General features: G+C 38.6%; 3 protein-coding genes across 3 annotated transcripts; 2 read left to right on the forward strand and 1 right to left on the reverse strand.

The window, feature by feature from the left end:
• Positions 1-23479: 23479 nt before the first annotated feature.
• On the forward strand, positions 23480-26822 carry LOC104086244 (F-box protein SKP2A-like). Its single transcript, XM_070199968.1, has 4 exons — positions 23480-24001; positions 24967-25315; positions 25411-25552; positions 26282-26822. The coding sequence occupies exons 1-4, from the start codon at positions 23757-23759 to the stop codon at positions 26647-26649; spliced, it is 1104 nt and encodes a 367-aa protein (XP_070056069.1). The 5' UTR covers positions 23480-23756; the 3' UTR covers positions 26650-26822.
• Positions 26823-27855: 1033 nt separating this feature from the next.
• Positions 27856-31447, reverse strand: LOC104086245 (chaperone protein dnaJ 10). Its single transcript, XM_009590463.4, has 10 exons — positions 31188-31447; positions 30507-30566; positions 30333-30415; positions 29954-30107; positions 29593-29722; positions 29323-29481; positions 29070-29248; positions 28851-28931; positions 28531-28674; positions 27856-28263 (listed from the first exon to the last, which is right to left on the reverse strand). Exons 1-10 carry the CDS (start codon positions 31272-31274, stop codon positions 28183-28185), a joined length of 1158 nt encoding a protein of 385 aa, XP_009588758.1. The 5' UTR covers positions 31275-31447; the 3' UTR covers positions 27856-28182.
• Positions 31448-65620: 34173 nt separating this feature from the next.
• On the forward strand, positions 65621-66163 carry LOC138910073 (uncharacterized). Its single transcript, XM_070201295.1, has one exon. It carries the CDS (start codon positions 65621-65623, stop codon positions 66161-66163), a length of 543 nt encoding a protein of 180 aa, XP_070057396.1.
• The last annotated feature ends 5926 nt before the right edge of the window (positions 66164-72089 follow it).

The following is a 72089-nucleotide window of genomic DNA, read 5'->3' on the forward strand; positions in this document are numbered from 1 at the left end:
GATTCTTACGTTTGGAACAAGGTAACATGAGTGTTCGGGAGTATAGCATGAAATTTAACTCCTTGTCCAAGTATGCCCCTTTGGTTGTGGCTGAGATGAGTGACAAAGTATATCAATTTGTGGGTGGTTTATGACCACATTTGATTAATGAATGTACCACTGCTTCGTTGAGTCTGATTATAGATATTACTCATATTTAAGGCTATGCGCGGAACTTGGAGGATTGCAAGAGGCAACAGCGAGCCGCTGGAGAGCATGATCGAGGCCAACATAAGAGAGCCCGGTCTACAGATGATATAGGAGAGTCCCGATGTGAGTTCATACCTCCGTTTCCTCGGCACCCATCTTATCCGGTAGCTACTGCAACGTCACCATCTCAAGGTCAGTGTCATGATCAGATCACTTATTCCGGTCAAGGTCAGAATTCTCGGGGACAAAGCTCACAATATAATAGAGACCTTAGTAAAGTGAGCCCCTCGGTGCCGCATTGTGGCCGATATGGTAGGAATCATTTTGGGCATTGCCGCCAGGGTTTAGGTTTATGTTATTCTTATGGGAAGCCCAGTCACATTATGTATTTTTTCCCAATGAGAAATATGTGTAACAGGATGCCGCCAACAGAATCGCATCTATGCACTGTCAGGACGACAAAACCTAGAGTTATCACCGGATGTGGTCATCGGTATACTATCTCTATTCTCCATTAATGTGTATGCTTTGATATATCCAGGTTCTATGTTGTAGTACATTTCTCCATTTGTTGCTAGTAAATGTAGTAAGGAACCTGAATTATTACATCACCCATTTGAGGTGTCCATGCCCGTAGATGAGTCCATGATAATTAGGCGAGTATATCGAGGTTGTGATGTAATGATTCATGATCATACCTTAGCTGATTCGAATGAATTAGAGATGGTGGAATTTGATGTCATTATGGGGATGGACTGGTTGGCTTCGTGCTATGCTAATGTGGATTGTTGGGGGAAAGTCGTGCGCTTTAATTTTCCAAAAGAACCCGTTATTAAATGGAAGGTGATGTTGCAGCACCTAAAGGTAAATTTATTTATTATCTTAAGGCTCGGAAGATGATCACAAAAGGATGTATCTATCATCTGGTACGAGTGCAGGATGCGGAGGCAAAGCCTCCGACCCTTCGATTAGTTCCAGTTGTTAATAAATTTCCCGATGTTTTTCCTGATGAGCTCCACCCGATACGCAACCGATATCTATCCCTCCATGTAGGATAGCTCCTGCCAAACTGAAGGAATTGAAAGTTCAATTAAAGGATTTTTTTAGATAAGGGTTTTATCCAACCCGGTACTTCCCTGTGGGGATCCCCAGTGCTATTTGTTCGTAAGAAGGACAGTTCGTTGATGATGTGTATTAATTACCGATAGCTGAATAAGATAACCATTAAGAACAAATATCCACTCCCGAGGATCGATGATTTGTTTGATCAATTGCAGGGTGCTAAGTATTGGTGAAAGGTAGACTCAGGTCTGGGTATCACTAGTTGAGAGTCAAGGAAGAAGATATTTCAAAGACAGTCTTCGGACCAGATATGGCCATTATGAGTTCTTTGTTATGTCTTTCGGCCTAACCCACACACCAGCGGCTTTAATGGATCTAATGAATCTGGTATTTAAGCCATTTTCGGATATCTTTATAATCATGTTCATAGATGACATTTTGGTGTATTCTCGATTAGAAGTAGAACACGCAGAGCATTTGCGAATGGTATTATGTACGCTTCAGGAGCGTAAGTTACACACAAAGTTTTCCAAATGTGAATCTTAGTGGCTTTTCTGGGGCATATAGTATCAGATGAGGGTATCAAAGTCGATGGTCAAAAGATCAAAGCAATTAAGAATTGGCCAAGGCTCACAACTCCCATGGAGGTACGCAGCTTCTTGGGCCTAGCCGGTTACTATTGAAGGTTTGTGGAGAATTTCTCATCCATAGCCGCCCCATTAACAAAGTTTACACATAAATCAACTAAATTCTGGTAGACTGACATTTGTGAAAGGAGCTTCCAAGAGTTAAAGGATAAGCTAACCTCTGCACCAGTTTTAACTCTTCCAGAAGGACCCGAAAGCTATGTTATATATTGTGATACCTCTAGAATGGGATTGGGTAGTATTTTGATGCAACACGGTAGGGATGCAACACGGTAAGGTTATTGCATATGCTTCAAGGCAGTTGAGAAAATATGAGCAAAATTATCTGACCTATGATCTGGAATTAGCAGTTGTTATTTTCGCTCTGAAAATATGGCATCATTATTTGTATGGTGTTTATGTTAACATATTCACGGATCAAAAGAGCTCGCAATACATATTCAAGTAAAGAGAGTTGAATTTAAGACAGTGGAGGTGGCTTGAATTATTAAAGGATTACGATGTTAATATCTTATACCACCCTAGGAAGGAAAATGTTGCGGTTGACGCATTAAGTCAGAAGTTCATGGGCATTCTATGACATGTGGAAGATTATAAGTTGGAAATGACTAACGACTTGTATCGATTGGCTAATTTAAGTGTACGATTGCTTGACATCGGTAGCGAAGGAGCTATAGTTTGAAACGTTGCCAAATCATCGCTAGTAGCTGAAGTAAATGCACGACAATTTGACGATCTAGTTCTGGTGAAAATAATAGGAAGCATTCCCTTTCAAAATAAGCAAGTGTTCAAGCTATCCGAGAATGGAGTCCTTAAATACAAGGAGCGGTTGTGTGTGCCCGATGTCGAGGGACCCCGAGGGCAGATCAAGGCAGTGATTCACCAATCCTGGCATTCTATTCATCCGGGTTCAACCAAGATATATCATGATCTCCAACAACTATATTTATAGGATAACATAAAGAGGAACGTTTCTGAATACGTCACTCAATGTTCAAATTGCTAACAAGTTAAGTTTGAACACTAGAAACCAGAAGGATTACTTCAAGATATGGAAATTCCTACCTGGAAATGGGAGATGATCAACATGGATTTTGTTACCGGATTACCGCGATCACGCCGAAGGTTTAATTCTATATGGGATATTGTGGATCGACTCACCAAGTCAACTCATTTCCTACCTGTTAAGACTACCTTCTCGGCTGAAAATTATGCTAAGTTATATACCAAGTAAATAGTTCGACTTCTTGGGGTTCCGATTTCTATCATATCGGATAGAGGTGCCCAATTTACAGCTAAGTTCTCGAGATTCTTCTAAAAATGATTGGGTACGAGGATCAACCTTAGTATAAATTTTCATCCACAAACAGATGGTCAGGCCGAAAAATGCACTATCCAGACGCTCGAGGACATATTACGAGTCTGTGTTATGTACTTCAAAGGGAATTGGGAGAATCATCTACCGCTCATCGAATTTGCTTACAGTAACAGCTACCATGTTATCATTCAGATGGCACCGTATGAGGCCCTATACAGACAAAAGTACAGGTCTCATATCGGCTGGTTCGAAGTTGGTAAAACAAAGTTATTAGGTCGTGAGTTAGTGCAATAGGCTGTAGAAAAGGTAAAAATGATTCGAAGTCAATTATTGACCTCTCAAAGCAGGCAAAAATCTTACTTGGATAATCGACGACGAGATTTAGAGTTCATTGTGGGAGAGTGGGTATTCTTGAAGGTGTCGCCTATGAAAGGCGTGATGAGATTTGGAAAAAGAGGCAAACTCATGCCCCGATATATCGGACCATATCGAATTATTCAGAAAGTCAGTCAAGTGGCTTATAAGCTTGAGTTGCCCCCAAAATTGGAAGTAGCGCATCTGGCATTCCATGTGTCCATGCTTCACAAGTGTTTTAATAATCCATCCTGTATTGCCCTATTAAAGATATTCAAGTCATAGAGGACCTATCTTATGAAAATATTTCGGTGGCTATCTTAGATCGCCAAGTTCGTAAGCTATGAACCAAAGAGGTAGCTTCAGTTAAAGTGCTTTGGAGAAACAAAAATGTTGAAGAAATGACATGGGAGGCTGAAGAAGATATGAAATCCAAGTACCCTTAGTTGTTCTACACTATGGGAGGTAACGATGAGATTACTACGGTGGACACAACCCAAAATGACTAAAGAATTTTACAAGGGTGATCACGATTCAACATTCAAGGACGAATGTTCCAAAGGGGGGAGGTGGATGATGTTACACCCAATTGTTGTGAAAACAAATCCTTGTTGTGAAAGTGCAATCTAGAAAATCCAATTACTCATTTGAAATATATACCCCTAACTCCCATCCTAGCTCCTAGTGGATTCGACCCCGACTCCTAATTGAGTATTTATTATTGCATACGATTGTTTCATATCTCTATTGAGGTGTGCTTTGGACGTGATCAATTTTTGGCGCCATTGTCGGGGAGTTAAAAACGGTGTTAGCTATATATTTGGGTGTGTTTTTGGAATATCTTCTTTTCCTTTTGTGTTTCTAACTTGTTTGAAAAATCGTAGGTACATCCATGGCGAACAATGAGCTCAAAAATTTGCCTTTGGGGGATGTGGATGTCGAGGATGAGCATGTTGATGAGGTTCCTCTTGGACCTCAAGCCAATAGAAGAGGCCGAGTGCTTCATGACAGTGTCCCCGCTCCACCCCACCTCTACCACGAGCGGCTCCACACCGGATGTTACCCAATGAAGGATATGCTAGTGCAATAGTCCCTACCCGTATTAGGGCGGGAGACTTTCAAATCACCAATGTGATGCTCAAAGACACTTTGCTATAGCAATGAGGTTTCTTCACCGGTGCTCCAAGACAAAATGCATACAAACATTTGAAGGGGTTTGTGCACACTTGTTGGGGAAGAAAACAAACAAATGTCTCTGAGGATGCATTGAGGCTAAGGCTTTTTCCCTTCTCTCTACGAGGGAAAGCTTTAGATTGGTGGGAACGTTTGCTGAACCATTCCATTCACACTTGGGATGAGTTGGCGGAAAAGTTTATCTCTAAGTTCTTCTCTCCGGGGCACATGGCTACACCACTACTCCAATTTCCTTGGTTGTTAGAATTCCAATTGCCTTGATTGTTTTGAGGTCACCATTGTTGTTGGGTTGGGTCTTGGAAGTAGTTTTGTTTCCCTTGAAAGTTATTCACATATTGAACCTCCTCTTCTTGTTCATAGTAATAATCATCTTAATCAAAACCACTATCCTCTTTCACATAATTCTCTACTCGATGTTGCACTTGTGGACCCTTGGTCCTTCTCTTGTTCATTATCATGTTCACTCCCTCTATGGCATTGACTTGCTTAGGATTTTGCACTTATTGAAGTTTAGCCTTTGCTAATTAATTCATGGTGGTAGTCAATTTGGCAATGGTTTGCCCATAGTCATGTAACTCTTTGTGAAGGTGGATCACGTCCGGATCACCTTGTGGAACATTAGCCCGGGATTGCCACGCCGATGATGTTTTCGCCATTTCATCTAAAATCTCACACGCCTCCGCATAAGGCGTTGTCATGAAGTTTCCACCATCAAGTTGATTCACTACATATTGGTTGGTTTTGCTAATCCCATGATAAAAAGTTTGTTGAATCATATTCTCCGTCATATCGTTGTTGGGACATTCCTTCACCATTGTTCTATAACGTTCCCATATCTCGTGTACATTTGGCTCTTGCTTGAATGCCAAAATCTCATCCTAAAGCACAGATAATTTGATTAATTTATCATGGAATTAAATAAAGCATAAGTTAATGGATCATCTAGTTCAGCAAAGCACAGAGAAGCATATAATTTCCCCTCCCGAGCATGGAAACCTTGGCACATGCCTATACACTCGTCACCTCGTATATGTATCACCCCTGCATGTAGCAAACAATATTATTTAGTAGGAAATATTTTTTCAAAAAATCTAGGAATAATACTTACCTCAAACAAGCCAAATCGATACACTAGAAGCGTCATCCTGCACGAATCGACCACCAAAAGACTCGAAACTAGCTAAAAGTAAGTCAAAATCATCAAACAATACCATAGGAATCAAACCCAAACGATATAGCTCAAGTCTTTAGTCAAATACTCAAATTCAACCAAAAAGTCAACCCGGGTTCGCACCCCGAAATCCGTAAAAACTCACAAATTTCGATAACCCATTTGCATACGAGTCCAACCATACTAATTTCACTCAATTCGACTCTGAATCGGTGTTCAAATATCAAATATTCACTTTAGAATAGTTTTGACAAAAAACTCTCAATTTCACTCTTAGATTCATCAAATTAAATGAAAAAAATCGAAGATCGAATCATATAACATAATCAAAATCGAGTAAACAAATACTTACCCCAATGCATGTGCTGGAAATCCTCTCCAAAATTGCCCAAATCTGAGTACAATCAAGGGAATTGGCATAACAATAACAATCAAGGAAATTGGAGTGGCAATAATCAAGGAAATTGGGGGGAGGGGGGGGTAACAATCAAGGCGGATGGAACAATAATCAAGGAAATCAGGGGTCGGGTTTTCAAAGGCTCCGATGTATTGAGAACATGTTCAAGCAAATAATGGAAATGAATGCCGATTAGGATGCCAAACTTTCCCCACACAACACATCGATCCATAATTTAGAAGTTCAAATGGGGCAAATCTCTCAAGCTCTAAATTCTCGTCCTAAGGGGGCACTGCCAAGTGACATGGTAGGAAACAACACGGGGCATTCCATGGACATTACTACAAGAAATGGAAGAGGTGGGAATGCACCCACCTCAAGTCAAAAGCAACTTGTGGATGATGAGCAAGTGGTACAGGAAGAAGAGGCCCCGAACAATGTGGTGCAATCAAATGATGAAGTTCGGATTGATATTGATGATAGTGTGGAAGAGACTCAAGAGGAGGTGAACCCGTCTAGGGATCACATTATTGACATACCGGGGCCGTTAGTGTAAAAGGATAAGGCACCATTGCCTAAGCCTCCACCTCCATACTCTCAAAGACTTGCCAAGAAAAATGGTAAGAATCAATTCAAAAAGTTCATTCAAATAATGAAGAGTCTCTCAATTAATATGCCATTAGTTGAAGCTTTGGAATAAATGCCCGGTTATGCAAAGTTTATGAAAGATCTCATGACAAAGAAGTGGTCAATGAATTTTGAAACTATCAAACTCACTCATCAAGTGAGTGCAATTGTGCATTCAATGGCTCCTAAGTTAGAGGATCCCGATGCTTTCATGATTCATTGTACTATTGGAAGTGCCGAGTTTGCTAAAACTATTTATGATCTTGGGACAAGTATCAATTTGATGCCCTATTTATTTTTCAATACCTTGGGAATTGGGAAACGAAGACCCACCTCTATGAGATTGAAAATTGCCGATCACACTATGAAGAGACCTTTGGGTGTGATTGAAGATGTCTTGGTTCGTGTTGATAAATTCATTCTTCCAGTGGATTTTGTCATTCTAGATTGTGAAGTTGATTATGAGGTGCCGATTATTCTTGGAAGACCTTTCCTTGCTACGGGGAAGGCTCTTTGTGATGTTGAAGTCGGAGAACTCACCTTCTGGGTGAGTGATGAACAAGTGGTTTTCCATGTGTGTAAGTCCATGTGGCAACCAAAGAGCAATGAGATGTGCTCTTTTGTGGACTTGGTGACCGATGCTATTGTTGATGACACAAGTGCTATGATCAATATTGGCGATATGTTGGAGGATGTCTTGCTCAACTTTGATGATGTCAATATGGGTGGCTACATGGAATGTGTGAACTCTTTACAAGGAATGGGGTCGTACAATTATGCACCCCGAAAATTATTTTTGGATCTTGAAAATAGGACAACTCCTCCTACAAAGCTTTCCATTGAAGAGCCTCCTTCCTTGGAGTTGAATCCATTTCCTCCACATCTTCGGTATGAATTTCTTAACCCTTGTTCTACTTTACCGGTTATTATTTCCTCTTATTTGACTAACGTACATTGGCGGTGCTACAAAAGAGGAAGAAGGCTATTGGGTGGACATTGGCGGATATTCGGGGAATAAGCCCTATATTTTGCATGCATAAGATCAACTTGGAAGAAGGCGCCAAACTATTTATTAAACATCAAAGGAGACTCAATGAGGCAATGAAAGAACTTGTCAAAAAGGAGATTATCAAGTGTTTGGATGCCGGGGTTGTCTACCCCATCTCTGACAGTTCGCGGACTTCTCCGGTTTAATGTGTCCCAAAGAAGGGGGCATGACGGTGGTCACCAATGACAAGAATGAGTTAATTCCTACAAGAACAGTGATCGGATGGAGGTTATGTATGGACTATCACAAGCTCAACAAAGTCACAAGAAATGATCATTTTCCACTTCCTTTCTTAGATCAAATGCTTGATAGATTGGTCGGCCGTGCTTTCTATTGCTTTCTTGATGGGTATTCGGGCTAAAACAAAATTCTTATTACTCTGTAGGATCAAGAGAAAATAACATTTACTTGTCCCTATGGCACTTTCACCTTCAAGCGGATGCCATTTGGTTTGTGCAATGCACCAATGACTTTTCAAAGGTGTATAATGGCTATCTTCACGGACATGGTGGAGGACTATCTTGAAGTCTACATGGATGACTTCTCGGTGGTTGGAGATTCTTTTGATGATTGTCTTGAAAATTTGGATGAAGTGCTGGCAAGATGTGAAGAAACAAATTTTGTGCTCAATGGAAAAAGTATCATTTCATGGTCGAGGAAGGCATTGTCCTTGGTCACAAAATCTCAAAGAATGGAATTGACGTTGACAAGGTAAAGATTGAGGTGATTTCTAAACTTTCACCTCCATCTTCGGTGAAGGGTGTGCGGAGTTTCTTAGGCCACGCGAGGTTTTACCGTCGTTTCATCAAAGATTTCTATAAGGTGGTGAACCCGTTGTGCAAGATTCTTGAGAAGGGTGCTAAGTTCAACTTCGATGATGATTGCATGAGAGCTTTTGAATTGTTAAAGTTTAAGTTGACAACTACTTCCATCATCAACGCTCCAAATTAGAGTGTCCCTTTTGAACCCATGTGTGATGCAAGTGACGTAGCGGTTGAGGCTGTTTTGGGGAAACACATCAACAAGATTTTTCACCCGGTCTACTATGCTAGTAAGACCATGAATAGTGCCAAAGTCAACAACACCATTACGGAGAAAGATCTCCTTGCCATTGTGTTTGCAATTGAGAAGTTTCTCCCGTACTTGATGGGTGCAAAGGTCATTGTCCACATGGATCATGCGGCACTTTGTTATCTTATGAGCAAGAAAGATTCCAAAGCTTGGTTGATTAGATGAGCACTTTTGTTGCAAGAGTTTGATATTGATATCCAAGATAGAAAAGGGAGTGAAAACAAAGTGGCGGACCACTTGTCTTGTATGGAGGAGGAAGGGAGGCCGCATGATGGCCTTGAAATTAATGACTCCTTCCCCGATGAGCAACTCTTGGCTATTTCGATGAAAGAGGTGTCATGGTTCGAGGATCTAGCAAATTCCATATTTGTGGAATAATCCTGGTTCTCTTCAAACCAAAGGAAAAATCTCAAACGAGATTGTCAAGAATATTATGGGAATGAACCATACCTTTTCCAGATTTGTATGGATGGAGTGATTAGAAGATGTATACCAGAAGAAGAGCAAGGTAAAATTCTTGAGCTTGTCATTCTTCGCCATATGATGGTCATCATGGTGGAGCAAGAACGGCGGCCAAAGTGCTAAGTTACGGTTTTTATTGGCCCACTCTTTACAAGGATGCTAGTGAGCTAGTGAAAAGATGTGATGAATGTCAACATGCCGATGGAATCTTAAAGAAAAATGAAATGTCTCACTACCATTTTATTTTTGATGTGTGGGGTATTCACTTCATGGGTCTTTTTGTGAGTTCTTGTTGAAACACCTACATCTTGGTCACAGTTGATTATGTTTTCAAATGGGTTGAGGCCATTGATCTACCCAATAATGAGGCGAGAAGTGTGGTGACGTTATTGAAAAAGAATATTTTCACAAGGTTTGGTACTCCGCGGGCTATTATAAGTGATGTGGGGTAACATTTTTGCAACAAGGCTTTCGGCATTTTACTTGGCAAGTATGGTGTTACTCATAAAGTCACAACTCCCTATCATCCACAAGCTAGCGGTCAAGTGGAAGTATCCAACCAGGAGATAAAGAGTATTTTGTCCAAAACGGTGAATGCTAATAGGATGGATTGATCCAAGAAGCTTGATGATGCACTATGGGCTTATCGGACAGCTTACAAAACACCTATCGAAATGTCGCCATACCAGTTGGTGTTCGGAAAAGCTTGTCATCTTCCTGTGGAACTAGAGCACAAGGCCATGTGGGCTCTAAAAAAGTTGAATCTTGATTCGTATGTAGCCGCTAACTTGAGGGTTGCACATTTGAATGAATTGGATAAGTTCTGGTACCATGCTTATGCAAGTTCATCCCTGTACAAAAAAAAGATGAAATATCTTCATGACAAATATATTTGGAACAAATAGTTCAAGGTGGGCGATCTTGTATTTTTGTTCAAATCAAGGTTGAGGATGTTTCCTGGGAAGCTAAAGTCTAAATGGAGCTGTCCTTTTGAAATTGTGGGTGTGACACATTTTGGTGCATTGGACTTGAAGAACAAAAACAATGAAGTATTCCGAGTCAATGGTCATCAGGTGAAACACTATTTGGGAAAAGTTGGAGATAGCCACGTCGTGGCGGTCATTCATTTCAATTGATAGTATTCCACGGACATTAAATCAGGCGCTTCTTGGGAGGCAACCTATATTTTTTTTCTTTTTTTCTTTTGTAGTTAGGTGTTATTTTTATGCTAACTTGATTTGAAGTGTGCTAAAGAGCTGAATGTGACTTACAAGAATTGTGGAAAAAAATCTGGCTAAGTGTCGCAAGAATTGAGGACCAAAGTTGAATTGTGCGGACCGCACATTGATAGTTGCTGCAGCAAAATTGCACTGTGGCCATAGAATTAACTTGCAGACCGCACAAATGAAGGGGTGCAAAATGCAAACTCCCTGAAGTTTAGTCTGTCAGAATAATGGTCGATGTGCGATCGCAAGAGGAAATCTGCAGCAGCACACAAAATTTTGCGGACCGTAGATGAAGAATCTAAACCAAAGACCCGAGTAACAGAGTGCGGGCTGCACTTGAAATTGTGCGGCCGCACTCGCCTTCTCCTCCCTTAGCCGACCAAATGGTATAAATAGAGGAACTAGGGCATTTCTTAAGCTTTTTCACTCTCTGAGCATAAAAAAATAGTCCTCTGTTATATTTCTTGGTGATTTCATCTGTCCACACACCCAACAATTTGGATCACTCATTCACATCATACCATTCACATCTGGTATGCTTAAATTCCTGGTTAGAATTTTTCATGTTTAGTTTAATTTGTAGTTGTTTTAGGCCATTTGTCAGTAGAACTCAGTTGTACATCCATTGTGGGGGTAAATATGTAGTGGATTAACTAATATATGCTCATTAGGGACTGGGTCAACACATTTTCATGCCTCAATGATGTTACCATGTCGAATTGTGCACAAAAATTGCAAAACCTAGAATGACCCAACTGAACTGTTCGAAGTTTTTCAATTCTGCGGCCGCAGAACAACCTTTTTACTGTCATCAGAGAGTCTACACTTTGTGACTCAAATGTGCAGCCGCATGTCTAATTGTGCGGCCCACATAAATCATGTTGCGGCCATACATCATCCAATTCTCTGTCATCAGAGAGTTGGCATATTTTGGGTTTCCGAGTTGCGGCCGCAGATGACAGTAAAACTTTTTACGGTTGTAAAACTAAATTGTGCGGTCCGCAAGGCCTCATCTGTAGCTGCAAGAAAATTGTGTGGACCGCAGATCCTTATCCTACAAACATGTTTAAACTGTGAACCTCACTGTGTTTCTTGGTGTATACTTGCATATCTCCTTGTACGTCTGAGCATTGAATTGCAACTAACAATCGCCTTTGCTTGATACAGATAATGGTTCGATCTAGAGGCAGAGGTAACACTTCTAAAGGGAGGAGTGAACCTTCTAGGGGTCGAGGCAAGAGTGCCTTACCCCTCGGCCAACAAAGGACAATAACAAATAAAGCTATAACCGTCAGAGGGAGAGGTGCAGATCTCTCCAAGACGAGCTCTTATGTCAAGTCTAGGGAAGCATCAGAGGGCAACTCAACTTCTGTTAAAGAGCAGCCGGCTGTATAGTCAATGCCACAAGGGAGATACCAACTCAGGGACGAGTCGACCTCATCTCATAGCACTTCTGAGGGATTGGAAAGTGCTAGTTAGACTTCTGAGCCATCAACTACAGTTGTTCCTGAGGCACAAGATACACCAGTTCAGGATATCCCCGATGATGGCAGAGGGGGAGATGCTACAGCTACAGGCCTTGAAAGGTCAAAGAAGAAAGAAGTCTGGGAGGACCATTTTGTCAGCTTGGCCGTCTTCACCAGCTTTCGTATATGGTGGCCAGTGAGGTGGCTTACTCTTGAGCGATATTTTCAGTTAAAAGTTTTGGAGAGGTAGGATTGCCATTGGGGTTCCTATCCACAGGAGCACGCTGAGCTTTGAGGCGAAGGGGTAGCAAACCTTTGTCTGCAGCAGACTGGACCCGTGCCAAAATGAGACTTACCTTCCGATTCCTCGGGCAGTCTTGGTTGCTTCTATTATGGCCGGGTACCCTATCAATGTGGGGGCCGTGATGTCGGCCAATATCTCAGTGATTTCTCGATAATATAACTCGTCCTATCTGTATCCCAACACTATCACAGAATACCTCACAAATGCAAGGGTAGAGCCGAGGGATTATGACATAAAGGTGAAGCCGAAGAAGCCTTTTACTTGGTATTCACTGATGGATGCGAACAATCCGAAGAAAAAAGTTCAGCCTCCTACCACTGCGGGCCAGTCTGATGAGCCAGCCATGGTAGCTGTTGAGGCAGGTGATGTTCTATCCACTTCGGCCGTGCCTTTCTCCAGTTTCGCAGCTATGCCTCCGCCATCATCCACAGCCCCTACTGCAGCTCCTTCCACAGCTTCAACTTCGGATTTGAAGCCGGTGCCCATGCCTACTGTCCCAATTTCTGCATTGCGAGTCTCCCAGATATTTGCAAGCCTCAACAACTAGATGCAGACAGCAACTGCAAAGCAGTCTGACTTATCCAGTACTATTGTAGCACAGTCTACTGCTCAGGCACCTCAGTTTCCCCTGACAGTTGAGGAGACATTGAAGAAGATCCTAGAGAACCAGAATACCATTATGGCTACCTTGGTACAACATGGGTCAGTGATCGAAGAGCTGGGAAAAGAAGTAAAGAAGATGAGAAAGTCCCAGGCCAGCAAGAAGTCAGTGGACAAGCTCCGGAGACAGGTGACCAAGCTTTATGTAGCTGGAGATCTCCCCTTCGACATGCTGATTGAACCACACCATTCAGGCCCAGATCCTACAGCACCAGCAGCACCGGTGGCACCAACTGGCCAGTCTGAGGAGCCAGACTTTGCTACCGAGGCAGTGCGTCATATGTTCACCAACCTAGCCACACCCGGTGTTGAGGATGATGAGATTTAGTTGGATGAGACTGAGGGCAGTGACATTGCTGGGGATACAGAGATGTCTAAGGAGCCATAGGAAGTTTTCTTCACTCTTTCCCCTCTTTTTCTCTTATTTTGTTAAGCATTGGGGACAATGCTTATCTTTATTCGGGGTGTGGAGTTTATTGATCATATTTGGTACATTCTGAGACATTTAGCCTGTAATAACTTGATATTAGTTTCTTTTTTATTATTGTGTATATATTCTCTCTCTTTCTTTCATTATGTGTATTTAGTAGTTTTTGTTTATTAGCTTCTTTATTTTTGTTTCTTTGTTAGTTCTTAGTTTGATTTAGTTAGCTTCTTTGTTTGATTTAGTAGCTTCTTTTTATGTTTTAGTAGATAATAAGCCTTTAGTTTTCTTAATTTCATGGTTCTTTCCAAAGGTAGTTGTTGTGTGAACCGGGTGGCTCGTCTCAACGATGGATGGCGTGACAACCTTTTTAAGGGAATGAGACTATTTTTGGTGCTTAGGTAATAATAGTAGTAGTACTGAATAAAAAGACCTAATTAATTCATGCTCTAAGAGTCAAACATTCTTCAATTGGTACAAACACACTTAACTACGTGCTTATGGTTAGAAACAAGGTTTCTGAAAGAAATATCTCTAGTTAGTGACTTTATGACTCTTGTGTTGACTTTGGAAATCATCGAGTGGTTTAATTGGACCATAGTGATTTTTAAACTTGAATGTGGTCGTTGTGGACCCTCGACTCTGTCCTCTTTAATAATCCGGTTGCGTGAGGGGTGAGATGAATTATTGCTAGTCTAAGTATCCGTGCGAAGGGTCTAGAACTTGCCCCGAATGTGTTTCAAGGCGAAATCCTAAGTTTTGCTTGGTTTGAAATGTGATTGTAGGCCCTCCTTGGCCCGTTTGAGTTATATTGCCAACCAATGTCATTATCCCTAGTCAACCCCTTTGAGCCTCTAGCCTTTCTCATTTAATAACCATGCTACAAGCCTTTACCCATTTTGTCATGACCCTCTCTTGGCACCCGAGCTTTCCTTTACACTCTTGTAAAACAAATGGCTAAAAACTAAGTTTGGGGGAGAGACGAGAAACTTGAAAAAGGTATCAATGCACAAAAAGAGAAAAGAAAAGATGAGAAGGAACGGCAATAAAAGAAAAGAACAAAAAGAAAAATGCAAAAAAATGAATAAGTGGAAGAGTTGAAGGGATTCAAAGAGAGGTAATGATCCCAAATATGGAGAAATCAAAGAGGGAGAAAAAGAATGTAATGATCAAGAAAGAGTGATGTTAAGTCTCTCTAATCCCCAAAGGAAAAGAAAGTGCCTCAAATAATTGGCAAAGTATGAGCCGAGAAATGAAAAATGGAATGCTTAAAGAACGGTGTAACCACTTACCTATACTGTATCCAACCCTAGTCCAAAAGCCTTCATTACATCCTGAAAGAAGTCCTACTTAATTTCAAGCCTAGTGAGCTTACATTAGTGGCGATCTACATGAGGGGCAAACGTATGGTACTTGAAGTCGTACTTGCGACATTCTCTTGAGAAAGATGAGTGAACCTTTCATAAATTTTTGGATTGAGTGTTAAATTTCTTAAGTGAGGTAGGCAAATGGAAAGTAGAAGAGGAAGAGTTTGGAGTCCACCATGACCTACATGATAGAGCAAGAGTCCTTGATGAGTAAAGTCAATTCTTGAAGCTCAAATGTCACATTAGAACTATATGTGCATGAATGTTTAACTTGTCGCCTTATTGATAATACATAAGTAGTGTGGGTAACTGTTGGTCCCAACTGATGTGTGGATGGCTCACCTTTGACTCGCTGACATGACCTTTAACTTTTGGAGGTGGGAACTAATTTATTTGCTTGAGGATAAGCAAAGACTTAAGTTTGGGGGAGTTGATAAGTGGAGATTTTGACTGCTTATTAGCGCCTTTTAGCTTTTGTTTTAGTCCAAAAGCATTGAATTGTGTTCCCGAAACTAATGAAATTATGCAAAATTGTAGGTATGCTTAAATTTTGGTCTCCCAAGATAAAATCCGACTCAAAAAGGAGTGTTCGCAGAAGCACAAATATGCGATCCGCAGAAGAAATTGCGGACCGCAGAATTTCATCTGCGGCCGCAAACCAAGGAGAAAATTTTAGTAGAACTTTGCGCAAAGTGCGAACCGCATATTAATTGTGCGGCCGCAAAACTAGGCTAAGAGTCGAAGATCAGAGAGTATGCAAAAAAGACCAAGTCCAGGAGCCCTGTGAATTGCGGACCGCACAAGAATTGTGCGGCCGCAGAAGAGTTGCCTTGCGGCCGCAACCCAGAAATGTGCGGCCGCAGAAGATTGCCTCGTGGCCGCAGTTCGAAAATGTGCGGCCGCAGAACTCCACTTCCTGCCAGATGAAGAAATCTGTGGACCGCACATGAAATTGTGCGGCCGCAAAACTTTTCGAGGGGTATTTTTGTCCGAGATTTTTAATCTTGTATAAATAGACGAGTTTCACAAAATTAGGTCAAGTTTGAACATCTGAAGTTGTTGTAGCCATTTTTCTTTACTACTTTAGGAAGTTTCACATTACTTTGGTATATTTAGATTAGATTTAATCATTTTAAGCTACCATTATGAGTTTAATTAGTTTTTCTTCCTTATTTTCTTCAAATCCCATTATGAGTAGCTAGACCTTTACTAGGATTATGACCCAACCCTAGTATGTAAACCTTATGTGTATCTAATTTAGTACTTATTTATGATTGTATATTATTTATTTAGCTTAGTTCATGCTTTAATTGTAGAATTAATGATTGCAAACATTAATTCATGCCTATTTGACTTAGTCTCTACTTGAGAAAGAGGGACCTAGTCTAGGATAACTTAGCTAATAAGGAATTGGGTCAATTGAGAGATTAATTAACTTAATTAAAGGGTTTAACCTAGAGATAGTAATAACCCGACTTGAGCTCTTATCAACTATTTTGGGTGATACCCATTTGGTCTTAAGAAAGCCAAATTGGGCAAAAGCATTCTCTGATCGAGAGGTATAGAGTGGGTAATATAGAGTTGAGAGCTATAATACACTCCAATCAATAAAACAAGCATTAACGTCTTTATCTCATTAGGCTAACACCTAGATTATGGTCACAACCCTAGGTCTTTTACCCATTTGGAAAAACCTTAAAAACAATTATCTCTAATCTACTTTCTTTATCTTGGAATCATTAGATTAACAATAGAAATAGAAAATAAATCCTTGTTGTGAAAGTGCAATCTAGATAATCCAATTACTCATTTGAAATATATACCCCTAACTCTCATCCTACCTCCTAGTGGATTCGACCCTGACTCCTAGTTGGGTATTTATTATTGCATACGACCGTTTCATATCTCTATTGAGGTATGCTTTGGAGGCGATCGTCGGGTACGATACCTATTGTGCAACCACTGATCAGTTGGGTATGATGAAACATGATATGTGATGTGAGGTTACTGAGTCCTCTCGAGGCCGACTACACCGAGTTCTTTTGAGGCCGGGTACAATCGAGATATCCTGAGGTTGGGTACGATCGAGACCTCTATGAGGCCGGGTACAAAGTGATGTGATATAAAATAATTATAGAGCCCTGTGTGGCCGGGTACGACCGAGTCCTTTTGAGACTAGGTACGCCGAGTTATGTTAAGATCGGGTACAACCGAGATCTCTTGAGGCCGGGTACGATATGCTACAATATGATATGATGTGCCCAAAGAGCGATTGAATGGTACTATATTATATATTTAACGCATAGCCCCAATGAGAAGTCTTGCTTTTATAAAACTTGCACATAGTTATGGTTCATGATTTCCACAGTATATGCCATAGTGGCTTGTTCTCAGTATTCAGGTTGAAGTGATGTATTCATACCTCTTATGTTATGTCTTTGAATTACGTAGCTTATCAGTATTACATACTCGATACATTTTTCGTACTGACACCCCTCTCTTTTGGACGTTATATTCATGCCCACAGGTATAGATAGGCTTGGTGACGTCCCTCCCTAGTAGGTTGTTCGCTCTAGCTGTTGGTTGTCGCACTCCACTTCTCCGGAGTAGATGTTCAGAAGTCGATAGTTATTGACGTATATGTTCCAATCATTTTGGGTATGGTGGGGCCTTGTCCCGACCAAGTTATATATTTTTGGCACTCTTAGAGGCTTGCAGAATAGTGTTCAAATGTTAAAGATTTCTCCCATGGTCAGTTATGATCATTTAAGTTCTGATATCGTACTCGGAGGCCTTGTTGCCCCAGATTTCATTGAATCAGATTTCCTTGAATAGTCTAAGTATGAGCGTTGGTTTGCATGGACCTTCGGCCGTCGTGTGTCGGTCGCACCTCCCGAAGTTGGGGTGTGACAATCCACCCCTCCGTTCTTGCTCATATTAACATATAATAATATACATTAGGGTAATCTATCAACTCAAATTAAAGTATATATAATACTTCCTCCGTCTCAATTCATGTAAACCCATTTGAGTGGGCATGAAGTTTAAGAAGAAAAAAAAAGAACTTTTGAACTTGTGGTGTAAAATGAGGCACATACATTTTGTGTGATTATAAATCATTATATAAAGGTAAATTATTTTCAATTATGAAAATGAGTTATTCTTTTTGGTACGGATTAAAAAAGAAATAAGTTCAATAAATTGAAATAGACGAGTACTAATTAAGTACACGAACGGATAACTTATGTCCTCAATCAACCATATAAGCTGCAACAAGCAGAATCTTAGCATGTGGTTGAAGGACATTTATACTGATAATACAAGCTAGAAATTAAATTGTAACAGAATATATTTTCTCCCAATAGTGTTGTATTATTGTAGAACACAATCATAATTCCTTAAATTAATGATCAAGTCCGTGATCTAGAGCTCCATTATAAAAAGAACAATTAATGTCTAACATGGTTAGTACTAGACAATAAGTTATAAAGTTGTTTCAATCAAATCAATCAAAAGAAGCTGCCTAGATTCAAGATTGTACCTAGACAAGAACCAACCTAAGATTCATTTGGAACATCACATACAAAATTGTGTATGGTTTTAGCTTTTTCTGTTTAGAAAAGAAGCTTGCACTTATAATGGAAGACGACACAGAAAGGCAAAAAAGATAAGATAGAAAATGTCTGGTTTAATCGGTTAAAAAGAAGGGAAAAATCCAAGACCCAGCGCTGATGCATTTGGTAGAGGTCATACTATTGAATTCCAAGTCTTGTTCCTAGTATAAAAGTCTTCTATTAAGAAAAGAAAAGAAAACGTTTATTATCTGTTAGTTTAACTGCAAACAGTTCTTAATTTCAAAGATAATTAATTTAACTTTTATGCCTTAATGGTGTAAAAGAATTTCTACATTAGCAGATTATCTTAAAAATAACTACAGGCAATAAGTTGCTCATAATTTGCGGAATTAACAATTCTGATAAGAAGTCTGAATTTTAGAACAAAGAAATTGCTTAAGGGTAAAAGTATGTTGTTCTTTCTTTTCTAACGATTTTCCTCATTTAAATTGGATAGGGGTAAGAAGGAGACGATAGAAGAGAAAAGAAATTTTTGATAGGATTGAAACCAAACACCTAAGTGATATATGTAAAGTTAGATTGCAAATTTCCATTTCCCATCATTTCGAACATTAGGAATCACGATCGTAAAAGTTAGTTACCCAACACAATTACTCAAATGTAAAACTTCTCATTCTAATCCCATACAGAAAAAGTGAAAATTTATGACACATTGACAGCTCTAGCTAGTAAATCATCGTTGTACTACAAAATTTGAAATAACAATCATATTATCAAATGAGATCAAAAACCTCCGTGTGATATTTCAACACTAATAGTGGAAAACAAACATTATCCGGCATATCTGGTTCTATAAAAAGTTAATTCTTTAGTGGCTTAGTCAAATTAAATAAAGCAAGGATTGGCTCCTAATTAAAGTGCTAATTGTTTTCACTCCACATCAAGTAATTGTTTTTTTTTTTTCTATTACAGTTCTTACTTTCAGCAAAATGATTGTAGTGTGAAAAATTAAAAAGAATCTGCAATTTTGAAAAAGAAAAATGATAAATAAGGGATTAGTATTAGAATGTTATACACTCAAGTTTGTTTTAATATTTTTTGACTTTTATAGTGAATATGACTGTTATACGCCTATAACAACATTTAGCGTTTAAATATTTTTTTGGTTGTTATAGAAAAACATTATTCAAAAATCAATTATTTTTCCTTTTTAAATGTTACATATAAAAGATAAAAAGACTAATCAAATTTAAATCTCAAAAGATATACATATTTCACTAGTTAGATATTGAAGAAACCTAATACATTATTAATAAATTCATAACTATATATATATATATATATATATATAAACTCCAAGTCAGACATTTTAAAGCTACCTAGAAAAATAAATCATTTCAAGATTGATGGAAGAACTTTGTAATTGTAACTTGTTTCATAGATTTCATTCTCTTACTAATATAACGCTTGAATTGGCGAAAGTTCGTGTCCAAATTTTCAGCAAAAAGGTATTTTTTCTCTTGAAAACAATCTAAGAGCTTAACAGTTAAATTTTTTATCTGAATATTTTTTGGAATTTGTCTAATAGAAAAGGTATCATGTGCAAATCTTCAAATCTTATATATTATGCAAGATAAAAATTTTGTTTAATGAAATAGATTGTGTGCATATTTTTAGAATTATTAGAAATCTTAAAGATTTTACATGGCTGTTATAGAGAGATAATTTTAAAAAGAGCGTTCTACTATAAATATAGTTATTGTTGTTATAGGTAAAAAACTATTATAGAGAGGTAAATATAACTTAAAAATCGGTTCTGCGAAAAACTTGGATTTTATAATAAATAGATATTATATAAGGATGATGTTATAAAAATATTTGACTGTAGTAATGTTTAATTGTTTATGTCACGGCTAATCATGAAGTCATTCTAAGGACCTTGTAATGCGCTTGGTCACGTAAATGGTTTTAGTGATTAATCTATATCCCTCTCACAATAATTTCCATAATCATGCCTCATAATAATCTATAACTTAGGAGTCGAACAATCATAAATTCGATCCCATTTCAATAATGTCACTTTAATTAAAAAATCTTTCATATCTCTCGAAAAAAAAGGTGATGTGACATTTATGACATTAATATTTATCTTTTCCCCTTGTTTCTATCGAACAGAGTTTCCTCTCTTGAAAAATCAAAACCATTATCTTGTTGATTGAACAAAAGAAACAAGGACAAGCATATATTGTCCGACAAAGCAAAATTACGAGTATAAAGGGAACTTAAGAAAAAGGAAAGAGCAGTAGAGTAACGTTAAGATATTCTCGAAGATAAGAACCATTTAACCCAATACCACAAAATAATAAAAGATGACAATGGATGAAATTTATTTACCCTTATTTAGATGTTTCAAATTTGGCTTTAAAATAAAAAAACTTTTGACAATGAGCGTTTTCTTCGAGTTCCATGCAACATAAATTTGAATTAATTAGATCAATTAACTCCGAATGATTATAAAACAATATATAAAAACGAAATAGTACTAATTAATAATGAAAGGCTATTCTATAATAATAAAGTATGATGCCAAAAGCATAAAAGAGAATCCTATATCTTTTTTCCTTTACTTTTCTAGCTAGTGCGGCTTCGTTTTTGAACATATTTGGAGGTTTCTCGACCATCCTCACTTACTTCTTCTCTATCCACCATTCTTTTCTTCTTGTGATGAGAAAGAATTCTTTTCATAAGGAAATTACACTTTATTGTTCATTCATCACACGCAACCCCACATCACATCAATCATAATCCTGCATATCTAATTGGAAGAGGGCCCCTCATTATTTGATTATATTTATGAAAAATAATTTATTAAGTGGATGATAATTGACTTTAGATGATCAAATCCAGAGTATAATACAGATAATCTTGTCTGCATAAAAAAAGGTGCATTTTTAGTTCACTAAATAAATATGGAAACTAAAACAAATTCCATGTAAAAGTAAATTCATTTTTTAGATTTATGTATTGGTTGTAAACACTTTATAAGTGTGTTGACAATAGGCTCGTGTAATTTCTAGTGCATGATAAAAGCCGTATATGTAATCATGATGACCCACCCAAAGAATGAGCTTTCCCGTGCGGTTCAAAATCGAAGCGAAACCGTTAACCGAATCGAATCAATGACTTATTAGTATCGGATTATTGGGATAATGGATGGTGAACGAATTGAGATTTTATAATTAGCAGCTTAACGATTTGGGGGCGGATTACTCAATTTTCTTATCGAATAAACCGTTAACCTGTTAAGAATTTTTATATTTACATTTTTACTTGTATGTATATAAAGTACTATTAAAACCCTAAATGGCTAAATCCCTAATTTCTATTTTCTAATTCTCAATTGTTTGCGGTCACCAAAAGCAGAGAAGTCGACAGTCTCGTCTCTCTTGAACTGAGAAGTGAGAACTAATAAGTCGAAAAATCAAAATCTTAATGATTAATACGTGTATGTCTGTATGAGTAGTCTTGATGGTATTAAACATTTAATTAATATGTATATAACAGTGGGAGTAGTCTTGAAGACTCTTCAATTAAAAAATATCGTTTGGTTAGATCTTAGATGGTATTAAATATTTGGTATTGATTTGAAACTGTTTGGTATTGATTGAATGATTGTTAAAAAAATTTCCATTTGGTTTAGCCGATAAGCCGCCCGATAACCCCGACAATTATTAATCTGATACCAATCCGCCAGTTATCTTATTGGATGGCTAGCGAATTACTATATTTATAATCCGATAACCGTTAAACCAAATCGTTAAGCGTAATTATCGATCCGATCCGCTCGATAAGTACCCCTACTTTCATCCCTTCCGAAGCAAAGGAGGCAAAACGAGAACGTTAATCAGATACTTAGGGAGTGGGAAAGCAGCATAAAAAGCTGGAAAAATATATAATCATAGAATTATTAAAGGATGTTATTTCAATGAAACAAGTTAAATTAAATTAAAATTGATTGGCTCTAGGATTGAACCAAACTTTTATAACCATTCGATAAAAGATGGTTACATTTGATTACATCAATAATTCGATTTTTCAGTTGTCTAAAGAAAATAATGAAAATTTTAACTTTATTTTCTTTAAGTAGGAGTAGGCTAGGACCGCACTGAAACAAGGAATATGATATGTCACTATGAACGGAAAATAAGGGATATGATATGCTGTGTTCTTATGTATTCCTCAATAGACAACAAAAGGATGTTGAACACTTTTGTTTTATGATTTTCGTTTTTTTTTTTTGTCTCCTTTAACATTCTCTTTATATATTTTATTTTTTTATTTGATGGTAAGGTGGTAATAGGGAAAAGGAGAAGGAAGCATTTGGTGGTGAATATGAAACTTTCTTTTGCACTATGCCTTGTGAAAAATGTGTTGCATATTAAATTTGAAATCTAACCATTATTTTCTTTTTAATTCTTCATCCAAATTGAAAGACATTTTTTACACCAATACTGACTGAAAACTGAAAAGATACAACAACAATTGCAACAAAAGAAAAATAAAATTATTTCTTGATTTTTTCAATGTAATAAAAATAGAAAAAAGTAAATAATTTTACCCTTCATATTGTTATGACACGTGTATTTCTACGCATCTCCCAATTCGTGACCCTTACGTTGTTTCTATTTCTTTATTTTTAATTTTCCCTGCCACATAAAGTCCTCTTTATAAAAATCTACTGTAGGAAACTCCATTTTCATTCGACCCCTCTATCTCCCCTTTCAGCAATTCAACTAATCCTTATGTATATATATAGATTATACAGTAAAAAACAGTGGTTCTTGAAAATTTCTTACTATACAGTATACCCTCTTGGAAAGGTATCAATATCCCTATTTTCATTTTCCAAAAAGCCTTTTGAGTACTTCTAGAAATTTCTTGGACAGAGTTTGCTTGTGTGTACAACTTGTGTGATGACACATGTTATTAACTTGTTGTTTCCCTATGACTCTTTTTTGGCCTAGAAATACACAGGAGTATACGCCAAAGCCTATCTATATCTTTTTTTTCCTTTCTAAATTCTAACTTCAAAAACTCATCTCTCTATTTTTGTGTTTGTAACAGCAAGAAGGGGATACCCTTTTTTTCTTTGGTGTCTTGTATTATAAATAAAGGTGAGAGCTTTGAGTTGCAAATGATGATAGGATTAGGAGTGGAGGAGTTGAGCTTTGAGAAGCTGATGGTGAACAATAATAACAGTGGTGGGGGTTGTAAAATGGGGGGTGGGGGTGTGATCAGAGAGTGGAAGGATATACCTATGGAGTTGTTGTTGAGGATAGTTGCACTTGTGGATGATCGGACGGTGATTGTGGCTTCTGGTGTTTGCAGTGGATGGAGAGATGCTATTTCTTGGGGCCTCACTAACCTTTCCCTTTCTTGGTATATGGCTTCATCTCTTATTATTCCTTTTTTTGAACAAAAGTTTAAGTTTTTACTATTAGATTGTGTGTTTTGCTTCTGGAATTCTGGTACTTTTTACTTGATGTAGTGGATGAAGGGCAATTCTTGTTTTTCATTTATCTGATGAAAAAGATGGTCTTTTGTTGAAATCAGGGGAGTCAAGTCAGCACAGACTGATTACAGAATGAAAATCTACAATTTTTTGTGTACTGAACTATCTTGGTCCTATTTGCCTGATCAATTTATTTGAGAGACTATAGGTTTTCTTTGTTTCTTTAACTTTTCTGGGGAAGAGTTTTGTAAAAGTTGTTGAAAAAAACCTTTGAGTTTTAATCTAAGATTGAATGTTAAAGGGTTGACTGAAAATTTCCCCTATTAGGATATGCAAGTGCAAGACTTGGATGAGAAAGTTGAGTTGATAGTCTTGCACTTTCATCAACGGATTTGGGGTAATTAGAAACAATAGGATGGTGATTAAAAATCCCATAGGTCTATCACATGTGTTTATATTTGACATGCCCCAAATATGATAATATAGTCATTAATAGCATAATGGTTACAACTGTGCTCTGTTGCAAAATTGGCCTCTTTTTATCTCTATCCTGGACTTCTGGAAGACATATTTATGTTTTAGTGCTCAGAAGTTTCGAAAAGGAGAAAACATAATGGCATATGATTGTGCTTTGCCTTTATTTCAGTTTTTTTCTTTCCCTTTTTGGGGGTTTTATTAGAATTTGGATTGGTTTCGCTATCTTGCTTGCTGGTATTAGTATTGTGGGAGGTGATGGAATTACATAGATTTTTATTATTAGAGAGCTGGACTCATGTACGACTATCAATTTAAAGCTGATGTTGACCTCTGATAAGTATGAGGGATTTTTCCTCTGGTTATTTGTGGTGTATTTCCTGAGATTCTAACTTCTACAGCAATTTTTTTTCCTCAGGTGCAAGAGGAACATGAACAACTTAGTGCTGGCACTTGCACCCAAATTCACAAAGCTGCAGGTTCTAACTCTTCGACAAGATTTACCACAACTTCAGGATAATGGCGTAGAGACAATTGCAAATCACTGTCGTGAACTTCAAGACCTTGATCTTAGCAAGAGTTTTAAGCTAACTGACCGTTCCCTCTATGCTTTAGCTCACGGCTGTCCAAACCTCACGAAGCTGAACATCAGTGGGTGCTCTGCTTTCAGTGACACTGCTGTTGCATACCTTGCTGAGCGTTGCAGAAAACTAAGAGCCTTGAATCTTTGTGGCTGTGTTAAAGCTGCAACTGATAAGGCATTGAAGGTATATGCCTCGAACTCTAAAATGTGTTATTGTTAGGAGTACTTCAAAAACCCATTGGTAGTTCTAACTGAAACGGATGTTATTACTTTGTGCAGGCTATTGGTTATTACTGTAACCGACTGCAGACGGTGAATCTAGGTTGGTGTGATAAAGTTGGTGATGAAGGTGTAATGAGCTTGGCTTATGGCTGTCCTGATCTCAGAGCCCTTGATCTGTGTGGCTGTGTTCTTATAACAGGTAAGACCTGTGTCTGGTAAGATTTTATCTGAATCTTTCCTAAAATATCCATGCTCAAGAATTTAAGGTGTGTTTACTACTAAGCTGACTTCTATTAGCTTTATGCCTAACTTGGCAAAACTTAAAGTCGTATTCAAGTATTAAGTTTTATGTATGGCACACAGAGGTGGAGCCATGATTTGAAGCTTGTGGGTTCAGAATTGTATTGTAATCCTTTTAAGTTACTCGGTTCTAAATTAACGATTTGTAGAAATTCAATGGATTTCTTAAGACAAATATAGGATTTGGACCAAAGCTATTGCATTTGGCCGAACTCATAATTCGTATTCTAGCTCCGCCCCTGATGGCACATCTTGTCAAAGAGAAGAATTCATTTATGCCCTATTAGTAACTAACTGGCAGGAAATATACATGCAAGAAATTGTGCCCTAGGAAATTTGTGTAGTCTTCCTGTTGCTTAGTAGAGCTGTATTGTTGTGGAAGATATCTTTCAGATAAAATTCAATCAGATTGTCTCCTATATTTCTTCTTAGGATCGTTTTGTTGTGGAATTTCATGATCATTGCACTTAAACTCGTTGGACCGATATTCACTAGAAAGGTATTCGGGGATGCTGCTGCTGCATCGATCTCCTTTAAAAGTTCTGAGGCAGAGTTGTTGATGCCTCCATTTGGAGTCATCTTTTTGATTTGACCATCCATCTAACATGTCTAATCTTATATGCTGCAGATGAGAGTGTGATTGCTTTGGCGAACAATTGCCCTCACTTGAGATCCCTCGGCTTATACTTCTGCCAGAACATCACAGACAGAGCAATGTACTCTTTGGCCCAGAGTCGGGTCAAGAACAAGCACGAGATGTGGGCGTCTATGAAGAAGAACAGGTACGAGGACGAAGGGCTTATGAATCTAAACATCAGCCAGTGCACTGCTCTCACACCTCCTGCTGTCCAGGCAGTGTGCGAAGCATTTCCTGCTCTTCACACTTGCCCTGGGAGACATTCCCTCATAATTAGCGGCTGCTTGAACTTAACGTCGGTGCACTGTGCATGTTCTGTCCAAGCACACCGTGCACGCGTTCTCCATCCAGCTCACTGAGTGTTGGTTGTATGGAGGAGAGATTTCCAACTCCAAGTTCCTGGGCCTCCAAGTTGAACGCGGCCTTGTACATATTTGTTTGTGTAAAAATTATGCTGGACATTCTTGGCTGTATAAGCCAATCCGTTCTGTTTGTTTAATCTTTTGGACTGATAACTTGTTGGTTTATGTTATTCTGACTCCTATCATGTGTTTAAATGTTTTGTGAAAGACTTCTATTTCATGCTTCACCCCTAAAACATAAGGAGAAAAAAGCTTGATATGTCATGTTTCAAAATGGTGGCAATACCTCTGGACTTCAATTGATAATCTCACACCTTAGTTCGAGTTTAAAACAGAAGCAGAAAGTTCCATCTCGAATCATGCCTAGTTACAACTTGCATATCAAACAAATGGCTTAGTTGTTTTATTAGAAACAAAGTAGAAGATGTTGAATTGAAGTTAATGTTTTTTTTAAGACGTAGACATTGCCTTAACTTGCACGTCATTGATAACATAACATCAGACTTGTCTCTTCCTCTAGATTTTCAATGCTGATGTGAGAATGTTTGTCTTTTATTGAACCGTATAATATACTGTATCATCAGGTTTTAGAAAAGGGTGTCACGATGACATAAGTGAGAAGAGGATGTAAGTTGTAGAAATAAAGTAATTCGGAGTGGTGAAGAGCTGATGTTATGTAACTTAAAGTTTTAAATGTAGGTACTTTTAGTAAATGAATATGATCTTAATTAGTGAATGGTGGCTATTGCTTAATATTGTTGGTTTGAAACATGCTCGTGATTAATTTTTTTTCCACAATTTTGGTAGTTTTGAACGGTTGAGGGAAAGCTCGTAATAACTTCGGCCAAGGGAAAACAATCTTTCTTTCTGGTGTCTTTGTTTTACTAAAAATTAAAGGAATTATTGTTCTGGTGTGTTAATATAATACACAATCCGAAATAAGATACTCAAGAAACTTATAGTGAAGGGGAAGCCAGAAGGCGTCAAATGGCGAAAGAAATAATCTACTTGTTTAAAAGACAAAAGTAATTGATTTGCTGAAATGGCATGAAAAAGAAAACTGAAACATTAGATGTGAATTTATAGAAGTAATATCAACATTGGACGGCGAACATTAAGCCACTTTTTGATAAGAAAATTTTGTATATATAATTAAGTAGTGTGGAGTGGATTGTTATTGAACATAGGCGATTACCAGTTCAGTTCCCTAATTGAAGCTTCAAGTTAAAAAAACATCTTCCCATGTGATTATTAACATATCAAACAGAGGCACAATAGCCAAATTCATTTTGCTAACTTATTTTTTTCGTTTTTGTTCTAGGAACAATTATTTTTATATTACCACTTCAAACAACATTTCATTACAGACTGCAATTACAAACAAAAGCTTTTGTGCTTACGCCTTTCTGAGTTTTTCAATTATGGGTACCACAACGGTATATGATATGATATGTGGGATTGGTTAATATATGTCTTGTTGTTGTATCATGAATATGAAACCACAATTTCTTCTCAATTTCTCAAAGATGATCACTTGCCTTTGTACACAATCTCTTCATCATCCACGTCGAATGCTGGATTACACAGACATCTAAAGAGTCTGCCAATTCCCTACATAAAGGAAAACAACAACAAATTTAAAGGTTATAAGTTAGGGATAAAATCAATATAGTTTGGAAGGAAGGGGAAGAAGGCATGAGTAGGAAGAGAAAAATAGATTAGTAGGAATGCCTATAATAGTGGACATATATGTACAGCAACTAATGTGCATATTCACCAAATGGCAGATCTGGAAATGAGTTGGTGTATTAGCTAAAACATTAAAGGACCATTCTCAAGAATCATTGGTTTCAAATGACAGTAAAGCAAAAGGTTAACCTGTGTGAGTAGAGGAGTTTTATAATTTAGTGTTCTTTGTGAGTCTTCCTCATCATCACTGCTATCAGAACTGGTTTCCTCTGCATTTATATCACCTATCGTCTTCTTTTTTGACGTCCCAACACCTTGTCCGCACTTCTCCCTCTGCAGAATAAGCAGATATGAAACATCATCAAATAATGTAACACCCTCTAAAGCTACAAAACAAAAGTGCACAACCTTGAGTAGGCTGAATTATTAGCTTAATAACTAACAAAATTTCCTGTCTATGAGACCAGACATTTGGACTTTGTGTTTTGAAGAGAAATGACAACACTTACCTCAAATACTTTCCCCAAAATCTTTAAAGCCATCGCTCGTTTCTTGAGTTCTTCCTTCTTCACATTGCCTTCTTGTAGCACCTGAAAGATTAAACAGAAGCAACTCGAGTGACACAAAAAGGTCTTTCCAGAATAAGGCATAGCAACATAAGCAGAGGATGCATGCTACTAATAAGTTAGAATAAAATATACTATGAAGAAAAATAATATGAGGCTTACCAATTGGCAGACATGCAAAAGAGTTACTTCAATGTCTACAACGTTTAGTTTCCACAACGAATTCATTAGTGTTTCTCTGTTTAATCTTAGATGTGATTCAACGTCATTTTCAGGGCCACTACCATCCATTTTAAACTGGCGACGAACATCTTCTTGAAGTTGCAGCAGTTGAAAAGCACCTAAAAACACCAGTATACGCCACCACATTATAATGCACATATGACAAGGAGGGGAGGTAGGATCTTCAGTGTACCTTTTGCTGCTGTGAGCTGTGATTTCCAGAAATGACCTTTGTTGCGAACCCACTCGGCCATAAATGGAACTCCCAAGTAAATTGCTTTCTTTCCAAGCTCTTGGGCTGCCTGTCTTGTGTATATGTATCCAATAGTTTGAAGAATCTCAGCTCCAAATGCTGTTAAGAGAACAGAAAAGCAAACATAAGTTTAACACATAGATCCGCCTCTGGGTATTGCCATTAGGTAAAACTAAGCTTGAAGAAATGCAAGAGAAGTAGTCAGCTGACCTGCTTGTGAAAGCCGTTCAGCTTCAGATTCAGCACGTCGTAGAAATCCTACTCTGTCACCACGAACGTATTGTTGAAGAAAATCTTTGAGTAACCAGGCAAGTTTTTCTTCCCTTTCCTTTTGGACACCCTTCATAACACAGTACTATTATTATATAGTGAATCAACTGAAAAAAGGTAATAATGTAAACTAAAGAGAACCAGTATATATGTTCCCTTTTCTATAGAACATTTTGTCCTAAAAAGATATCTTCAAGAGCAAGGACTTCAATAATACGTTTTCTTGACAGATTTCTTACAAAGAAACTACCAACAAGTGGAAACATAACTTGTATGTTATCGAACTTTCAGACATACTTGCCTTGAGTCTATCATGGATTTTCTCAGGGTTGTCATTTTCGCCAACTAATTCAGAGGAAGCCATTGATGCCACAGAAAGATGTCCGATGTAGTCTTCAAAAAGTTCGCTCCCAAAGAGGAGTGCAAACACAGCAGTTGGATCAAGCATAGTTTCCCTACAAAGAGGACATCAAAAATAGTACTAAAGTTCATGTAGCCTTAATTTCTTGATATCTTAGAACATCTTTTCTCATAGAAATTTTTCTAAGAAAGCTTCATTCTTTAATAGCTGGCCGAGATGTCCTTCCCTAAAGATGATGTTAAAATGCCTAGAGGCATCCAACAAAAGCTTGAGATGTACAATATGTAGAATGGCCAAACACATTGAATTCAGCAATTACCTAGAGACACAAGACTTGCCATTTTGATCATATACATTTCTTTGTACTGGATCACTCAAAACCTGATATGCCTCCCCTAATTCCTGTTTGTTACAATTTAAGACGTCAAAAAGAATAATAGATAATTGTTTTCCAGAAAAGTAAATATAAATAAGCAATAAGCAATGGGCTTGCCTGAAATCTTTGTGCAGCAAGAGGATCATCTGGATTTTTATCAGGGTGAACTTGCCTGGCCTGCACCAGAGGATGAAAGGAGATTTTCGATATCATTCAACAAGCACAAGAAATCTTTCTTTTTGCTTTTCTCTTCTGCTTTCTTTGATTGGAAGAAAGTGAAGCTTTTTCAGAATAACAGAAGCTACAACTGCTCTAGTTTCCTCTTGTTCAATGCAATCTAGATCAGGAAATACTTAAACTATCCCATATCCTGTTTTAAAACATCCACTACTAATTTGGAACTTCCTAAGAACAGTCCAAATTAAACTAAAGAAGATGCCAATTTCTTTCATGAATTTACTAAAATTACTATAATGCATCCTGTAATGGAAACTTCAGCGGCTGTTCAAGCAAACATTTCCTTTCAACAGATCAGAGAGGATGATACAGTTTCCACAAACACTTGTCCTTCAAGTCAGAGCAAAAGTTGGTACATTAAACTGTCAAAGCAAATAAACCTTCATTTCTAGAATAAACATTCCATGAATTACACTACTTGGATCTATTTATCAAATCCTACAAGTATTGACAGATGAACTTTAAACTATAACAAAGTAAACAAATAAACGGCATCACTAAGTAAAGCTACATAAAATTCAATTTTAGAAAGTAAAAAGAATAAGACAGAGGTTCGAAAACCTTGAGATAATAGGCCTTGCGAATCTCCTCTTCAGATGCTGAAGGACTAACACCAAGAACATCATAATATTCAGTTTCTTTCACCATTTTCTTTTTCCGAAATCCCAAATAACAAACTGCTCTTGTAGCTCTTCCAGAAAAGAAAAAAAAAGTTAAAAGAACTTCACAAATTTTATGATCAAGAAAACTTCAAAGATGAAGAAGAATGGAAAAGGAAGAGGTGGGGTGAGGGGTTTTAGGGGGGGGTGGGGTGGGGTCTGATGAAAAGAAGAAGACGGGGATGTCACAGAAGAATGAGAGTCACCCCACGAGACTAATCTGCCTTTCCAGTTCTGAACAAGGATTAAACTAATTGCTTTATGAAAGCTTTTCGCGGGAGAAAAACAGTATTTTAACTGTCACTTTGTGGCTTTGATCATTCCATCAACTATCTTTTGAAACTTCCCTTTTTGAGTGATGGGCTGTGGGATTTTGGTTCTCTTTAATGGGCTTTATTAAGATTTGTTTGGGGGCCCATTTGTTGGTGGAGTTTTGGACCTACCAATACCATATCCAATTGTCTAGTCACTAACTGCAATGAAGAACAAGTAGTTTTTATATTCAGTTTTCTTTCTTTTTTGGGTGAATAATAGCGTCTATCCTTAACTTTCTCAAGTGGACCAAAATATAGATATAGATACAGAGCACTTAAAATTTTAAGTCCAAATGTGTAATGCCCCTTGACACATAACCTAATAAACCAGAAAGATACAGAGGGTGATTGGCTAAGCTTATAAGCTGATCAAACTAGTTTATAAGCGTTTTTCGGCTTATTCACGTGTTTGGTAAAGTTAAAAGTGGTTATAAGCCAAGTGTTTATAAGTCAAAAATAAGCCAAAAGCCATAAACCGGTCACCCCCATCTTATGAATTTTTAGGTTATAAGCACTTAAAGTTTGACCAAAATTTTTACTATTTCATTCTTAAAATATTCTTTTTTAGAACAAAACTCCTACATCGATAATCATTGCCTCAAGTATTTTTTCAACCCAACCCTCCCCCCTCCTCCCTTCAAGTCTGCAATTCTCATTGACTATTTAAGATAAGCGAATCCTCTATTCCTTTGCATGTTTATTTCAATGTAATTGTGTATTAATCTTTGAATTGTATGTGATAAATGGGGACAGACAATGTTTGTTTCTCTTCAAATATTTTGTCCTATTTAGGTTTATTTTTTACTGAAAAACTTTTATCAATTTATTAATTATTATAACTTATGATTATATGCTTATCATAAAATAAATTATATTTATCATAAAAATTATCTTATCTAAGCACAGTTGTATTTAAAATAAAATGACAAATAGAATATTTTGTATTTGAATCGATCTAAAATCTAAAATTTTGAAGAAATTATGCCTTTATAAGTGTAAACAATTATAAGGTTATTTAAGTCATTTTAACTGAGAAAGAGCTTATCAGCACTTTTTTATCAAATACTGCAGCAGCTTATTATCAATTTCAGCAATTGTATCCAAACACGTAATTGATTATTTATTAAATCAGTTTCAGCCCTTAAAAATACTTTTTCAGCACCTAATACTTATTAGCTACTTCAAATAACTAATCCAAACGGGCTCATAATCACGTGGTAGAAAAATAAAGTCGTGGCTTTCCTCAACGCAATACAGGATAACTGATCCAAGCATTTTTTATTTTTCAAACACAATGATATAAGCAGGTAAGATAAGAGGTAATGTCACAATAGAAGAATTGCAATGCCTCTCCCCCTAGAGGCACCTTACCATGCTTCAAAAACTAACCACAAGTTAAATGAACTCTTCAATCAACCGAGATTTCATTAGATTGAACCCTAACTTTCAAAGAACAATAGTAATTTGGTTTTTACCTGTTTTCCTGTTTTTATTACAAAGAAATCCGGAAATAACTTTTTTACCCCTTCGGAGTAGGAGTAAGATCTGTGTACACTTTACCCTCTCCAGACCCCACTAGTGGGATTCTACTTCTACTGGATTGTTGTTGTTGCATCTGAAAGCAAACCAAAAAGTCAAAATTTTCAGTTCCTTTCGATTTTTGACTTAATCTGAATAGTGCGGACCTCTACTAATAGTTATATCTATCCTTGGAGCAACGGTAAAGTTGTCTTCACGTAACCTATAGGTTAGGGGTTCGAACCATAGAATCAGCCAATGATACTTGCATCAAAGTAGGCTGCCTATATCACACCCTTAGAGTACAGCCTTCCTCGGACTCTGCGTGAACGTGAGATGCTTCGTGTAGCGGGCTGCCCTTTTTTATGACATGGAAGAAGTGGTCAATTATCTCGACCACATTATCCTGGCACTGACTGTCATTTCCTCTCTTAATCGAACTAGGCTCTCCTTGTAATTGAAAACCCAACAACGGCCGTGGGTAAGGTCCAACTCAAATCCAAGATCTGTAACTTCTATTGTTGTATGGTCATATAGCACCAGCTGTGAAGTTTCAGAGATTTCGAAAATCATCTTATTATCCTCCCAGATGCCGTGAGGGCAATGAGCATCTATTAGATGTTGAACAATAAGAATTTGGTTCCAACTACCCTCTTTTTTCATTACCCACACTTCATAGCCTTACCGGGGTCACCAGCTAACATAGCAAGCGAGTCACCATGCAAAGTCAGTCTCCCCCACTGTTCACTTGGAATATCTGGCCCTTGCATATCCCCAAACTGTTCACTGCCCATGTCAAATGAGCGTATGCTGTAGATTTCATTTAGGCCCCTCGAAAGCCAATAATAAACCCCGTTGAGTTAAGTGGCTTCAAGAGGCGCATGTAACGTACCACCGGAAGGGAATTCATGTGTAAGGTTCTTCCACGAGTTGTTGCATAAGGAATAGAAATTAGGATAAACGCATCGTTCCAATTCATCCCAAAACACTCTAGTCCATACAACCTTATAATCTCGAGTCAACAGGTCAAACCCATATTCCGAATTGATGTCCATGGTCTGAGAAGAAGTGCTCGATCTCAAAAGGCGCAAGAGACAGAGGCCAGAACTCCCTCTGGTGGCAGGATTCCACAAACCCAAGCGAACGCTGTCTCCATAAAACGCTTTCTGCACTAAGAACAGGCCATCAACTGGGCCAGCAACTAGAGGGGATCCAGAATTTTGGTAGGATGGGTGCACTGTTAAGAAGAGGTGGATCCAGAATATAAATTTTACGGGTTCACATTTAGTTCTTACAATGGCGTACCTATTGCACTTTTGGAATTATATATGCTACATCATACACTGCTACTAGTTTTAATATACACATTTTGTTTAATCATATAAGATTTTACAACGACAAAAGAAGTAGGAATATCAATGTGTGAAAATTTTGAAAGAATAAACTAAACAAAAAATGAAATAAAAAGAAAAAGTACTTAATTAATACGCATAAAATAATACCAGACACACCGATCTCCTGTGGGCGTCTACTTTTAGAAAAAAAAAGGAAAAAATAAGATTGACATAAGATTTGAACTCACAAACTCACCTAAAGAGGTACACTTAATTACCATCACATCATATAATACTTTGAGCATGAGTGCATACAGTATTTAAATATTTTTTAAAAAATATAACATTACTATATATGATTTAGGGCGGGGAGTAGGGGTTCACATGCCCCGTGGAACCCTCCCTAGATACGCCCCTGCCAGCAACACACGTGAAATAAGTGAGACTCTGAAGTTGATAGAGAGTTTTTTGTTCAGGGGTCACACCTGGAACTATTTTTTCAGGGAGCAAGGAGAAATCAACAGATTTTACGATGATGTGTTCTGAATGTGCTACTTTCAAGTTACAAATGAGGAGCTGGGCACGATTGTTCTTGTGATGATAATGCTTTCTATGAAACTTGGACTTTTGATGAGAGAATACCAATGCTTGCACACACATTTGAAACGCAAGATTGATTCCACAGGAAACCTCAATAGAATATCCACGATTAGATCTTCTGGTAAAGGACGACAACCATCCATACTGATGGTTGTTTGCAACTAATTTACTCGGACTCGGCAATTTGGGCACCGTACCCGTGTCGACACGACACTGACATGGGTAAGGGTGTGGGATCTGTGTCGGATCCGGTCAGACGAGATCGGGTGTGTTGACCAAAATTTTAAGGAAAATTGAAGTAGAAGTATAAATATCTTTATATTTTTTTATTGTACTATCCCGTAAAAAGTGACTTTCTTGTCAAAAAAGTGGGGTACAGAGTGACCTTGACAGCAAAATATATCTTTCCTATCTTTTCTCTACCTAAATGGACAAAGAAGCCATTCTCTCTCTCTTTCATCTCCACTTTCTCTGACCAAAGCTAAAAAAATTTAAATTTTTTTCTTCATCCAATTTATAGTTATATTTCTAGATTTTTAATTTATTTTTCGCTGAATCCCCGCACCCGTACCCAAATTCATATCCTCGAATCCTAAAATTTAGATCATGAAAGATCCGACCTTTGGATCCGTACCCGTATCGGATACCCGTACTCGAGTCCGAGTAATTTAGGTTTGCTCCACAACCTTTTAGCCTGGAAACGTAAGCAGATCTCTGGTTTAGAAGAAACAAAAAGATACAACTTATAAACATACTGAAAGAGAACACATCAAGAAAACCTGCTTTTTAATAGAATAAAAAGTGTAATAAAAAACAAGCAACAGATGTGTTCAAACTTAGGAAAACTGAAAAGACAAAAACATTCAGAAAAAAATGGACACAAAGGAATTCATTGTAGGTTACAATTCTGTGGTGTTTGCCTGCTAAACATAGAACTATATCAACAAAAATGAAACCTCATAACGGGAAAAAGAAATAGATGTGCAAGTTTGCAGCTGCAACACCCCAGATGAACAACATAGCATAGAATCAAGTGTCTCCCATCTCTCGAATGTCAACCTCTTTTCATAATTATATAGGGCCTTACATCAGGAACCCACTTTTGCAGTCGTTAGAGACACCGAATTGTTAGGAAAAATAATATCCCGCCCAGAATAATATTCACGATAAAATAACAACAACACAAAAGAGTAACAATGACACTAAATCTTTTAACCTGGTAAAATATAATACCTAGAGGAACAATATAATACCAATATAATATTACAACTTGATAGTGTCATGAAACTACTACAACTTCAAAAAAAATAATACTCTTTATTTTAAACATCTTACTATAATATTACTCACACTCTCTAATTATCTCACAAATTATAATATGTGAATTATTCTCTCTGCGCTCTCTAATTTTTTATGTGTCTCAAATGAGAAATCAAAACTGCTATTTATAGTAGAGAATAACCGCCCAAACAACCAATAAGATCTTGTTGCAATTTGTAAATTTGCATGAAATCTACGTACACCCTGCTTCTAACAATGCAAGTTGCAACTTGTATTCTTTTTACCTTTTCCTTTTTAAATCATTTTCTCTTCTCATTACTTTATTTCTTTTTATTTAAATAGGTCACACAAATTTTTCCCTTAATTTTAATTTTTCTTTTTCATTCCAAAACTTGATGTCAATCTCTGAAAATCTTTAAACTTGAGAGATTTGGTAAAAATATCCGCAACTTGATCATGAGACTTCGCATATTTGAGATATCTTGCTTGTTTGTGTTTATGTTGATGATCTTATTTTCACGGGTAATAACCCAAGTTGTTTGAAGCTTTGAGATATCTTACCCGTTGACTCGATCTCCTCATCCATGGATTGCCTCCACCTTTTATCAGAAACAACTTCATCAAAGTTCATTGGTTCACTATCAGCAAAGAGACAATATATAAAATCAAAATTAGTAACTTCTTCTGTGCCATCGTAGAACTCTTGAATGCTCTTCGTCCTTTGCGGGTTGTTCATTTGAACTTTCTTGAGAAGAAGGAGATGAAAAATTGGTTGGTAAAAGAGGTAGAGTTTCTTCTTGTACAGGTTCCACGATCTCTGGTTCTTCTTCTTCCCCAAAGTATGAAAGAAAATCATATGAAGTTTCTTCCTCAGCTTCCCAATTTTATGCCATTTCTTCATCAAATTCAACATCGCGACTTATCACCGCCTTGTCACTGCTTGGGTTATATACCTTGTAGTCTTTTGAACTCACATCTTAACCAACAAACACATGCTTGACACTTCGATCATCAAGCTTCGCTCTCCCTTGTTGTGGCACATGAGCATAGACTATGCTCCCAAAGATTCTCAAGTGCTTGACACTTGGTTTCTTCCACTCCATGCTTCTTTAGGGGTTTGATCTCTAACATTTCTTGTTGGAGACCTGTTGTTCAAATAAACTGCACAAGAAACAGTTTCGGCCCAAAATTCCTTGGGCATACTTTTAGCTTTTAATATACATCTAGCCATATTAAGAATCGTTCGAATCTTTGTGTCGACAACTCCATTTTATTGGGGTGAATAAGATACTGTTAGAGGATGACGAATTCCATGAGACTGATAGAAGTCATTAAATTCTTTTGAAGTGAATTCACTTACTCTATCAGACCTTGAAGCTTTTATTTCATAGCCACTTTCATTTTTTCACAAGTACTTTGAAAATTTTAAAAGCAGCAAAAACTTCAGCTTTTTGGTACAAGAAATAAACCTAAGTCTTTCTGCTAAGGTCATCAATAAAAATCAGAAAGTATTTACTTTTACCAAAAGAAGGTAGATTGATTGGCCCACACACATCAGTGTGAACAAGTTGGAGTGGCTTGGTTGTTCTTGACATAGACTCATTCGAAAAACTCTTCCTTGCATGTTTTCCAAGAAGACAAGCTTCACACAATTAACTGGGATGGTTGATTGATTGTATCTCACGCACCATGTTCTTCAAGTGTCTAAATCGCATATGCCAATACCATGATTCATCGGGCACATTAGCCTTCAAACATTTTGCATCAATTGTCTTAAGATTTAGAGAAAGTAATCTATTCTTTACCATATGCACTTTAGCAAATAGAATTCCACTTGATTCTCTAAGCCAAATATGCATATTTTTCATGTGGATATCATATTCCTTTTCAAGAAGTTGGCCCAAACTTAGAATATTACTTTTTAATTTTGGCACATAATAAACATCTTGAATTAACTTATGGCCACTATTTTTACAGGAAATCAGAATCGTACCTATCCCTTCGATTTGAATCTTTGAGGTATCTTCAAAGGACACATTACCTCTCACCGTTTTATTGATCTTCACAAACTTCTCTTTGCATCCACACATATGATTGCTTGGTCCATTGTCCAAATACCACGAGTTACAATCATCCTTGTCTTCTTCTTTGAGTGCCAACAACAATGTTGACTCATCTTCTTCTTTCTTGTCGTCAACAAGGTTAGCTTTCTCTTCAACATTGCTATGACATTCCTAAAAGTAATGATCAAATTTATAACAATTATAACACTCAATTTTTTATTTATCATACATTTGTCCATTATTTTGTTGATAGTAGCCACATCATCTTCCTCCTCTTTGTCCGCGATCACGATCTCTGAATGTTTGGTAGATTTTAACTTCATTGTTGAAGTTTTTACCATCACTTCTTCCTCTTCCATGACTGTCACAACCTCGTCCTCGTCCATTTCCTCGATAGCTCTTTTCACCTCCATAATCCTTAAAGGATGCCTGAGTTTTAAGAAGTTGCTCCAGTGACACTTCTTGTCTCCCCTTGATCTTTCCTTCATGGTCCTGTAAAGATCCCTCCAATTTCTCCACCGACATAGAGTATAAATGTTTAGATCCTCAATAGCATACACCATAAATCAAATTTAGGTGTTAAAGTGTGAAAGATCTTTTCTACCATGCAGACATCTTCTATATCCTCCCCGTATCTTCTAAACTGATTCGCAACAACCTTCACTTTTGAACAATAATCCGAAATGCATTCGGATTCTTTCATTTTTAAAACTTCAAAATCAGCCCTTAGAGTTTGAAGTTTTACCTTCCTCACCTTGTCAACTCCTTGGAGAGAATTTTTGTAAAATCTCCCAAGCTTCCTTTGAGGTGGTAGCATTTGCCACCTTCTCAAACATGACATCATCCAAACATTGGTGGATGAGCGTGAGAGATTGTTGATCTTTCTTCCTTGTCTTTGCCAAAATAATTTTTTTATTTTGAGGTAGAGCTTCCTCATTATCGGGTTTTGCATACCCTTTGTCTACGATTTTCCACACATCCTAAGAGCCAAGAATGACTTTCATCGGTAGACAACATATCTCATAATTTTCTTTTGTGAGACGGGGATACTGAAAAGACAACAGACCATTGTTCGCCATGGCTCTGATATCACGTTGTTGGAAAAAATAATATTCCGCCCAGAATAATATCCACGATAAAACAACAATAACATAAGAGAATAATAATGATACCAAATTTTTTAACAGGATAAAATACAATACCCGAGAGGAGCAATATAATACTATTATAATATTACAACATGGTAGTGTCAAGAGAGTACTACAACTTCTAAAGAAATAACACTTTTTATTTTAAACACCTCACTATAATATTACTTCCACTCTCTACTTATTTCACAGCTACAATTTGTGAATTACTCTCTCTGTGCTCTATTGCGTTCTCTGATTTTTGGTGTATCTCAAATGAGAAATCAAAGCTGCTATTTATAGCAGAGAATGACCGCCCAAACAACCATTAAGATCTTGTTGCAATTTGCAAATTGCAAATCTGAGTGAAATTTGTGTCCCCCTTGCTTTTGACAATGCAAGTTGCATTATTTTTTACCATTTCTTTTTTAAATCATTTTCTCTTTTTATTTCTTTATTTCTTTTTATTTAAATAGGCCCCACACGAATGATATGACAGGTGGAGATAGGAAATACAGGGAAGGTGGAAGGATGGTATAAGAATAAGGTTCGAGTTGATAAAAAGAAGGCTGCAATACATATCCATCATCAGTCTCTCCTGGGGCTCGTAATTAGGTGAAGAAAAGAAGTTTCTTCATATATGTTTCATTTTTTTTTATGTGTGGTTCATTTATTTCCTAAGTTTATTCTCATGGTCTGCTTTTGTTATCCGGTGTGTGATGATAAACTTCATAGAAAAGTGTTTAGTTATTCAATTTCTATAATGTTTGTGGTAGGGGTGAGCATATTTCGGAACGAACCGAAAAAACGATCGAACTGAATTTTTTTTTATTTCGGTTTCGGTTATTTGATTTTTTCGGTCGGTTTCGGTTTAAAATTTTAAAATTTCAGTTTTTCGGTTCGGTTTTCGGTTATTAATTTATTTAGTTCGGTTAACCGAAAAACCAAATTATTAGCAAACCAAAAAATTTTCGGTTGGTTTCAGTCTAATTTACCGAAATTTTGAAACAAAACCAACAAATTCGTCAGTTCAATTATTACATATAGAGAACCCAATATGATAATGTTCAAACCGAAAACCGAACCGAAATTAGAAAACCCAACTGAACCGAACTTATTTCAGTTCAGTTTCGGTTACTACTTTTACAAAACTGAAAACCAAATAACCGAATCGAATTTTTTAAAACCGAACCGAACCGAACCGACCGAACGCCCACCCCTAGTTTGTGGATCTTTGTTATTACTACCTTTTGAAAAAAGCAGCTGGGTTTTGGACTTTCTTTTGGAAAAATACATTCATATTTTGCAGATTTCCTTAAGGAAGACATGCTTGAGTTTCCAGAAAAAAAAAAGGTAGAGAGTCATGACCCAAGTACGTAATTTACCTACCCAAATTCTTCCTATAAAGTTGCACATTTGTTAGCCTGGATGCAAATGGTTGAACATAAAACTACTTTCTTGGGTTAGAATCAAAAAATAAACATAAGGGCATGTGGCTAGTGGTTGGGAGGAGAACCATCAGTGCAGAAAGCACTAGATAATTTCTTTCTATCTACCTTAAGTGTGGAGGGTAAAGTTACTCAATACACGTACTGGTGGGGTAGTAAGTAATTTTTTTTTTATTAGTTATTTACTTATTTGTTCAATCTTCAATGTTTATTTCGATATTTTTTAAAAAATTACACTTCACTTCAATAAAGCGAGAGCTTTGCTTCACGCTTCTCGTTTCTCGCTTTAAGTGAAGCAGGTCCTTGTCATTCTTTTGAGGTGCGCGTAAACTGGTACGAACATCATCATCATCTCAAAAAGAAAAAAGTCTAAAAGCAGAATTTCATTTCAAAATTATACAGTTAAGAAATGCAAAAAATACTAGATAATTTCTTCCATCTGCCTAAGTGTTGGTGGGTAGAATTAGCTAGAATACGTGCTAATGGGAGTATCACGTACTATGATGAAATATTCGAGGTGCACGCAAATTAGTCCGAACACCACCATCATCTCAAAAAGAAAAAAACCATCTAAAAGTAGACTTTCATTTCAAAATTATTTTAGTTAAGAAAAGAAAAAGATATATTGTCGAAAGTTTTAATAGTCTTATTAAGAAATTTACCCAAATGGAAAATAGAAGATTAGAGAAACAAAATTTTGACAAGTCTTCTTAAAAAAGCTAATGTGGAGTGACAAAGAATAGAAATCAATTTACCTCTTGAAAAAGTTTTCAGTTTTCCCATTTCCTAGTAAAGAAGTAGTCATTTTCTTTTCTAGTCTTTTCTATAACCAATCAATAGTTTCTTTTTGTTTTTCCTCTAGGGGTGCGTTTGATTTCTAATTTTTCTTATATTTAGTTAGCTTAAATATTTTGTAAAATATTTTTCTTTAATTTTCGTGAGAAGAGGGAAGTCATTTTCAGAAACTCTCCTACGGCATTTCACCTAAAAGTTTCCACCCCTCCACCGCCTCAAAAGTCCACCTCCACCACCTCAGAAGTTAGTTAATTTGTCATGTTATATTTTTGAAAATATTTTGTGTTTACTTACCAAACACCATACAATATGTGAGACAATCGCTCACTTTCCCATGGAATTTTTTTTAGGTCGTACCAAACACACCCTACATCTCAACTTTGCATATACAACAATTTTGCAGGTAATAAGATAATTTAAGGACCATGAAACAATAAAGGCACACCCTTTTTCCACTAAAGAGCAAAAGCAATACCATAAATACATAACCATAAAGAATATACAAAAACCCAGAACAGAATCAAAGCAGTAAAACTCGATATCATACCAAATATAGACCAAAAAGAAGTTAGAGAGAGTAGTGAAGAAGCTTGTCAATTTATCCTTTCTTTGTCATAGGTGTAGAAGGTTGGTGGAGATATAACTTTTACAACTTATTTTTTTTGTATTTAAAGTTTTACTACGACCCTATTATTTAATGCTTTTAACATCCTATTCCATCAAGCTCTATGTATTTTTGAGATTTGAGGTGTTTGAGTAAAAAAAATAGTGTTCTTGAACATCAAAAGAGGATTTTGTGATGCGGGGAAAGAATTTACAAATTTTTGCTTCTTGCAAAAACAAAAAGTTAATTTATTAATAGAACTAAATATTTTAACCAATTTTTGTGAGTCACTTTGCTAATTGATGAATAGGTGACAACTTATATGCATACCATTTTTCATAATTTATTTTCTTAACAAATACTGGCCAAGCACATTATTCAAACACAAATTGTTACTTTGTGAAAGCATTTTTTTAAAGTACCGTTGAGTGTTGATAGGAAGTACTTCACAACATAAGTTGATTTTGACAGTTGGATCAATTTTTTCCTAAATCCTCTTTCTTATATTAATTCAATGATAAAACAAAAAATATATATATAAAAATCTGTAAGAAAATAAATAAAAAACTTGAAAAAATAAGGAAAAAAATTGGCATTGATTTCGTTTTACATCTTTCCATCTATAGTTCTATGCTGAAGTTTTTTATTTATTTTACTTGTTCATAAATTTTATGAAGAAACAAAAGTATATCTTAGATGTACAAGAATAATATACTTGTCATGTTTGTAAAAGTGGGGTGAAGTCTGGGACAAAGGGTAGAATAGGAGACTTGAATATTTGTTAACACATTAAAAAACCAAACCAAAAAAACGAAAATTCAGTGAGTTAGTGCGAATTATGCGCACCCCTACAAACAACAGCGGCTCTAAAATTCTTGGTAGGATATGGAACAAGTGGTCAATTAGCTTGACCACATATTCAGTCTAAACCAAACCCCTTATAGTGAATCTAGACATATTCATCTCACAACAAAAGAGAGTTTTCTAAATTCATAGGCCTACGAAGAGACACTAAATATCAAGAAATAGAGTTCAAAGTATAACATAAAAAACACATTTCAGATCATAAATATGATGTATATATGCAGGCAGTAATTTTGAGGTTCCGAAAGAGGAAGCCATAGGAAAATTAAAGAGCGTGCTTGACAGAAGGATAAAAACTTACTCTTATTTGCAGCTTGAGAGACTAGACTAGTTCTATTTCCAATGGACATTCGACTCCAAAACTAAGATAAAATGCACAGTATTAAATACGACGATCCAAATTAATTGATCTTTTCGATTTGGGCATATGGATTAAGGAATTCACTTACTCCTAACAATTAAGAGGGGTTTTGACTAAAATACCATTACTTAAACTTGCCTTTTATATCAAATACATAAAAGAACGTGTTATATATGCATTAAAATTGTACATTGAATTAGGAATGTGTCAAGGGCAAATTTTGGGGAAAAAATAAATACCTCCTTGGTTTTGTGAAATATCAATTATTTTGGACCAACTTTGAGAGGCTAGAATATCACTTATTTTGGACTAGAGGGAGCACTTATTAGGTAAGGACCAACAAGCCTAGAATTATCACGACCCAAAATCCCATCATGTCGTGATAGCGCCTATCTCAATACTAGGCAAGCCGATAATCTCCATAAACCACAATTTCTCTTTAAGTTTGAAAATACAATAATTAAATACAATACAAAAATCCCACAAATACTGATACGAATACTCCCCAAAACCTGGTGTCACTGATTACATGAGCATTCTATTATGAATACAAGTCTGGAAAATATGGTCTATGATAATCTGAGGCCAAATACAGTAACAAGGAGATAGGGAAAGAGAGACAAGGTCTGCGAAACACGACAGCTACCTCTGAATCTCCGAAAAATCAACTCTGCTAGAGAATCAACACCCGTTATGTCCGAGAACACCTGGATCTGCACACGAAGTGCAGGGTGTAGTATGAGTACAACCAACTCAACAAGTAACAATAATAAATAAGAAACTGAAGATAATGACGAGTTACATAATTACAGTTCATTTCCAGTAATTCCAGCAAGGAATAGACATGCTTTCAAATCCGCCAGTTTAAGTCAAATCAATTTTATACAGTTCAATTTCATGTAATCCGAATATAAAATCTTTCAGAGAATTTTACAACAATGACAGATAACAGCTAAGTGCAATAACAAATGAAAAGAAAGTACAGCCTCTCAGGCAACAGATATTCAACTCGTCACATCAGCTCAACCACTCGGCTCTTAGCCCTCAGCACTCACACTCAATGGGTACCCGCGCTCACTGGGGGTGTACAGACTCCGGAGGGGCTCCTACAGCCCAAATGCTATAATCTGCACTGCCAACTCACGTGTTGCACGGACAACTCACGTGCTATAGTTGCAATATCTGGATCCGTACGGCCAACTCACGTGCTGCACGGACAACTCACGTGCTATAGTATCAATATCTCACAATCAGGCTCTCGGCCTCACTCAATCATAAATCTCTCCAGTCTCTCAGGCTCTCAATAATCATGAAATCAGCCCAAACAACAATGATACAATGCATCAATAATGAACAATAGAGACTGAGATAAAATAAACAAGTAAACTGTGACTGAGTATCAAACAATAATTTAGTAGATAATTCAACATGTACACGACCTTTGTGGGTCCCAACAGTACCAACATATAGCCTAAACATGATTTCTGACATGCATTACAGTCAAATTTCTACAACACATAGAGAGCATATAGCTAACAACAAATTATTCAACTTTACAGTTTTACGGGACGGACCAAGTCACAATCCCCTCGGTGCACGCCCACACGCCCGTCACCTAGCATGTGCGTCATCTACAAAGTAATCACATGATACAAATATTCAGGGTTTCATACCCTCAGGACCAGATTTAAAACTGTTACTTACCTCAAATCGCGTAATTCTTTATTCCGCTATGCCCTTGCCACGAGAATTGGTCTCCGAAAGCCTCGAATCTAGTCACAAATAATTTCTTTCAGTCAATAAAATTTATTAAAATTAATTCCATAAGAAAATACTAATTTTTCATAAAAATCCAAAATTTAGCTCGAATATCGCCCGTGGGGCCCACGTCTCGGAACCCGACAAAAGTTATAAAATATGAATGCTCATTCAATCATGAGTCCAACCATATAAATTTTACTCAAATTCGACATCAACTCGACCCTCAAATCTCCAAATTAAACCAAGAGGGTTTTCACAATTTTCCAACTTAATTCACTGATTAAATATTAAAAACAACCATGGATTCAGGTAATTTAACCAATATTGAGTTAAGAACACTTACCCCATTATTTTCTCTGAAAATCTCCCAAAAATCGCCTCTTCCCGAGCTCCAATCCGTCAAAAATGGAAAATGGGACGAAGTCCCATTTCAGAATTTAAACTTTCTGCCCAGACATTTGCTCTACGCGATCGCGAACATTCCCACGCGATCGCGAAGAACAATTTTCCATCGCCCAGATTTAACTCTACGCGATCGCGGACTTTCCCACGTGATCGCGATGCACAACATCACAGACCTACGCGTTCGCGGACCTAACCATGCGATCACGAAGCACAAACGCGTGATTTCCATTTCTGCCCCATTTCCTCTACGCGAACGCGACCTTCTTCACGCGTTCGTGAATAACAACGTCACATAACTACGCGATCGCGTCCCGCTTTACGCGAATGCGAAGCACAAAATATCACTGCCTTATATTAACCCTACGTGATTGCAGATATCCCCACACGACCGCGTAGAACAAAAACCTCCACTGACCAACTAAGCCTATGCGATCGTAGACACATTCACGTGATCGCGTAGAAGGAAAACAACGTCAAATATAAGAAAATTCAAGCATTTGTTCAAGTCCAAATTTTTGATCCGTTAACCATCCAAAACTCACAAGAGCACCTCGGGACCTCAACCAAATATACCAACAAATTCTAAAACATCATACGAACTTAGTCGAACCCTCAAATCACCTCAAACAATGCTAAAATCATGAATTACACCCCAATTCAAGCCTAATGAACTTTGAAATTTCTAATTTCTACAAATGGCTCCAGATCCTATCAAATCACGTCTGATTGACCTAAAATTTTGCACACAAGTCATAAATGACATAACAGACCTATTAAAATTTTTCGAATCGAATTTCAACCCCAATATCAAAAAGTCAACCCCCACGTCAAACTTTTTAAAAATTCAACTTTCGGCATTTCAAGCCTAATTCCTCTACGGACCTCCAAATAATTTTTCAGACACGCTCCTAAATCCAAAAGCACCATACGGAGCTATCGAAATGATCAAAAATTCAAATCCGACGCCGTTTATACATAGGTCCATATCCGGTCACTTTTCTAACTTAAAATTTTCAATTATGAGACTAAGTGTCTCATTTCACTCCAAATTCCTTCCGGACCCGAATTAACTAACCTGGTAAGTCATAAAATAACTGTAAAACATAAATTGAGCAGTAATTAGTAGAACGGGGTTATAATACTCAAAACGACCGGCTGGTTCGTTACAAGAATGATCCTTATAAACAAACGTTCGTCCTCGAACGGGTTTAGAATAATACCTGGAGTCTCAAATAAGTGTGGGTGTTTACTCCGTATCTCCTGCTCAATCTCCCAAGTAGCTTCTCCGACTGGCTGACCTCTCCACTGCACCTTCACTGATACTATGTTCTTGGACCTCAGTTTTCGAACCTGCCGGTCTAAAATAGCCACCTGCTCCATATCATAAGTCAAATTATCGTCCAGCTGCACTGTATTGAAATTCAGAATATGAGATGGATCAACGACATATTTTCAGAGCATGGATACGTGGAATACTAGATGAACACCTGATAGACTAGGCGGCAAAGCAAGTTCATAAGCCACATCTCCAATCTTCTTAAGTATTTCAAAAGGCCCAATATACCGAGGGCTCAACTTGCCCTTCCTTCCGAACCTCAACACACCCTTCATGGGTGAAATCTTGAGCATAATCTTCTCCCCAACCATGTGAACAACATCACAAACCTTCCTGTCGGCATATCTCTTCTGTCTAGACTATGCCGTGCGAAGCCGTTCCTGAATCACTTTGACCTTCTCTAAAGCATCCTGAACCAAGTCAGTAAACAATAGCCTAGCCTCACCCGGATCAAACCAACCAACCGGAGATCGACATCGTCTCCCATATAATGCTTTATACGGAGCCATTTGTATACTCGACTAGTAGCTGTTATTGTAAGCAAACTCCGCAAGTGGCAGAAATTTATCCCAAGAACCTTCAAAATCAATGACACAAGCGTGTAGCATATCCTCCAATATCTAAATAGTGCGCTTGGACGGCCCGTCTATCTGAGGGTGAAATGTTGTACTCAACTGAACTTGTGTGCCTAATTCTCGCTGCACTGCTTTCCAAAACTGTGATGTAAACTGCGTGCCCCGATCTGAAATGATGGACACCGGCACAATGTGTAGGCGAACAATCTCGCGGATATAAATCTCAGCCAACCGTTTCGAAGAATAATTAGTACCAACTAGAATAAAATGTGCGAATTTGGTCAACCGATCTACAATCACCCAAACCGCATCAAACTTCCTCAATATCCGTGGAAGCCCAACTACGAAGTCCATGGTAATACACTCCCATTTCCACTTCGAAATTTTAAGTCTCTGTAGTATTCCGCCCGGTCTTTGATGCTCGTACTTTACCTGTTGACAATTTAGACATCGAGCTACAAACCCAATTATATCTTTCTTCATTCACCTCCACCAATAGTGCTGCCTCAAATCCTGATGCATCTTCGCGGCACCTAGATAAATGGAGTACCGCAAACTGTGAGCTTCCTGGAGAATCAACTCACGCAAACCATCTACATTAAGAACACATAGTCTACCCTGCATCTGTAATACACCGTCATCTCCAATAGTGACTTCCTTGGCATCTCCGTGTTGAACCATGCCCTTAAGGACAAGCAGATATGGATCATCATATTGGCGCTCTCTCATGTGATCATATAAAGAAGATCGAGAAACCACACAAGCCAAAACTTGATTCGGCTCGGAAACATCCAATCTAACAAACTGGTTGGCCAAGGCTTGAACATCCAATGCTAAAGGCCGCTATACTACCGGTAAGTATGCTAAGTTACCCAAACTCTCCGTCTTAAGACTCAAGGCATCGACCACTACATTGGCCTTTCCGGGATGATAAAGGATGGTGATTTCATAATCCTTAAGCAACTCTAACCACCTTCGCTGCCAGAAATCAAGATCCTTCTATTTAAACAAATGTTGTAGACTCCGATGATCGGTATATACCTCAAACTGGACACCGTACAAGTAATCCTGCAAAATTTTCAAGGCATGGACAATAGCTGCTAACTCAAGATTGTGGACCGGGTAATTCTTCTCATGTACCTTTAACTGTCTGGATGTATAGGCAATCACCCTACCGTCTTGCATCAGCACTGCACCGAGACCAATACACGACGCATCACAATACACAGTATAAGACTCTGAACCTGTAGGCAACACCAATAATGGAGCTGTAGTCAAAGCTATTTTGAGCTTTTGAAAGCTATCTTTACACTCATCCGTCCACCTGAACGGAGCACCTTTCTAGTTAATTTAGTCATAGGTGATGCAATAAATGAGAAACCCTCCACGAAGTGACGATAATAACCGGCCAAGCCGAGAAAACTCCGAATCTCAGTAACTGAAGATGGCCTGGGCCAACTCTGAACTGCCTCTATTTTCTTCGGATCGACCTTAATTCCTTCACTGGACACTATATGCCCCAAGAATGCCACTGAATTAAGCCAGAACTCACACTTAGAGAATTTGGCATAAAATCTCTCCTCTCTCAGCCTCTGTAATAAATTACCCAAGCATTGTGCATGCTCCTCCTGGCTACGTGAGTACACCAGAATATCATCAATAAATACTACGACAAATAAATCAAGATATGGCTGGAATACAATATTCATCAAATGCATAAATGCTGCTAGGGCATTGGTTAGCCCAAATGACATCACAAGAAATTCATAGTGGCCATAACGAGTTCTGAATGCTGTCTTTAGAATATCCAAATCCCGAATTTTCAACTGGTGATACCCCGATCTCAAATCAATTTTGGAGAACACCCTCGCTCCCTGAAGCTGTTCAAATAAGTCATCAATACGCGGCAAAGGATATTTATTCTTGATTGTAACCTTGTTCAACTGCCTATAATCAATGTACATCCGCATAGTACCATCTTTCTTCTTCACAAACAGAACCGGTGCACCCCAAGATGACACACTAGGCCTAATAAACCCCCTTTTAAGGAGTTCATGAAGTTGCTCTTTCAATTCTTTTAACTCAACTGGTGCCATACGGTACGGAGGAATAGAAATGGGTTGAGTGCCCTGCACCAAGTCAATAACGAAATCAATATCCTTATCGGGTGACATACCCGGCAGGTCTGCAGGAAATACATCTGGAAAGTCTCGCATGACCGGTACTGAATCAATAATAGGAGTATCTGCATCAACATCTCTCACAAAGGCCAAATATGACAAACATCCCTTTCCAACCATACGTTGGACCTTCAAATAAGAAATTACCTTGCTAGGAACAAACTCTAGAGAATCCCTCCATTCAACCTTCGGCAACCCCAGCATCGTCGACGTCATGATTTTTGCGTGACAGCCCAGAATAGCATGACATGGAGATAACCAATCCATACCTAGTATTACATCAAAATCAACCATACCGAGTAATAAGAGATCAACCCTAGTCTCCAGTTCCCCAATAGATACCACACACGACCGATACATACGGTCCACAGTAATAATATCGCTCGTCGGTGTAGATACACAAACAGGTAAAACTAAGGACTCACATGGCATATCCAGATAATGAGAAATATATGACGATACAAATGAATAAGTGGAACCAGAGTCAAATAATATAGAAGCCTCCTTGTGGTACACTAAAACAATACGTGTGATCACTGCATCTGAAGCAACAACATCTATCCTAGCAGGAAAAGCATAGAATCGAGAATGACCGCCACCTGATCGGCCTCCCCCTCTTGGGCGACCCCTAACTGCCTGACCCCCATCCCGAGCTGGCTGGCTGGGCGGGTGGTGGGACTGCTGGTGCTGGTGCTAGTGCCTTCAGTCGAGGACTCTACTGTGGATCCCCACTCAACAGCCTAGGACACTCTCTTGAAATGACCAAATTCCCCGGACTCGAAACAACCCCTCCTCTGACGGAACTGCTGCTCCTGATATCTTGAGGAATTACCTGTAGATGCCTGAGCGGACGAAGAATGATGAAAACTCTGCACTGGTAGTGCACTGAATGAAGACTCGCCTGAGTGAGCACTGTAAGAACTGTGGCTAGCTGATGCGCCACGATGAGCTGGACAACCCGTCTGAGCGTGTCTGTAAGAACGACCCCTACCGCGGTAAAACTGACCCCCTGAAGGAACACCGCTATAATCACCTGGACCACGAGGCCTCTTAGCCTCTCTCTCTCCACGTTCCTGGATACGAACCATCTCTATCTGCCGAGCAATGTCAACTACCTCATCAAAAGTAGCACCAGACACCCTCTCCCTAGTCATAAGTAACCGCAGCTGATATGTGAGGCCATCAATGAACCTTCTAATCCTCTCCCTATCAGTGGGAACCAACCAGACTGCGTGACGAGCCAACTCAGAAAATCTCATCTCACACTGCGTCACATACATGGCATCCTGACGTAACTGCTCAAACTGTCTACGCAGCTCCTCTCTGCGAGACTACGGCACGAACTTCTCCAAAAAGAGAACGGAGAATTCCTGCCATGTAAGTGGTACTGCACCAACTGGCCTACGCCTCTCATAAGCCTCCCACCATCTGAAGGCAGCCCTAGAAAACTAAAAAGTAGTGAACGAGACCTCACTGGTCTCTAGAATACCCGCTGTCTGAAGCATCCGCTGACACCTATCCAGAAAACCCTGAGCATCCTATGACTCAGTACCGCTAAATAGTGAAGGTCAGAGCCTCTCAAATCTCTCAAGTCTCCTCTGCTCATCATCTGCTATAACAGGAACTACCGGGACCTGAGCAGCTACAGCCGACTGGGCTGGTATTGGCCCCGATATCTGAAGTCCCTGTACTACCTGATCTGGAGTACGGGAAGCAGGGGTATGAGTACCTTCCCCGACCTGAGAAGTGGCATGTGTGGCCTGAGCCGAAACCACCTGAGCAAGACCAGTGCAAACTGTTAATATCTGGGCCAAAGTCTCCTGAAGACCTAGAATCTCAATAGGCACAGCTGGTGCCTGAGCTGGTCCTGTCGGCTCAGCTATATCTAGAATCTGCTCCTGACCTGGAGCAACTGGTGGTACTATAGGTACGGGTCCAACTGTGGTACGAGCTACACCTCGACCTCTACCTCGGCCCCGACCTCTACCATGACCCCGACCTCTACCACGGCCCAGGCCTCTCACTACCCTAACTGGTGGCTGATCGTCCGATCCGGTAGTATGTGTCATCACCATCTGTGAGAGAATAGAATAACAGAAATTTAGTTTTCGGAGTCAACAAATTTGCACGACAGAATACAAGAAAGTGAAATTTTCCTAAGTGTTCAACAGCCTCTCGAAGAGAAGTACAGACATCTCTGTACCGATCCGCAAGACTCTACTAAACCTGCACATGACTCGTGAGACCTATGTCACCTAAAGCTCTAATACCAATTTGTCACGACCCAAAATCCCAACCTGTCGTGATGGTGCCTATCTGAATAATAGGCAAGCCGATAATCTCCATAAATCACAATTTCTCTTTAAGTTTGAAAATACAATAATTAAATATAATACAAAATTCCCACAAATACTGATACGAACACTTCCCAAAACCTGGTGTCACTGAGTACATGAGCATTCTATTATGAATACAAGTCTGTAAAATACGGTCTATGATAATCTGAGGCCAAATACAGTAACAAGGAGATAAGGAAAGAGAGACAAGGTCTGCGAAACACGGCAGCTACCTCTGAATCTACGAAAACTCAACTGTGCTAGAGAATCAACACATGCTATGTTCGGGAACACCTGAATCTGCACACGAAGTGTAGGGTGTAGTATGAGTACAATCAACTCAGCAAGTAACAATAATAAATAAGGAACTGAAGATAATGACGAGCTACACATTTACAGTTCATTTCCAGTAATTCCAGCAAGGAATAAACATGCTTTCAAATCCGACAGTTTAAGTCAAATCAATTTTATACAGTTTAAGGTCATGTAATCCGGATATAAAATCTTTCAGAGAATTTCACAACAATGACAGATAGCAACTAAGTGCAACAACAAATGAAAAGCAAGTAAAGCCTCTTAGGTAATAGATACTCAACTCGTCACAACAGCTCAACCACTCAGCTCTTATCCCTCAGCACTCACACTTAATGGGTACCCGCACTCACTGGGGGTGTACAGACTCCGGAGGGGCTCCTACAGCCCAAGCGCTATAATCTGCATGGCCAATTCACGTGCTGCACGGACAACTCACGTGCCATAGTATCAATATCTGAATCCGCACGGCCAACTCACATGCTGCACGGACAACTCACGTGCTATAGTATCAATATTTGGATCCACACGGCCAACTCACATGCTGCACGGACAACTCACGTGCTATAGTATCAATATCTCACAATCAGGACCTCAACCTCACTCAGTCATTAATCTCTCCAGTCTCTCGAGCTCTCAATAATCATTAAATCAACCCAAACAACAATGATATGATGCATTAATGATGAACAATAGAGACTGAGATAAAATAAATAAGTAAACTGTGACTGAGTACCAAACAATAATCAACATGTACACGACCTCTGTGGGTCCTAACAGTACCAATATATAGCCTAAACATGGTTTCTAACATGTCTTACAGTCAAATTTCCACAACACATGGAGAGCATATAGCTAACAACAAATTATTCAACTTTACAGTTTCACGCCCACACGCCTGTCACCTAGCATGTGCGTCACCTCCAAAGTAATCTCATGATACAAAAATCCAGGGTTTCATACCCTCAGGACCAGATTTAAAACTGTTACTTACCTCAAACCACGTAATTCTTTATTCCGCTATGCCCTTGCCACGAGAATTGGTCTTCGAAAGCCTAGAATATAGTCACAAATAATTCGTTTCAGTTAATAAAATTTATTGGAATTAATTTCATAAGAAAATACTAATTTTTCATAAAAATCCGAAATTAGCTCAAACATCGTCAGTGGGGCCTACGTCTCGGAACCCAATAAAAGTTACAAAATATGAATGCTCATTCAACCATGAGTCCAACCATATAAATTTTACTCAAATCCGACATCAACTCGACCCTCAAATCTCTAAATTAAACTAAGAGGGTTTTCACAATTTTCCAACTTAATTCACTGATTAAATGTTAAAAACAACCATGGATTCGGATAATTTAACTAATATTGAGTTCAGAACACTTACCCCGTTATTTCCTCTGAAAGTCTCCCAAAAATCGCCTCCTCCCGAGCTCCAATCTGTCAAAAATGGGACAAAGTCCCATTTTTAGAACTTAAACTTTCTGCCCAGACATTTGCTCTACGCGATCGTGAACATTCTCACGCGATCACGAAGAACAATTTTCCATCGCCCAGATTTAACTCTACGCGATCGCGATGTACAACATTACAGACCTATGTGATCGCGGACCTAACTCTACGCGATCGCGAAGCACAAATGCGCGATTTTCATTTCTACCCGATTTCCTCTACGCGAACGTGACCTTCTTCACGCGTTCACGAATAACAACCTCACATAACTACGTGATCACATCTCGCTTCACACGAACGCGAAGCACAAAATATCACTGCCTCATATTAAACCTACGCGATCGCAGATATCCCCACGTGATCGCGTAGAACAAAAACCTCCACTGACCAACTAAGCCTACGCGATCGCAGACACATTCACGCGATCGCATAGAAGGAAAACAACATAAGATATCAGAAAATTCCAACAGCTCTTCAAGTCCAAATTTTTGATCCGTTAACCATCCAAAACTCACCGGAGCCCCTCGAGACCTCAACCAAATCTACCAACAAGTCCTAAAACATCATACAAACTTAGTCAAACCCTCAAATCACCTCAAACAACGCTAAAATCATGAATTACACCCCAATTCAAGCCTAATGAACTTTGAAATTTCTAATTTCTACAAATGGCTCCGGAACCTATCAAATCACGTCTGATTGACCTCAAATTTTGCACACAAGTCATAAATGACATAACAGACTTATTACAATTTTCAGAATCAGATTTCAACCCCGATATCAAAAAGTCAACCCCCGGTCAAACTTTCCAAAAATTCAACTTTCGACATTTCAAGCCTAATTCCTCTACGGACCTCCAAATAATTTTCTGGACACGCTTCTAAATCCAAAGTCACCATACGGAACTATCAGAATCATCAAAATTCAAATCCGAGGTCATTTACACATAGGTTCATATCCGGTCACTTTTCTAACTTAAAATTTTCAATTATGAGACTAAGTGTCTCATTTCACTCCGAATTCCTTCAACTTGCCCTTCCTCCCGAACCTCAAAACACCATTCATGGGTGAAATCTTGAGCATAACCTTCTCCCCAACCATGTGTAAAATATCACAAACCTTCTTGTCGCCATAACTCTTCTGTCTAGACTGTGTCGTGCGAAGCAATTCCTGAATTACTTTGACCTTCTCTAAAGCATCCTGAACCAAGTCAGTACCCAATAGCCTAGCCTCACCTGGCTCAAACCAACCAACCAGACATTGACAGCGTCTCCCATATAATGCCTTATATGGAGCCATCTGTATACTTGACTGGTAGCTGTTATTGTAAGCAAACTCCGCTAGTGGCAGAAATTTATCCCAAGAACCTCTAAAATCAATGACACAAACGCGTAACATATCCTCCAATATCTGAATAGTGCGCTCGGACTGCCCGTCTATTTGAGTGTGAAATGTTGTACTTAACTGAACTTGTGTGCCCAATTCTCGCTGCACTGCTCTCCAAAACTGTGATGTAAACTGCATGACCCGATCTGAAATGATGGACACTGACACACCGTGTAGGCAAACAATCTCGCGGATATAAATCTCAGCCAGCTGCTTCAAAGAATAATTAGTTCCAACTGGAATAAACTGGAAGATTGAAGAGCTCGAGACTCGGTTGGCTGCTGAGCTTGCAAGAGCCACATCTGAGGCAGAGGTGCTCGTGGCCTCTTACCGAGCTTACGCTGAAGCTGCTAACACTCAGGCAAAGGAAATTTCTGATGTTGCTGAGGTTAGATTGTCCCGTATTTCCGATCATGCTAGGCGTCACCCCACATCCATGAGATACTCCATGATAATGTTGGGATATGTATAGGAGCTTTCACCGTGCCTGACAACCAAAGACATGATGGCACCCATATTGATTGGGTACCCGGTCGTTATGGAAGAAACTAGGACTGCCCGAGGTATTGGGAGATTGTTTTTATTTCGGCTTGGGTTTATGCAACTGCACATAAATGTTTGCTAGCCTTTTGCTTCAAAGTTGAGGGTGTTCCGCTGAATGGGAACCCCTGCTGTGATCCATGATGGTGGTGGTGGTCCTGGAGCTGCTAGTATCTCAGCTAGCCAAGGGTGAGCTGCATCACCCATTGCGAACTTCTCTAAATACTGCACCAACTCCATATCCCCGAGCCCCAAATAAGTGTTCATTGTGGTCTGATCAAATCGTACTTTCAAGTTCCTCACCTTAGTCAGCTTAGTCCCCTTCTTGATGTGCGCCACATTGGCGTAGAACTCCCAGTCTAAGTGCCCTTGGCATCCAATATGCTTTTCGTGAATCATTTCCACCATTTTATTTCCCGAAATTGTCTTAACACATTTGGGTTGTATATCTATCCAGATCTTTCAACACAAACTGCCACTCAAGAGTGAGCGATCTCTCCGGCCACCTCTCTCGAAACTTGTTGAATGCAGTCAGGCTCACAAATCTATCTTCCCAAACTTCCTTCTTCTTTGACCTCTCCAGGCCTGCAACTCTGGTATCATCCCCCCTCGACCATCATCTGGAATATCATCATCACCATCAACTGTGACTGGTGCGGCGGGGGCATGAGTAGATAAGGTTTCTCTTGACTGTTCCCTTCCGACCCCTCAGAAGTACTCTCAGAAGAGGTAGGCTCATCTCTCAGTCGGTATCAATCCTGGGGCAGTTGTGGTTGTGATATCACAGCAGCCTGCCTTTACACTGCATCGCCTTCTGATGATTCCCTAGACGGGGCATATGAACTTGATTTGGGGGGCTCCGACTGTCTACGTAGGCCTATTATTGCCTTCTTACTGATCACTTTTTGGAGGGTGAGGGGTAGGGTACTTTTGCCTCTGCCTCTGGAAGGTTCACCCCTCCCCTTTGATGTATCATTACGACCACATGATCTAACCATATTCTCCACAAAATAGCAGTAAGAGTCAGTTCTAGTTGAGTGCTGGTAAGCATAAAATTTGCAGAATAAAACATGTTACAGGTTGGGGAAGTGCGGACCGCACATTTTTTAGTGCGGCCGCAGATGGGGTTGTGCGGACCGCACAATTTGAAAGTGCGGCCGCAGTGATGATTCTATGGTCCGCACAATTTTAAGTGGGGCCACACATCTGAAGTGCGGTCCGCATAATTTTGGGTGCGGCCACACATTGAAACTTCAAAAATGACAACTCTATGAAGACAGAGAATTTCTTGATCTGCGGCCGCACACACTTTTCTACGGCCGTGGTTGAATTGCTGCGGATCGCACAATTTCAAGTGCGGTCCACACAATACTTTTACACCAAATGCCCTAGCCTACACACCTGCGGATCGCACAATTCCAAAATATATCGGGCGGATTCTTAGGTTTTCTAATTCACGCACAATTTAGACATGGTAGTAGCAATTTAGAGATGATACACAGTTTACCCATCACCCAAATAGCAAATAGGAAGTTACACACATAAATCTAAGCTCACATGATGATGAATTTGATATTAGGCCTAAAAATAACTAAACTAATTATGAACAATATTAAGAAAATTAAAAAATTTAAAGATGAATTGAACATACCAGTAATGTAGTGATGCAAAGAAGAATCAAATATGATGAAATACGAGTGAGATGCTTGAATCAATTGAGTGCACTGTGTTTTCTTTGTGTTAATTATTCAAAGTTCGTAAAGTTTGAACAGTGGTGAGGAGGGACTATTTATAGTTGACCTGTTAGGGCAAGGACTCAAGAGCTGAGTGCGGCCGCACAATTTTATGTGCGGTCCGCACTCCTTTACCTATTAAACATTACCCTTTTGATGATCTGCGGTCCGCACATTTTTTGAGTGTGGCCGCAGATTTTTTGTGCGGACCGCACATTTCCTTATGCGGTCGCACTTTGACTATTTCTCTGACATGCACAACTTCAGAGAGTTTGCAATTTCTGATCTCCAGTTGTGCGGCCGCAACAAGAATTGTTCGGCCGTAGATCCATTTCTGCTGTGGCCTTCAAAATTATACGGTCCGCACTTTTTTCATACTTAGCCACTTTTTCTGAGCACAGTTTCTGCAAAGCACACTCATTCCTGCAACACACTTTAAAACCAGTTAGCACAAAATAAGACCTATCTAAAGAAGAAGAAAAAGTAAAAGAAAAAGAAACAGGGGTTGCCTCCCAAGAAGCGCTTGATTTAATGTCGCGGCACGACGTAGATTACCATCAATCACTTGAAATGAATCACTGCCACTACGTGGCCATCACCAACTTTTCCCAGATAGTGCTTCACCCGGTGACCATTGACTCTAAACACTTCATCATTTTTATTCTTCAAGTCCAATGCACTAAAGGGTGTCACACTCACAACTTCAAACGGGCCACTCCATTTAGACTTCAACTTTCTCGGAAACATCCGTAAACGAGAATTGAACAATAACACAAGATCACATTCTTTAAACTCCTTGTTCTGAATGTACTTGTCATGGAGGTACTTCATCCTCTCCTTGTATAAGGATGAACTTGTATATGCATGGTACCGAAATTCATCTAGCTCATTCAATTGCGCCACCCTTAAGTTGGAAGCGACATCCCACTCACGATTAAACTTCTTCAAAGCCCACATAGCCTTGTGCTCAAGTTCCACCGAAAGGTGATAAGATTTTCCAAACATTAACCGGTATGGATACATACCAATCGGTGTTTTGTAAGCCGTCCTATAAGCCGATAAAGAATCATCAAGTCTCTTTGACCAATCCGTCCGATTGGCATTCACTGTTTTTGACAAAATACTCTTGATCTCCCGGTTGGATACTTCCACTTGAGGGTGATGGGGGGTCGTGACTTTGTGAGTGACACCATACTTGCTAAGAAAGGTATCAAAAGCTTTGTTGCAAAAATGCGATCCCCCATCGCTTATAATGGCCCGCGGAGTACCAAACCTTGTGAAGATGTTCTTTTTCAAAAATGCCACCATATTTCTAGCTTTGTTGTTGGGTAGAGCACCGGCCTCAACCCATTTTGACACATAATCCACAGCTACCAAAATGTAGGTGTTCCCACAAGAGCTTACAAACGGTCTCATGAAATCAATACCCCACACATCAAAAATATCAATTTCCAAGATAGTGGTGAGGGGCATCTCATTTTTCTTTGAAATCCCACCGGCCCTTTGACATTCATCACAATGCTTGACTAGATCACTTGCGTCCTTGTAGAGAGTAGGCCAATAGAATCTATAACTCAACACTTTGGCCACCGTTTTTTCTCCCCCATGGTGACCACCGTACGGTGAAGAATGACAAGCCCTAAGAATTTTAACTTGTTCCTTCTCCGGCACACATCTTCAAATCATACCATCGGTACAAATTCAGAAGAGGTACGGTTCATCCCAATAATAGTCCGGCCAATCCCGTTTGAGTTTCTTCCTTTGGTTTGAAGAGAACTCATCTGGTACAATACCACTCACAAGATAATTTGCTAAATCAGCAAACCATGGCATATCGGTCATTGAAATGGCTAAAAGTTGCTCATCGGGGAAGGAGTCATTGATTTCAAGGTCGTCATGTGGCCTCCCCTCCTCCTCCAAGAGAGACAAGTGGTCCGCCACTTGGTTTTCACTCCCTTTGCGGTCTTGGATGTCTAGATCGAGCTCTTGCAATAAAAGCACCCATCTCATTAACCGAGCCTTTGAATATTTCTTGCTCACAAGGTACCGAAGTGCCGCATGATCTGTGTGGACAATCACCTTTGTACCCATCAAGTACGGGCGGAACTTCTCCATAGCAAAAACAATAGCAAGGAGCTCTTTTGTGGTCACAGTGTAATTGACTTGGGCATCATTCATGGTCTTACTAGCATAGTAGACCGGATGAAAGATCTTGTTGACACGTTGCCCAAAAACTTCTCCGGCCGCCACATCACTAGCGTCACACTTGAGCTCAAAAGGCAAGGTCCAATTTGGGGCGGTGATAATAGGAGTAGTTGTCAATTTGAACTCGAGCAATTCAAATGCTTTCATGCAATCCTCTTTGAAATGGAATTCGACATCTTTCTCCAAAAGCTTAGACAAGGGGTTCACCACTTTGGAAAAATCCTTGATGAAATGCCAGTAGAACCCCGCATGACCTAAGAAACTCCTCACTCCCTTCACGGATGTTGGAGGTGGAAGTTTAGAAATCACCTCTATTTTCGCCTTGTCGACCTCAATGCCATTCTTTGAAATTTTGTGGCCAAGGACAATGCCTTCCTCAACCATGAAATGACATTTCTCCCAATTCAACACCAAGTTCGTCTCTTCACATCTTGCCGAGACCTTATCCAAATTTTTCAAGCAATCATCAAAAGAATTTCCGACCACCGAAAAGTAATCCATGAAGACTTCAAGGAAATCATACACCATGCCCATAAAGACAGCCATCATACACCTTTGAAAAGTCGATGGTGCATTGCATAACCCAAATGGCGTCTGCGAGAATGCGAAAGTACCATAAGGACATGTGAAAGTAGTCTTCTCTTGATCCTCCAAAGCAATAAGAATTTGATTATAGCCGGAATACACATCAAGGAAACAATAGAAAGCACGGCCGGCCAACCTATCAAGCATTTGATCTAGGAAGGGAAGTGGGAAATGATCCTTCCTTGTGACATTGTTGAGCTTGCGATAGTCCATACGCACTCTCCATCCAGTCACGGTTCTTATAGGAATTAACTTGTTCTTGTCATTGGTAACCACCGACATGCCCCCTTTCTTTGGGACACATTGCACCGAAGAGGTCCATGAACTATCGGAAATGGGGTAAACAACCCCGGCATCTAACCACTTTATGATCTCCCTTTTGACCACCTCTCGCATTGCTTCATTGGGTCTCCTTTGATGTTCAATGAAGGATTTGGCATCTTCCTCCAAATTAATCTTGTGCATGCAAAATACGGGGCTTATTTCCAGAATATCCGCCAAAGTCCACCCAATAACTTTCTTCCTCTTTTGTAGCACCGCCAATATGGAGTCTACCTGCACGTTAGTCAAACAAAAGGAAAGAATAACCGGTAAAGTAGAATAAGGGCCAAGAAATTCATACCTCAGATGTGGAGGTAATGGCTTCAACTCCAAAATGGGAGGCTCCTCGATTGAGGGCTTTGTTGGAGGAGTCTTCCGATTTTCAAAATCCAAAGACAATTTGCGGGATTCATAAGTGTACGACCCCATTCCTTGCAATGAGTTCACGCATTCCACAGAGCCATCTGTCTCGCCATCATCAAGGTTAAGCGAAACGACCTCCAAAGAATCATCAACATTCATCGTGGCACTAGTATCATCAATAATCACATCGGTCACCAAGTCCACAAACGAACACACTTCATTGCTATTAGGTTGCCTCGTAGATTTGCAAACATGGAAAACTACTTTTTCATCACCCACCCGGAAAGTGAGTTCACCGGCTTCCACATCAACAAGAGCCTTCCCCGTAGCAAGTAAAGGTCTACCCAGAATAATCGGCACATCATAGTCCACTTCACAATCAAGAATCACAAAATCCGCCGGAGAATGAATTTATCAACACGAACCAACACATCATCAATGATACCCAACGGTCTCTTCATGTTACAATCCGCAATTTGTAATCTCATAGATGTGGGTCTTGGTTGCCCAATTCCCAAAGTCTTGAAAACCGAATAGGGCATCAAATTGATACTTTCCCCAAGATCACAAAGAGCTTTAGCAAAGTCGGCACTGCCAATGGTACAAGGGATTGTAAAAGCGCCGGGATCTTCCAATTTAGGAGCCATTGAGTGCACAATTGCACTCACTTGATGAGTCATCTTTATAGTTTCACAATTCATCGACCGCTTCTTTGTCACCAAGTCCTTCATGAACTTTTCATAACCGGGCATTTGCTCCAAAGCCTTAACCAATGGCACATTAATTGATAGACTCTTCATCATGTCAATGAACTTTTTGAATTGATTCTCGCCATTTTTCTTGGCAAGCCTTTGAGGATATGGAGGAGGAGGCCTTGGCATTGGTGCCTTAGCCTTTGGCACTACCGGTTCCGATATGTCAACAATGTGCTCCCTAGACGGGTTCACTTCCTCTTGAGTCTCCTCCACATTGTCATCAATATCAATTCTTACTTCATCATTTTCTTGCACCACATTGTTTGGGATCTCATCTTCTTGTACCACTTGCTCATCATCCACAATTTTCCTTTGACTTGAGGTGGGTGCATCCCCACTTTTTCCACTCCTTGTAGTCACGGCCATGGCATGTCCCGTGTTGTTCCCACCCTTTGGGTTCACTACCATGACACTTGATAGTTCCCCCTTAGGACGAGTGTTTAAAGCTTGCGAGATTTGTCCCAATTGAATTTCCAAATTGCGAATTGAAGTGTTGTGAGAGGCTAGTTGGGCATCGGAGTCAGCATTCTTCTCCATCATTTATTTGAACATGTTCTCAATCCGTCCTATCTCACTATTAGAAGAGCTTGGACCATTGGAAGGATAAGGAGGCGGGTTGCTCGGTTGTTGATACATCGGGGGCCTTTGAAAGCCCGACCCCTGATTTCCTTGGTTATTGTTCCACCCCCCTTGGTTGTTATCTCCCCAATATCCTTGACTATTGCCACTCCAATTGCCTTGGTTATTTTAACCATTCCAATTTTCTTGATTGTTTCGATTGTTCCAATTCCCTTTGTTGTTTTGATTGTTCCAATTCCCTTGATTACCATGAGGTCGCCATTATTGTTGATTAGGGCCTTGAGAGTTGTTTCTTTGCCCTTGGAAGTTGTTCACATATTGTACTTCCTCCTCTTGGTCATTGTAAGATTCATCTTGATCAAACCCACTATCTTCTTGCACATAATGTTCCGCACGGTTTTGCACTTGAGGACCCTTTTGCCTTCTCTTGTTTACCATCATATTAACTCCCTCCATTGTATTGACTTGCTTAGGACCTTGAACTTGTTGAAGTTGAGCCTTGTCTAATTGATTCATTGTGGTGGTCAACTCGGCAATTACTTACCCATGATCATGCAATTCTTTATGTAGGTGGATCACGTTTGGATCCCCTTGAGGAACATTTGCTCTACTTTGCCATGCCGATGAAGTATCCGCCATTTCATCTAAGATCTCACAAGCTTCCACATATGGTGTTGTCATGAAATTTCCATCAGCAAGTTGGTTGACCACGCATTGATTGGTAGTATTGATCCCCCTGTAGAAATTTAGCTGAATCATAGGATTTGTCATGTCATTGTTTGGGCACTCTTTCACCATAGTTCGGTACCTCTCCCATATTTCATGCAACGACTCATTGGGTTCTTGTTTGAATGCTAAAATCTCGTCTCTAAGAGTATCCATATGCCCGGGAGAAAAGAACTTGGAAATAAATTTCTTCTCCAATTCATCCCATGTATGGATGTAATGGTTTGGCAACCTTTCTAACCAATCCAAGGCTTTCCCCCGTAGAGAGAAAGGAAATAGCCTCAACCTTAAAGCATCCTCGGGGACGTTTGTCTGTTTACTCCCCCAGCAAGTGTCCACAAATCCTTTCAAGTATTTGTACGCATTTTGATTCGGAGCCCCGGTGAAGAATCCCCGTTGCTCTAGCAATGTGAGCATAACATTAGTGATTTGAAAGTTGGCCGCCCTAATGCGGGGCGGGATTATGGCACTTGCATACCCTTCATTCGGCAACACCCGGCCTGGTGGAGGTGGGGGTGGAACGAGAACATTGTCTTGAGGCGATTGGCCTCGTCTATTTGCTTGAGGTTCAGGAGGAACCTCTTTAACATGGCCATCTTCCACGTCCACATCCCCCAAAGGCATGTTTCCGAGAGGATCATTGTTGTTGAGCCATTGTTTCACCAAAAATATTAGAAACACAGAAGGAAAAGAAGACAATTCACACACAAAACCAAATATATAGCGAAATCCGTTTTTATGGTCCCCGGCAACGGCGTCAAAAATTGATCTCATCCAACTCACACCTCTATTCGAGGTTGTGAAACGGTCGATTACAATAATAATACCCAACAAGGAGTCGGGGTCGAATCCGCAGGGAGCTGAAATGGGATTAGTGGTATATATTTGGATAAAGCAGGTGAAGTATCTTGGTTTGCACTTCCACAAATATGGTTTTGTTTTTACTTCAAAAATTATGTTAAGGATTATAATTCTAAAGATATAAAACTAGAGAATATTGTTTTTGGATGGTTTTCAAATATATAAAAAGTCCTAGGGGTATGACCTTCATCTACGTGTTTGCCTAACGGGTTGTAAACTTTAAAGCTTGTTTTGTTTCGGGGTGTATTATAGCAATCAACACTCAAATACCCACTCAATACCTCTCGGTAAGCGAGTGATTTTGCCCTATTTGACTTTCTCAAGTCCAAATGGGTATTGAACAAAACAGTTGATAAAATGCTCAAGTCGAGTTTTACTATCTCTAGGTTCAACCCTTTAATTGGGACTATCAATCTCTTGATTTTATCCCAAATTCTTGTTAGTCAAGTTTTTCTAGACTAAGTCTCTCTTTCTCAAATAGAAACCAAGTCAAATAGGCATAAACTAATATTTGCAACCATTAATTCTACAATTAAAGGCAAGAACAAGGCTAAATAATAAACACCCAACTATAAGCAAGCCATAAATCAAACACCCATTAGGTTCACACACTAGGGTTGGGTCACAACCCTAGCTAAAAATCTAGCTACTCATAATGGGTATAGAGAAAAATAGAGAAGAAAAGATGATAAAACTCATATTGCAAGATTAAAAGATAAATATCCAATGTTAAATCACCAAAGCAAGCTAAAGTTGCCTAAAGGGGTAAAAAAACGGCTACAGAACTTTTAATATTCAAAACGTGACCTAATTTCGTGAAATTAGTCTATTTATATAAAGCTGAAATTTTCGAACAAAATTGCCCTTTCGGAGGTTCTGCGGCCGCACAATTATATGTGCGGTCCGCACTTCTATTCATATCTTGATAGGAGTTGATTCTGCGGACGCAAAATTCTGGATTGCGGCCGCATCTCTCATGTTATGCGGTTCGCACAATTCTGGGTGCGAGCGCATCTCTCATGTTCTGCGATCCGCACAATTCTCGATGCGGCCGCACTGGGCACTTCTGCGGACCGCACATTTCCTGAGTGCGGTCACATAGCTGTTTTTGCGGCCGCACAATTATTGTGCAGTCCGCATTTCTTCTTGAGCTTGAGATGAAACTCTCTGAACTTTGTCTCTTACGTAGCTTCTGCGGCCGCACAATAATTGTGCGGTCCGCACTTTGCACTGGGGCTCTATTGATTTTCTTTCACATTTTGCGGCCGCCGATAAAAATTTACGGTCCGCACTTGAGCTTTTGTGCCTATTTTTGTACTTGTTCATATCACTTCTCCTTGAGTTGGATTTCATCGTAGTGGCTCATTTTTCAATACTCCTGCATGTTAGCATATTTCATCAGTTTTCAGGAATACAATTAGATACTTTTGGACTAAAACAAAAGCTAAAAGACGCTAATACGTAGTCAAAATTCCCACTTATCAGTACTACAAATGCATGGCAACAAAACAATCCCAGATTTCAAGGACAAAGAGCTCCTGGTTTTGTGAATCAGTCGAGGCCGCAGTTCCAGCCTCAACATTCCACTTAGCCTGGACTAGAAGATCTGATGAACTCTTTCATTGTCAAGACAGATGAGAGATTAGATGCTCATGGTTCAGCTATCAAAGAACTTGGCACTGGTGTGCGGAACATGGAGAAGCAAGTGGGGCAAATTGCAACTATATTGTCTGAGAGAATCCCAGGTATACTACCAACTGACACTGAAAGAAATCCCAAAGAAGCAGTGAATGTTGTGACCTCGAGAAGCGGACAAGTGTTGAAAGATCCTACTCCAATCCAAAAAGAGAGTGTACCTGAAAAAGAAGTTGAGGAGCAGCTAAAAAATGAAGTTGATAAGAAGAAGAAAGGAGCTAAGAAAAATAAGGAGGAAACTTTAAGAAGGGAGGAATCTAATGAGCGCGAGAATATGCCTGCTCTACTTTTTCCCCAAAAGCTCTATAGAAAAAAGCTGGACAAGCAGTTTAAGAGATTTCTAGATATGCTGAGACAGGTTAATGTAAATTTTCCATTCAGAGAAGTACTCTCACAGATGCCAGCTTATGCCAAATTCTTGAAGGAGATCCTTACAAAGAAGAGGAAGATAGAATAGACCTCAGTGGTCAAGCTCATAGAGCATTGCCGTGCAATCTTGCAAAACAAACTCCCACAAAAGTGTGGAGATTCAGGGAGTTTTACTATACCTTGCTCGTTAGGCACTCTTAATTTTGATAAATCTTTATGTGATTCCGGTGCCTCAATTAATTTAATACCTTTTTCTATTTATAGGAAATTGGAGAATGAGCTTGGAGAGATAAGGTCTGCACCAATATCTTTGCAGCTCGCAGACCAAACAACTATAATTCCCGAGGGGATAGTGGAAGATGTCTTAGTTCGGGTAGATAAGTTTATATTTCCTGTAGATTTCATAGTGGTGGATATGGAGGAGAATAAAGAAGTCCCTCTTATCTTAGAAAGACCATTCTTAATGACGTGCAGAGCAATATTAGACATACATGATAGAAAGCTCATGCTTAGAGAGGGTGAGGAGACAGTGACTTTCGAGATGAATGTGGAGATGGGGTGAGAAAGGAGAAGCTAGCTGCAAGTGTAGAGTGGAGAGTGAAAAGCTCGAAAGAGAAGGTCCAGTGATTGAGAAAGACAAGTGTGGGGTATATCCCAAGAAGGCTGAGAAGAAGATGTCCGCGTGGATGTGTGCACTAGTTCGGGCACGAAGAATGGAGCCCGACTTCGACTCAGACCATAACTAGAGATTTAGGGAAGTTCCTCTACCTTATATTTTTTAATTGTGTGTCATGGAGACATGACACAACTTAAAGTGTGAGGTGGGGATATATTTGTATGTATTATATTAATTTGGTTAGTTTCTTTTGGTTAGTTGTAGTAGTTTGATAGACAAAATTTGGAAAATCATAAAAATTTTAAAATTTTTAATTTTTCTCGACGATGGATATCAATCGATGAGTTTCTTGAGGGATTAAAGTCGAAAGAAAAAGACAAAAAGATTTTTTTTTTGTTAGGTAGTGTATTAATTCATCTTTGGTTTTTCTTTGTGTTGCGGTTCTTTTCCAAGGGTTTTGATTGAACCGGGTGTAGTTAGTTTTTATTTTTGGTTAGGAATAGGAAGCCTTGTGTTGAGAGATGAATTGAAGGAAATAGCTCTTAACTTTATTATACCTTGAGAATAGTGAGTGCTTTAGTTTTGACACTTAAGCTCAGTTTTATTTTATTTTTGTAGAAGTGCCTTAAAGTGTATGATCGTAACTTTGCTTTACTGCTTTGACTAGAGTGTCATGATGATCCAATCTTGAGTGAGTTATATGCCATGTGTGTGTGAGGTTGCGTGTATTCTGTGCATTGCATTTGATGCCTAGAACTTTCCCCATGTGTTTGCAAAGCAAAATAGTAGTTTTATTCAGTCTTGGAAGTGATATAGGTATTTCTTTGTTGAGCCGATGAAAGCGTTTACCCACCAAATTGTTATGTATCGTAGTTAACCCCGTTGAGCCTGTTATCATGTTTCTTTAGTAACCACATTACAAGCCTTGCCCATTTGTTTGAATTAGCTATCTATTTGAGCCATTTACCTCTCGTGACCACTTGAAATTGCATGAACTTTGTAAAAGTTGAAGTGTGGGTGATTGGGTTGGTTTTTGAGTGGAGCTAATGAAATAAGGAGAAAGGTGCATTGTTTTGAAAAAGTAAGAGCCACTTAAATTGAAAAAAAAAAATATATACATAGTGTATTGTTGTGAAAATTATTCATTGATAAGTAGTAACACTTGATGTATTTGTGCTTAAAGAAGTTGGGAATTAATGTAAATTGATGTGAAGGTGGGGTATTGGTTTGACATACGTGGGGTTTTAACAATGAGATGTATGTAGTTTAGTACTTAGGGAGGTGTAGTCACTCTTATATATAAATGTATCACACTCGTCCCGCAGCTTACATTACAACCAATTAAAGTCCTACTTGATCCTTGACTGAATGAGCTCAATTAGTAGAGTAGTACATTACGGGCAAGCCTATGGTTCAACGTTTGTGGCATATAAATGTTATTTCTAAAAGTGAGTGAATTCTGTCTATCTTGAGTTCCTAGTTGTTCTTAATGTTTATTGTGTGTGGAACTACTCTCTTTTGTTGTGAAGGCACTTGATTCATGAAGGAAAGGTAATGCTTGACCTTTATGTTGGAGTAAGTGAGCGGGTTATAAATAATGCATGGTGCTTTTGAGTCAAATCTAGAGGCTATGATGTTACACTATTGTGCTTAATTTATTTTAAATATTCTTGGTGTGATGAGTTATGAGAATTGTGTAATGAGGTCGTGTCATTATAAAGTGTAGTTTGATTGCTCGAGGACAAGAGAAATGATTTAAGTGTGGGGTGTTGATCGTAGGCTATAATTGCGGGTTTTAGTCGCTTATCGGATTCTAATTTACTTCACTTTAATTGAGTTTGAGATTTAATCGCTAGTATTTTGCACTAATTGTGTATTTTATGCCTTGTAGAAGCGATTCCGAACTATGTAGATATCATGGAATGAATTTAAGCTATTCTGGAGCTTTGAAATCTGAGTAAAACCTCAAGGATTAAGTTGGAATCGAGTTCGGGAATCAATGGACAATTGTGTATTCAATGACAGAAGCGAAGAATCGAGCAGGATGACACCCAGGTGCGCGAGCGCGCACTGGGCACGCATGTGAGGCAGAAGACCATCCAAAGTGCGTGGCCATATGCGCGAGAACACTCCTTGGTGCGCAGCCGCGCACGTCCTATTCCGAAAAAGAGTCATATTTTGCGTAGGAGAAGGTATGTTCGTTTGGGCCCGACCCTACTTAGTATATATATATATATATATATATATATATATATATGAAAAATGGTATTTTCTAGATATTTGACACATCTAAGAGCTAAGGAAACTAAGGAGAAGTGGGAGAAGCAAGAGCACAAGGATTTCATCATTCAATCCTCACTCAAGATAAGAGTTTGGATCGTTTATGCTTTCTTTTAACGTAAACTTACTTGTGATGAATTACTCCATATCTATGGAGTAGTTCTCTTTAGGGTTTGATGGATTTGGTGTATTGATATTTGTTTGTGGATTATAACTCTAGTTTTATGTATTGAATCATTTTGGATGAGTTAATTGTTGCATCTATATTCACATGCTCATGTAATCGAGAGAGGCATAACTTGTGATATCGTTGTATTATCTTATTGGTTGAATTCATTGATTCTTCATAGTAATCGAAAGAGGCTAGTTGAATTATTGTTTAGACCTAGTTAGGAGGATAATCGGAAGAGGTTCTCCTAAAGACCAATCCACTACGAATTCTTGCATATCTTTACTGAGCTTAAATTGGTTCATATTATAAGGTTGAGACTTAATCGAGAGAGGAGTTTCTACTAAATGTTTGAACTAATAATTGAGTAAATTCGAGAGACTCACTTGAACATTAGAGGTGAATTAACTAGAGTTAAATCCCAGGCAATTATCTTGCATTTATCCAATCAACCCCTATTTTCTCTCATTGATATCTCCTTTGCTTACTCTTGTTGCGATTGTCATTAGCCAATAGTTTATACTCTTAGTTAAATTTTAGTTTTAATCACATAAATTTAAATTGTCGATCATCTTGGATAGCAATTAAACTAGAAGCTACGAAAATACTATTTAAATTCAATCCCTATGGATACGATATTATATTATACTATATTCGACTAGCGAGCATATTTAAGTTTGTATTTTAAGCTCATCAACATGTAATAATCCTTCAATAATATCAGGTATTCCTAGGCATGGCTATTTTTATTTTTAAAAATGAAATATATAATACAGATTTGTGTAATTATAAATTTATAAGTTTCTTATTAAATTCTCAAGAAATCAATATCTATATTCATGTAAGCGTATGTATAGAGAGTGGATGTGTTATATCTATCTTTTAGCACAAATTAAATATGTATCATATTTTAAATTCAAAATTTTATGAATTCGAATATTATTTGTAGGAAAATATTGTCTCATTGTTAATCGATCAATATAGTTACATTTTCTTAAATATAATTACACGGAGCTTAATTTCGTACAACATAAATCGTTGATGGAAGTTTGGTGCTCAAGAGTCAATAAAATCTTGGTTAGAGACCTATTATATTGTTGTATGAGGAAGGTTTAAGGTACATAATGGTTCATTTCAGTGGGAATTATGAGTAACAAGGCTCTTCAAGTAAAACCAATATAATCCAATATGGCACGAAAGTCATATCATGGCAGCCAAATATATTTAACTAGCAAGTGTACTTCGTGTCAATTAGTACAAACTTTTTAAACTACATATATTGTTAAAATATGTGTGTGAGGTATATCTTAAAATTTAAAGACAAAAGTGCAAGCTCAAAATGATGAAAGGTGATCTTGGGAGTTTCTTTAAATGTCAATAAAGTCTTGGTGAGACGGAGCAAGCGTAAAGGATCAAAAGAACATATACCAAGAGTATCGTATATGAAGAAGTATTAGGTGAAACACGTCTTACACTACAAAAAAACCTGGAATTAGCTATGAACGTCATTGCTAATCTATCGCTAAATCATCCGTAGCTAGCAGAATTTCTTGATAATATGTCGCTAATTCGTCGCTAATATCTTAGCGACGAATTTTTCTATTTAGCTACAGAATTTGTCCATCGCTAAAACCAGTTTTTTTTAGTGTTATTACATGTTTGTATATTCTAAAATCAAAATAAGAAAAAAATCACATGTGTATCTAATTAAACTTTGATTATTCATTATCATAGGTTAAGACAATATTCAATCATCTTGATTGTTTATCCGTAAAATGGTACAGTTGAATTTATACGTAGTTTCTAGAAGAGTGAACTAATTTGATCCTGGAATAATGTAATAATTGAAGAAATATACAATACTTAGCCTTGAAAAGCAGTGTAAACGGTAGTTCATGGAATAGGATTTTCGGACATAGTAATGATGAGATCCAAAAGCAAGAAAGTAAGATTGTATTAACCTTTGTATAGAATTTAATATAAGTTTAGCCAGAAAAATCGTATCCATTATAATGATAGCTGAGCTCACTATTTATAACTATGCTAGGGAAGGAGGTCATAGGATCGTGTCTTCCATTAATGTCAATTATGAGGGTCATTGATGAAGACGTAACGGTGAACATAATTGCCAAATTTTCTATAACGGATCGTCGCTCCTAATGCTGCAGAATATTTCCTATTAAATGCTACCGGGCGCAGAGCATTTAACACACCTTTATGAACGTTATCCTTTCCGGTGACAAGCAGAATGGCTGCGTTCGGTCTTCGGCCATCCCCGTCTTGGGTTCTACGTGTCCTCCCTTTAGACGACCGCGTATCATATCATATAGTTCACCTTATACAGATAGTCCCCCTGCTTTCCGGTGACATCACTTTTGTGTTACCCGGAAGTTGCTAGAAACACTTTTTTTGGCGGAAATTACTATATCTCCCTCTGAAGGTTCCTGACAGTTGATTAGACGCACATCTTTTCGCATTTAATACTCCAAACACGTGTCATCCCATTATTCAACACAACTTTTACCGATTATCGAGGTGATCATGGCCACAAATTTAGCTGCCAAAATTTTACTTGTACGCGACATTCTTTACCTTTGCGTTTCATAATTTCTCGAGCTTCTGATTTGCATCTTTGTTGTCCATTCTTTCTCTATTTCTCTTCAAACACAAAACCTTTTCCTTCTTCTTTTTCAATGGCTTCTTCATCCAAGCGTGTTGGTTCTTCAAAAACAAGAACAAAGCCAGGGACTTTTCTCCTCCAACGGTGGATTCCATCATTCCAAGAAAATGCAGTACCACAAAAGACCATGAAGAGAAATTTCCTACGGCTAACCCTCGTACATGGATTATTAGTAGGTACCCTTCTTCCATTCTTCTTTCCAGTATTCCTGCTACGAAGGAAGACTGCCACTGCCATGAGTTGGATATTATTGCTCCTAATCTATCGGA

Source organism: Nicotiana tomentosiformis, chromosome 4 (assembly GCF_000390325.3).
Source record: "Nicotiana tomentosiformis chromosome 4, ASM39032v3, whole genome shotgun sequence".
Taxonomy (NCBI): Eukaryota; Viridiplantae; Streptophyta; class Magnoliopsida; order Solanales; family Solanaceae; genus Nicotiana; species Nicotiana tomentosiformis.

Bases quoted from the DNA above. Each gene is read 5' to 3' on its own strand.
- LOC104086244 (XM_070199968.1), top strand. From the start codon at position 23,757: ATGATGATAGGATTAGGAGTGGAGGAGTTGAGCTTTGAGAAGCTGATG. The intron at 24,002-24,966 runs GTATATGGCTTC...TTTTTTCCTCAG, and splicing joins ACTAACCTTTCCCTTTCTTG to GTGCAAGAGGAACATGAACA. The intron at 25,316-25,410 runs GTATATGCCTCG...TACTTTGTGCAG, and splicing joins CAACTGATAAGGCATTGAAG to GCTATTGGTTATTACTGTAA.
- LOC104086245 (XM_009590463.4), bottom strand. From the start codon at position 31,274: ATGGTGAAAGAAACTGAATATTATGATGTTCTTGGTGTTAGTCCTTCA. The intron at 30,567-31,187 runs GTTTTCGAACCT...CCTCTGGTGCAG, and splicing joins GCAAGGCCTATTATCTCAAG to GCCAGGCAAGTTCACCCTGA. The intron at 30,108-30,332 runs GTAATTGCTGAA...TCCTCTTTGTAG, and splicing joins GGCAAGTCTTGTGTCTCTAG to GGAAACTATGCTTGATCCAA.
- LOC138910073 (XM_070201295.1), top strand. From the start codon at position 65,621: ATGAACTCTTTCATTGTCAAGACAGATGAGAGATTAGATGCTCATGGT.